The 65,239-nt window shown below is 46.6% G+C and overlaps 4 protein-coding genes across 4 annotated transcripts; 2 read left to right on the top strand and 2 right to left on the bottom strand.

Moving 5' to 3' along the window:
- Positions 1-5,740: 5,740 nt before the first annotated feature.
- Positions 5,741-16,627, bottom strand: zmp:0000001167 (protein phosphatase 1 regulatory subunit 12A). The gene is made up of 25 exons (XM_068739014.1): positions 16,352-16,627; positions 14,842-14,972; positions 14,559-14,677; positions 13,812-13,968; positions 13,529-13,673; positions 13,359-13,433; positions 13,182-13,261; positions 11,947-12,140; positions 11,741-11,850; positions 11,454-11,648; positions 11,288-11,364; positions 11,110-11,199; positions 10,839-10,940; positions 10,654-10,752; positions 10,454-10,544; positions 10,237-10,365; positions 10,036-10,138; positions 9,840-9,943; positions 9,668-9,727; positions 9,545-9,567; positions 9,393-9,456; positions 9,185-9,289; positions 8,205-8,255; positions 8,061-8,111; positions 5,741-7,425 (listed from the first exon to the last, which is right to left on the bottom strand). Exons 1-25 carry the CDS (start codon positions 16,625-16,627, stop codon positions 7,339-7,341), a joined length of 2,718 nt encoding a protein of 905 aa, XP_068595115.1. The 3' UTR covers positions 5,741-7,338.
- A 582-nt stretch (positions 16,628-17,209) lies between these two features.
- pnpla2 (patatin-like phospholipase domain containing 2) lies at positions 17,210-22,730 on the bottom strand. The gene is made up of 9 exons (XM_068739280.1): positions 22,544-22,730; positions 21,481-21,713; positions 21,215-21,280; positions 20,028-20,237; positions 19,816-19,876; positions 19,316-19,492; positions 19,087-19,219; positions 18,702-18,824; positions 17,210-18,320 (listed from the first exon to the last, which is right to left on the bottom strand). Exons 1-9 carry the CDS (start codon positions 22,728-22,730, stop codon positions 18,080-18,082), a joined length of 1,431 nt encoding a protein of 476 aa, XP_068595381.1. The 3' UTR covers positions 17,210-18,079.
- A 2,708-nt stretch (positions 22,731-25,438) lies between these two features.
- On the top strand, positions 25,439-32,110 carry pidd1 (p53-induced death domain protein 1). Its single transcript, XM_068739936.1, has 15 exons — positions 25,439-26,258; positions 26,367-26,780; positions 26,859-27,011; positions 27,106-27,157; positions 27,250-27,451; positions 27,603-27,752; positions 27,831-28,004; positions 28,092-28,239; positions 28,743-28,878; positions 28,959-29,109; positions 29,222-29,345; positions 29,508-29,623; positions 30,574-30,681; positions 30,785-30,981; positions 31,870-32,110. The coding sequence occupies exons 1-15, from the start codon at positions 25,439-25,441 to the stop codon at positions 32,108-32,110; spliced, it is 3,186 nt and encodes a 1,061-aa protein (XP_068596037.1).
- Positions 32,111-40,237: 8,127 nt separating this feature from the next.
- Positions 40,238-44,110, top strand: slc25a22a (solute carrier family 25 member 22a). Its single transcript, XM_068739089.1, has 10 exons — positions 40,238-40,257; positions 40,342-40,467; positions 40,553-40,608; positions 40,768-40,858; positions 41,360-41,414; positions 42,816-42,876; positions 43,107-43,251; positions 43,336-43,490; positions 43,573-43,648; positions 43,957-44,110. The coding sequence occupies exons 1-10, from the start codon at positions 40,238-40,240 to the stop codon at positions 44,108-44,110; spliced, it is 939 nt and encodes a 312-aa protein (XP_068595190.1).
- Positions 44,111-65,239: the final 21,129 nt, after the last annotated feature.

The following is a 65,239-nucleotide window of genomic DNA, read 5'->3' as shown; positions in this document are numbered from 1 at the left end:
CAAATCCAAATATTTATCACCGTCCCCCGGAATGAAAAACTCTATCGGGCCGGTAGAAGTTATAGCCGAAAGGGGACGTATTTCTGTAGTTATCTTATCTTCGACGGACCATTGCGTCATTGGCGTGGAGAAAAGATCCAATTCAGCCAGCGTACACTCTGCCGATTTCAGGTGCGGGGCCGTCATGTCGGTGAAGTATTAAAATATGTCAGAGTGTGAGAGAGATCTACTCTTTCCAGAGGCGTTTTTCTTTTTTGAACGTTTCTTCCTGCGGGTTTTGTTTTTATGCTGTGATGGTGGGAGACGATCGCCAGGGGGGCGTTTCCTCATTCGTCTAGCCAAAACCATCATTCCGCCAGCGCCTCGCTGGTCCGATTTTCGTTTGAGATTAGTCATAACCTGACCTATAACGTCAGTCGCTATATTTGCTCCGGCAGTTTTCAGATGGGGTTTAACGACGGCAAACCCTTTTTTTATTAAAGGGCTGACGAAGCGAAATAATCTTGAAAATATCGAGCCGATTCCACGTCCGTACATAACAGGCGCTCCGGAGAATCCCGGTAGAGCGCCCCCTACCTGGCTCTCGTAGTAATTTACAAGACGATGCGGATCATCTATTCTGTGGTTAAACTCTTTCATTTTTTCACAGAGGTTTGACGGGGTCTAAAGTGGAGCTTGAGAATAGATTTTCCGTATTTGAAATTAAAAAATAGATTAGTATCCGATTTAATTTCTACGCGGATGGTCTTGATGTGATTCTTTGACACCGGTACGTAATGCACCGTGGAAAATTTCTCATGTACAGAATCGCCAAATTCACCTCGGACGTCTACAACGGCCAGCAGCGGTGAATAGCTGTCTCCGACTGCTTGAGGTTCTATAAAGTCCGTGTATATAAATAAATTTGAAAGTCCCGCTTGAAGATCGCTCAGGTGAGGAGCCGAGCGATTGTGAATATTCCACCACGCGTTGGGAATCAAACCTAGTATGTAAGCTAACGTAGGCCGTACGCGAATATTCGTTCTCCCGGGGCCTTTGAATTCGAAACATTTTTTGATATCGTTGTAAGACATTGCGTTGCCATCGTCAAACTTCTTAATTACAGGGTTAATCTGATCCAACAATTCTGCACGGGATGAATAGTAACCTCTGGTCAATTTCTTATTCTCTGGAAGGTAGGCATCATCTTGGATTTGCACAATAGCTGCTACGCCCTCGACATTATACCACGTTCGAGGATACGTTATTTCAACGAGACCCACTACCCAATGTCCATTCAACTCCAGGCTTCTAGCCAAATCCGTCGTAAAACACGAGCTGGTATTTTCCGGAAATATGCCTTTACTGGCGTTTGACGGCAGCGTGATGTAGAATCCATCATCCAACGACGGTTCCATAGTTCCTGAATGCAGGACCCTACGCACGCATGTTCCTTTTAAACGTTCTTCAAATCAGAAGCCTTCACCCAGCTGTCAAATTTTTCCGGCCAGTTTTTCCAATGCACCAAAGCGTATGTTTTCCCCCTCAACTTGCGACGTTTTAGAATTTTCTCTACCGGGTAAAATTTATCACCATCAAATTTCACTTTCTGTAGTTCTGACTCGTAAAACGATCCCTGAATTTCTTCTCCATCAAAATCCTTAAGTTTGTAGACGGGAGGCACGCGATGCAGGCGGTCAGACACTGTAAAAACCTCGTCGGTAAAACTCTGCTGATATTTCTTGTCAAAAACTCCTCTCATTTTCGATATTCTTACCTGATCTCCCGTTTCAAATTTCATTTTTGAATTACTCGCTTGGATGGGGAAAGTACCATAGAGATTTTGAAATACCGCGTCTCTATTCTGAGAGTTGACTTGCGTCGGACACATTTTAATACTTTTATGATAGCTGTGGTTGTAAGAGTGCATCAGATCCGGTAATACATCCACATAACGACGCGTGTTGTTGGCTGTGAAATAGCGCCACATTCTAGTTTTCAGGGTGCGGTTGAATCTCTCCACGGTAGATGCCTTCAAATCACTAGCTACAGTAAAATGCACGACCTTGTTTTTTTTCATGAGAGCTTTAAAGCTATGATTCAAAAATTCTTTGCCCGCATCAGTTTGTAACTTTTTAGGAGCCTGACTCTCTCTGAAAACCGATTCAAACGCCCCGACCACCTCACCGGCAGATTTTGATTTCATTACTCGTGCATAGGCCTTTTTTGAAAAGACATCTATGACCGTCAACAGATATTTGAATCCGTCGTTATATTCAGCCAACGCTTGCATATCGCAAAGATCAGCTTGAAATTGGTTCAACGGTCTAAAAACTAATACTTTATTTCTAGGAAAATGGACCCTCGCTGGTTTATGTAAAGTGTATGTGTCCTGCTCGGTTAAAAACTCTTCTACATCCGCTTTCTTGACACGTTGACTCGCCTCATCTCGCACACCGCGGAGCAATCTCTCCACCCCGCCAAAACTCCCGGGATGAGATGGTGAATAGTATATATTTTTGAGGAGCCGTTTCTCCATCGAAGGTAATTTTTATTAATCCACACCCCACGTCTTTACACCAGTCTCCTCCGGGTCGAATGATAAAAAAACAAGTTTGATCCTCATTTTTTATTTACTCTGAGTAGCAAGAAGAAAACAACCATACACATGAGTAAGATATCATGTTTTATTAAAAAAAACATCACACAAGAAAAGAACTATACTTGATTACAAAGACTCTAAATGCTGAGTATAGAACATTAGGGTGTTTAATAAAAAACATCATGCATATATTTATAAGAAAAAACAAGAAAGATCTAGAACTATACGTTGATTACATTTCATTTACAATGACTCTAAATGTTGAATATAGAACATTTGAGTCAACGTTTTCGTACAGAGCATAATGCAGTCTCTCCACTTCTTGTAAAATATCCATCGCCATTTTTTGAATTTTTACACGATGAACGATGACATTGACAAACATAGCATAAACCGTTAGCACGTGAGCCGGTGTGATTTCAGCGTCACCCCATTTCTGTATAACTTCTCGAAAGATATCAGACACTCGATGCTCGTTTAATCCCAGCAATTGCTCTTGCATCTCTTTCCAGGAAGGCTTCGTCTCCACAGAGTAGACGATTTGAAAATATTTCTCCAACGCTCGAATCTTGACATTTTCACTCTTGTGGCCGCCAGTCAGTCTGGTTCTTACAAGTTCATCCAAAAGTTCTATCAGGCGATTCATGACAAAAACGTTATGGATAAATCCTGTCAGACGTGTCACACAGTTCCCCATGATGATGATGATCAGATGTGTTTCCAAAATTTAGAAACTTTCTGAATATGGGCAGTCTTCACCTTGGTATAGGAAGTCACGTCCTTGTAAATAGAGTCGATGGTTTCCGAGAGGTTGTCGGCTTCAGATATTTCGACCAGTAGAATCTTTACCACGGTTTCGACGCATTTGTCGTCTATCTTTATTCCACACAGACGGAGGAGCAGTTGGATGGCTTGAAGAGAACGGAGTGAGTAAACAGTCTTGAGCAAGGTCAGCGACTCGGCTTGGATGTAACCATCCGGTGGATCAAGACAAGGATGTTGGTTCTGGCTCGGATGGTTGATTTTGCACCCGTTGCAGTTCTCTTCTTGATAACCATTGATAATTAGATTCAACACGTGAAGGATACCAGTTTTTATAGCGTCGAACACAACGGGGGTCAGCCATACGTCGACTTGCTCCATCTTCATCGCATACGTCTGGTAGATGGCCTTGCGTCTTGCTCTGCCCGTAAGCGGCAATTCTGCCACCACATACGGACGGTTTTCTACAGATACAAGATCCTCCAACGCCGGTGTTCCTGTCCCGCTGAAATAGATTGGAGTGTCTTCGTAAACCAGACTGTCTGGACCATCGGTAAATAACTCGTCCGAAGGCTTATGGATATATCCCACAATCCTGGCACGCTTAGTCGTTGGTGCCGTCGGGGCAGAGTTCTTCTCAGCCTGCATGATGAAATATATATTCCGAGTGTGTTTGGGCAGATGCTCTCTTGCGTCTTCCGATAGCCGTGTATGGAAGTCGGGTTAAATCAGAAAAATATAGAAAGTCAGAAGGTGGGCGGGGAGAAGGGGGACGTACTCGCAGAGCTGGTAGGCGTGGTTTAGAAAGTCAGAAGGGGGATGTACTCGCAGAGCTGGTAGGCGTGGTTTAGAAAGTAAGGCTCCGTTTAACTTCCAAAGTTTCTTTCCATTCACGACAACGTAGAAAGAGGTTGGAGATTTCTTGGCTTTTTTCCCTCGTTGCCTGCAACCACGAAGATAGGGGTATGGATAGCAGCTTCAGGAAGACCCCGCAATCCGAGAAGAAGGATTCGAGCGTGAAGGTCTCTTGATCTTCTTTTTTCTGAAAACTCACACGCATGAACCATTGACCGCTAGCCGTGTGCTTAGATATCCAAATAGCATTGTACAGGGTAGCTACTGTGTTGGAGGACAGCTTTGCACGCTTGGAGCTGGAAGCCATACGCGATGATCCACCTACGTCGACTCCTTCTCCGTCTTCTTCCCCTTCTCCTTCTCCATCTCCTCCTTCTTCACCCGCTCGCTGATCCAGATACTCTTGGGTCAAAGCCCTCAGCATTCCCCAGTCCGTGGAAGTCAGCGAGCTCAAACCGCTGAGACCGATGTTATCCGTTGAATCATCCGTCTGGTAGAGCATCAGTTCTCCGGTCTCGTACCGAAAGATGTACCCCCATCCTCCAGCGACGCCGTGAGGGCCCAGAGACCATTCTCCTTTTAAATCATGAAGCGGCTCTCTCTGGGTTCGACGCAGGAATCTCATAGTCTTCCGCGGGGCTTCCAACGCGTTGCTCGGCTGCTGACATACGGTCACTGGGGTCTCGCGAATAGGCACAACCGGAAACGACATCCTCAAAATCTTGTTGCCTTCTGAGTCAGGATCCGCTCGGCTTTATACTTTTTTACCCACGCTTACTCCTCCCCTTAAAAATCGCTTACTCCTCCCATCCATTAAATTTTTTTATAGTACTATTATTTTATACGATGTTAATTAATTATTAATTAATTATTATTTATTAATTAATATTTTATTAATATTTTATACGAGGCCAAAGGTCATCATTAATTTATTAATTTTTTTATATAAAATGTTTTATTAATTATTAATTTTCATATTGGGTCAAAGGTCAAATATTGGGTCAAAGGTCAAATATTAGGTCAAAGGTCAAAGTCGTAAATCTTTTTTGACTAAAGGATGTACTCATCTTCTCTCTCACTCATGATGCAGGGTCCACCAGGGAGTTGCTGTGGATTGATGGGACATACTGTGAATGCATCTTATGCTTGCTGAGTGTGAGCTTCTTAAAGCTACAGCTCCTCCTCTTCCTCTGGTGATGAAGGACATCTGGCAAACAAGGCATAGGAGTCTGGTGTGGCTGAAGTAGCAAACAACCAGGGCCTCATTGAGGTCATCGATGTTGCAGATGCACAAAGGGCTTGAAATGTGCATACACAGACTGCCACCTCCTTTGATCTTGAAGTATTGATCATCACACCATTATCTAGACACCAATATTCACATGGCGATTAGGCATGGACCATTTATGGTTGAATCTGTGTGTGTGTGTGTGTGTGTGTGGAGGGGGCGGGATCTGAGGCCGATCCATTTAAAGATGATTCCAAGTTTACTTTAGATTTGTTAAAAGAATCAAAGCGTTTTGAAAGGTTTTATAAATGCTATGTTTTATTCTCTGGTTTGTAACCATGCAAACTTTTACCGTAGATAGTCCACAGTTTTATAAAATGCAATTCATTATCCATGATAAAAGTGATTACGTTTCTGTCCTGGTTCTTCAAAGAATTTTTTTAGACTGGAAAAATCTGATCAAATTACCACAAAATCAGCATTCTGGAATCTAGACTTGCAACCCTTGGACAAGCCGCCCATTTGTTCCTATTGAACCATGACTGAAACCCTTAGAAGTGATTACAAGTGATCTGATGACAACTCCAAGTAAACGTGAAAAATGTCCGGAAGCATCCAGGTCAAAGAGAGACAGAAGATTTCACTTGACTTAACACTTTTAGGAACAAAGTGCCGTTGTAGCTCCACAAGCTCAGTTTCCATAACAACCAGTCAGTGGCTACAAACAGTTGTTTTTTTATTAGGGTGCAGACATCCATTCAATATATTAGAAAACCAACATGTGAAGAAAGGCTACGTGGAATTTTATTTCAGAAGGGTATTATTCAAGGCTAATATTTATACACAGATAATGTACATAACCATGCTCCCTTGGAAGAGAAGAATCGACAATGAAAAAATATGAAAATATATATCCATGGCAATACTTAAAACCATGCATGGGCATGATGGGCTTTTGACGGAACGGGCATTTCTGTAAAGGCGTGATGACCTCTGATCTTTAATGATGTCACCAAGCGTTCCTGTCTGGAGATCCTCACTGCTTTGCAGCAGAGTAAAGTGCTGTGGCCGACTGACCTGGTTTTAAGAGCATGGAGCGTGTCGGTGGTCACAAAAATAACATTTCTTGTTTTTAAATTGGGGGGGGGGAAGTGCATAGGTGAAGAGGTAGGTGTGTTCAAACACTCGCAAGTGGAAACAAAACAACCCGACAGAGCTTCGTGGACCCCCCACCCCCCCACCCCTCGCTCCCTCCGTCTTTGGGACGTGGCAGAATGTGAAGAAAGAGCCTGATTTCAGGGGTTCCCAGAAGAACTACACCATAACCTCAACCGCTTCACACGACACGACATCTGAAACGTGAGTCGGAGTAAATTTGTGAATGGGTGACGTGAGAGTGTTCACAAAAAAAAACTAAAAAATAAATAAATAGAGTGGGAGCTTCAAGGCCCAAGCTGCCTCGTGTGCTCGCGGAAAGTGCATCGGGGAAGTTACGTGACGCACGCACAGGAGTGTGTGTGCGCGCACGTTGCTGCTCCCCTGATACACCGGCGAAGTCGATTACATGTTTGCGTGTTGCACCGCCTGTGGGCAGTCTCATGCAGCTTCTGCTGGAGCCTCTGAGCATGGCCACAGGCCGTCGTGCCGTCAGTCTCCCCGCGGCAAACAGCCGTTAAAAAAGGCACACGATGGACGTTCCAGCTGTTCACACACACACAGAGAGAGAGGCGGCCTGTGTTCACGTGCGCAGGACATTCTGCTGCTCCTCTGCCTTCCCCTCTCTCGCTCTTTGGCACCAGGAGGAATGTGTGGAAGGATGGATGGATGGATGGATGGATGGATGGATGGAGGGAATGAGAGAGAGGGGGCGGGGCTGGGGGGAGGTCCCTGATCTTCGTGTCTCTTTCACCATCTATTTGGAGAGTTTGCTGATGACACGGATCAGTGCTCCATTTTCATCTTTGAGGCGCTGGTTGTCTGCTCGCAGGTCAACTAGAACCTGGAGGGGGCGGTGGAGCCACCATGAGAAACAGACCAAAAATATGAAATCAATTTGGACCGAACTGCATGATTATGGCTGTTTTCCATTAAGGAAGTGTCAGATAAGGAGAAGCAAAGGAATGTTGATGCTTTTAAATGCTAGCCAGCTAGCATGCACAACACAGGTCAACGTTTCATCCACGCAAGGGCAAGTGTTTAAAGCAGCGGCGTCTCTTTAGGGGAGGGTTAGGGTTGCAACGCTCTTCTCCGTTTACTCTCAGCAAGCGAGCAACCTATTTCTATAAACTGGAGAATTATTCCTTTATACAAATTCATTCCAATTCTTCACCTTTTACAATTTGTGTCACTGGAAATTTCAGATAATATAGAATTTGAGCCATTCCACATCCACTAATGCACGGGAAGAGATCAAAGAGATCAGGTGGGTCGTATTAACCGCTCGAGAATAAGGCAAGCTCGAACAACCAAATCAGCGCATCACATGGTGCAGAATAAATGATCTCACCTCCTGCAGACGGGCTGAGTCAGTCCACTGCGTACATCCATAACGCTACTGCCTACGCTACGCTAAAGCTGAGCTAATCAGGCAGAAACATGCATGGAGTCTGTGGTCAAGATAAGAATAATCCTCACCTTCAGCTCCTCCTCCAGCTCTGCCATCCGACGGGCCAACATCCTTCGGTCCTGTGCGGGAGTGCAAAAAAAAAAAAAAGTGAGAATACGTGAGGAAGTGGAGGAGAGGGCGGCTAAAGCTACAAACGGGTAACGATGCGTTACCTTCCTCTCCAGCTCCAACATGGCCGAACAGTCACTGAAGCGCTCCTGTCTCTGTTGTACACAACAAATAAACGTCAACGTCAGCGCACAAACGCAAGAAGTTAGCAAGTACCGTTACACAACGCCACCTGCTAAATTTAGCCACCATTAGCATCTGGTCATTAAAGAACGAGAAAGGCTTTAAATGCAGGACTTCCTGAGCGGGGTCGATCGAGCCTGGCGTGTTCATTGGGTATTAATATACATTTTCATTTGAAAGGAAGATAATGTGTAATTTATTGCTTGAAAAAGTCACAAAGTCTTTGGACTTTCCACAAGGTTCTCTAAAAGCAACTTCGCTAGTTAATTTGACGTTTGGCCCGTCAGATGGAGAACGCACGTCGGTACAGTGACGCATTGCATTTACAAGAATGCACGACTGATTTTAAATGATCTGGAGCTATTTTACAAACTCTTAGCTTTTTCTTTTATGCCTGGCTTCCTCTCTCGTCTCAGAGGATGTCCAGCTGAGTAGATCCTTCGATATGACCCAGGACCTGTTAGTGTTCACAATGCAGAGCGAACGTAGCCCACGCGCCGTCCAGATGGCTTCGGAACGGTCTGAGTAATTGGACAGTAAATGCATCATCTCTGCTTTTTGCGCACGATTAAAGCTGTGCAGAGCAGTCCAGCTCTGATCGGATGTGAAGACCACATCTGGGCAGGATGTGAAACTGTTTGGCCATGGATTTAACTGCATTTGCAAAAGGATGACTAATTGGACACCTCCGTAGGGTGGCTGGGCTCTGAGGAGCTCGGTCATCCGGGAGGAGCTCGGAGTAGAGCCGCTGCTCCTCCGCGTTGAGAGGAGCCAGATGAGGTGGCTCGGGCATCTATTCAGGGGGTCTCCCGGACGCCTCCCTGGGGAGGAGTTCAGGGCACGTCTCTCGGCTAAGCCGGGAACGCCACACTGAACGTTCAGATTCAGTGTGTGCGCTCACCTGCGTGGCCTTCTCCAAGTCCAGCCTGGTCTGACCGATGACCCTCTGGGTGTCTTGCAGCTGAGACTGGAGCTGACCGTTTTCTCTGGAGACCTCCTCGAACAGCTGACACACACACAGACACACACACACACACACACACACAGTAAATACCCAGGAGAAATACTCAACACAAACACTGAGACCTCCTTTTTAGCCCTGTGCTCACCTTCTTGAAATCTTTAGAGTCGGAGCCCCCTCCCTGCGTGCTGTCGTTACAGGAGGCGTCAGACCTGAGTAGAGGAGCAGAGGTCAGCGATCCGGCCATCAGAGGCGGCGCTGACTGGCTGAAGAAAGAACCAAACAGACCAAAGCTCCTACCTGGAACCCAAGTATCCAACTTTCTGTGAATGCAAAAGAAAATCATTCATAAGTGGGGTCTTATCTACGGCACAATGGGACCACACACACACACACACACACACACACACAATATTCACACACCTGTGGATCCAGCCCACTGCCTGAAAACTCTTCCTCTCCACTCGGCTCGTTGTCGTCACTCTGCAACAGACAGCATGTGTTCTCTCAAGCCCCAGCGTGACACCATCGTTCCGCCTTTACTGCTCCTGAATCAGTCCGCTCTCGTTAGCAGGGCGCGCTATCCGTCGTTTACCTCCCCGGGCCTCTGTGCCTTCCTCCGGGCCCGAGCTTGCCTCCTCTCCCTGCGCTCCCTGGCCCATCGCTCTGTCTCGCTCTCCCCCGTGCCGGCCTCAACATCTGGAAGACAGCCAGTTGTTTTAAAAGCAAAATGTTTCAACGCATCGCCACCCTGCAGGGTGTTTTTCTTTTTGCAGCAACAGTCGGCGCACCTTTCTTGTCAGACGTTTGGAGCCGCGGCGTGCCAGTGGGCTGCGTGAGGCCGAGGAGGTCAGACTTCTGCAGGCTGGCAATACGAGACCTCCAGCTTACTTCCTGTAAACACAGAACCCGCCCCCCCCCGCTATGTGAGGTCACACGATGTTACACAAGCGCAGCCAAGCAGGCCTGTCGCTGTGGAATAGATCCCTCACCCCTTCCTCTGCTTTCTTCGCTTTTGCTTCTTTCTCCTTCTCCTCCTCCTCCTCTTCCCTCTTTTCTCTCCCTTTGTTGTCCGTCTTCATCGTCTTCTCTGCCTCCTGTAGATCCGTTAGCGTCACTCCCTGGATACAAAAATGAAATCACACGGCATCACACGTACCAGCGTGACCCGTCGCACTACCGAGGACCGTAACCCGGCGACGCTTGTACCTGGGTGGAGCGGCGGGACTGACGTGCGTGACGGGAACGAGCCTTCCTCTGCGCCTCTGCCTCCTCATCCCGCACTGGCGTGAGATACGACCTGCACAAGTAGCAAACTTTAACATCCAAACGCAGCTCCAATCATCGGCGTACAAACATCGGCCGTTTGCCGCGTGCGCAAACAGACGTAGGTGAACGCCTCAGCGTACTTGCGTCTCTGTTTCGTCTCCTGTTCGCCCGGATTTGGACCTTGAGATTTTCCGGAGGTGATGGCAGACTGATCCTTCTTTTCCGACCGTTCCTGAAGTCTGTTGAAGAGAGGACGACCGTGCGACAGCCAAACACCTCGGATAAATGAGGAAACAGGTTGAAAGTGGGCGTAAACATGACGTACCTCTGGGTCAAGACGCTGTTTGGGCGGCTCAGTCCAGCGGAGCTTGTTCCTGTGCTTGCTGAGGTCACGGCAGGGTCATCCAGTCTCTTTCCATAAGATGAGCTGGAAAGACAGAACGTGTTGGAAAGAACGAAAGTATCTTTTCAAGCCACACGTACAGATATTAGTATTTGCTGCTGGGGGGGGGGATTTAATAGGCGGTGAGAGAGCACCGAGGATCACACACACAAACGCTCAAGCAATGAAACAGCGGTGGAGCAGCATGACTGACCTGTAAAGCAAAGAGGGGGTGGAACTAGTGAGGTCATTCCCCGACTGACTATGAAGGCGCCGGGTGTAAGAGGAGCTACGACTCAGCCAGCTGAGAGAGAGACAGGGCGACATGTGCAGTGACTCGGGAAAACAAGATTCGACTTTTACAAGTGCAGAAGCGACGGATCTCGGCCCACCTGTTGTCGGGGCTGTTGTCTGGAATACTGAAGAGTCTCCGCGTCGGGATGGGAGGAACCCGGGCGAGCCGCGGCTCCTGAGAAGTGACAGAAGGCTTTATTCGGAGTCTTGTTCCGTTTCCCAAAACGTGAACTGTAGAATCAGAGGGGAGACCGCGGCGTGTACTTTGGTGTCGGCGTCCGAGCTGAGGCGCGGGCTGGAGGCAGAGCGGGTCATGCCGAGCCCGGTCTCCGGAGGTCTGCCGGCGTCCTGGCTGGAGTCGGACAGTCCGGCCGAGCCGAGCGTCACCGAGCTGCCTGCCTTCCTCAGAGACGTCCTCCAGGAGCCCGGGGCCTCGGCGGCTGAGGGCTTGCCCTGGTCCTGCTTCACGGGCAGCGAGAGCGGTCATTAATGTTCACTGGCGGGGGCGCGTCTCTACGTAACATCTCTGCATGGGGGGGGGGGGGGGGCACCTTTTTCAGTTGGCTCGCAGCAGCACTCGCTGACATGGAGGTAGGAAGCAGGCCGGTGGCGTTGCGTTTGTTGTTCAAGTTGTTTATGAGCTCTCGGTTCTTCGCTTTCTCTGCAAATGTGTAAAGGTTACAAACGATTATTAGAACCAGAAAGACCCCCCCCCCCCCCAAAATAAAAAACAATCCTGTCCTTTAGTTCCTCATACCAGACTCTGCATCGCTCTCTGATTCGCTCTCCTCCTCCGAGCTGGAGCTGCTGGACGCTTTCCCCTGGCTCCGAGTCTGGCCCCCATCCTCCTCCTCATCCTCAGCCGGGCTGCTCGGCAGCGCCGGGGGCGGGTGCTTCTCGCGCTCGTGGAGGCAAATCTTCTCCTTGCTGCTCATACGAGAGATAGAAGTCCTGCAGGGGCGGGGCCACGGTGGGGTGGAACAAAAAGGTGGCATGCAGGGGCTGATCAGTGAGGGCGATCATTCCACGAGCAGCCAATTAGAGCGCGCGTGCGCCGGGTCGCTGCGGCGGAACGGTGAGACGCTTTCTGTGAAGCCGCGTGTAGCACTGGACAAAGGCGCCATCGCAACGTGCACAACGTGCACAACGGTCGCACCGCAGGACGACACCTCCTCATGCTGTTCCTACAGTAAACAGAGATGCTCACGTCACCTGTGGGGGGGGGGGGGGGGGGTTCAGACACTAATAAGCAGTCAGCAGTCACGCCGCCCCCACACTGGATCACCGTTCAGTTTGAAACGTCAACCTTCGGCTTTCGATGAATCGCTCCTCTCACGTGCAAACGTTACACGCCAGAGCCTCCAAACAAAAGACTCAACAACGTGTCCCGAGCACGTTCTGTATGCCGTACATGCTTAAACTAATTACATACCGGTAATAATAATAAGCTGACGGGATCCTTCCTTTGCCCGGTTATTAGCTAGCATGAGTTTTGCAATGATTTTTTTGTGGCCTTTTCCCCCCTGCATGATTATGAATCTAGTGATTTAAACTAAACATAAGAATGAATGGTGGTCCTGGAATGTAAAACCCACCATGAACGAGGGACGACTATTCTAAATGCAGAAAAATAAATCCCCAAAAACACCTCGACAGCACTTGGGAAGACTTTTCAAATGCATGTTGGACGATTCTCCCTCACAGAACGAATCTAATTTCCACTCGTACAGTATTATAAAGCTGAAAACAACATTGTTGAGTATTTATTGTGACTCTGGGACAGACGGCGCCCTCCTGCATCACTCCTCCATCACAGGCTCAGAAGAATGCTGGAGCTGCTCATCTCACACCTGCATGCAAAGTACTGCCACTGGGACGACTGGGATTCAGCTGAGATCAGCGTAGCGTGTGCTCAAACACACACGCACACACGCACGCACGCACGCACACACACACACACACACACACACATGCCCACACGTCAGCACTGACCTGCGTGTGCGAAGCGGCACCATGGAGATCTGTGGGCTGGTTTCAATAACAGGAGTCTCTTTCTCTTTCTCGCTGCGTAACTGGAGAGGAATAAAACACAAACACACACTGAGGACATTCCCGCTCCTTCATCAACGCGGAGCCCGGGGGGGGGGGGGGGGGCGAAGGCCGACTCACGGCGTTCTGTTTCTTCTGAAGCTCCTCCAGCGCGTCGGCGAGGTTCTCATCGGCGACGTCCAGAGGCGTTTGGCCCTACAAGGACATCAGCGCAGCATGATCGGCCACAGCGCTAGCAGAAGCTTCGCTCGCACAACAGGCAAAAAGGTCGCCGGCGGCGACGCGCTCACCACCGTGTTGACGGCGCCCATGTCGCACATGCCGTCGGCGAGGAGGCTGCACACCTCCTCCTGCCCCCAGTGAGCTGCGGCATGCAGCGGCGTCCACCCGTCGGTGTCCCTGCTGTCCACGTCCACCCCACACTGCAGCAGCACCCTGAATAGGTGACGGGGGGGGGGGACACACAGAGAGGACTCTTCTGAAGGAGAAAGCTACGAGTAAAGCTTGACTTGTTGCGAATCCGAAACAGGACAAACGCCGCCGTTGCTCTGGCGTGCGCAGACGGGCGCTCACTTCAGGACTTCTATGTAGCCTTTGGCAGCGGCGACGTGTAGAGCGGTCGCCTTGGTGTTCGGGTGAGGCGTGGGAGTGCCACTTCCTGCCAGCACGGCCGCGGCGTCCTGGAGCATGATCCTCTCCTCCTCCTTCCTGGCCTTGTCCACGTCTATTCCTGCGGCGCACGGATGAACCCACAAGTCACCACCGGGCCCGGCCGCGCTGCGAGCGGCGGACCAACAGCCAAACGCTCCTCTGCACATTTATTTACCGCTAAAGATGCGAGCCTGAATCCCCGAGGGTCACCGAACCTTTGCTACACTGCCTCGGTCCTCGTTTCTAAACCTTTTTTTGCTTCTTCTAAGAGCGATACACAAGAGTTTAAAAAAAAATGCAACAGCTTTCCAAAGCAGGGCGAACGTGGAACGTTCTGGAGCAAAGAGACACACAACGCTAAAAACTCCCGTCCTGGTAGACGTGGGACTCGTTACAAACGCTAAAACATATTTAGATTTATTGGGCTGAAAATCTCGACACTTGAGAAATTGCACCCGCGAATGTCTGAAAAGGATTTTTACTTGTCGTGGCATGGATATTAACATTTTAAAAGCTCTGGCTGATGCGGGAAAGAACTGATTTCATTGCGTCTCAGGTGATCCTTAACCCTGACAACGCGTCACACACACACACACACACACACTGCGGTTTTCAGAGGACTGTGATTACAGACGGAGCCCCGTCGGGGCGTCCCCGCCCATTCCTCACCTTGCTTTTTGATTTCGGCTTTGAGAAGCCTCTCCATGGCGTCTTCTGTGGCCACATCCAGCGGAAGCTCTCCCTCGCTATTCACCCCGCCGACGTTAGCGCCGTGCTCGATCAAGTATCTTTAAATACAAGAACACAGGAGGGACGGTGACGCCGACACCGACGAGCAGCACACCGCCGAGATCAGGCGTTTAACACCTTCCCCCCCAACGAGTGGCCGTTCAAAGTGGGCCAACACTCCACGATACCTGCGACCGAACAAAAACGAATTCTCAGCACTCACTTGGCGATCTGAATGAAGCCACAGGAGGCAGCGGCGTGCAGCGGAGTCCAGCCCTCGTTGTCCCCTCTGCTGACGTCGCTCCCGCTCTCCACCAGGAACTGCACCATTTCGGCGTTTTCGTCGATGCAGGCCTGCCAGAAGACACAGACGCACCGATGCGAGGGTTTTTCTCGTTTCTCGCCGCGGTCGTCTTAAGCCACCTGCTGGAAGAGGCTTAGCTTTCGGGCTAAATCACGAAGCTGCTGGGCGGCGCCACCCTCGGGCAAAACACGATTAGTCCGGCGGCAGGGCGGGAAAAAAAAGAAATAAGAAGTCGCCACTTTAAGACGGTGACGAAGCTGGTGGTTTGAAGCACTCCAGTCAAAAGCAGCATTGAGTCACCGATGGGGGGGGGGGTCCCTCTGAGGGAGCTGAGTGAATGAACACAGGGAGCTTATTTCACCCTGCGTGTTACGAGGGCGCACGCCATCAAGAGATTCATTGTGGAAATCGCCTTTGACAACAGCCGCTTGAGGAATGCTTTCCATGTCTTCATCCGAAATCCATCCAGTCCCCATCACAGGGGACTGGGGGACAAAGGAGAGACACGGCATAGGGAGGAAGACAGAAAGGCTTTGGATCAGGACGATGGAAAGTTTACACAGTGCGGGCCTATATTTAATTCTGGTGTATCCAGGCAACCGATGATCAACAGGAGAAAAAGAGCTGGAGGGCAGGAGAGGAACCATAATGGGAGACCGGCTGAGGAAGGACGCATTCGTCCCGCATCCAGGAGGCGTCCTTCCTCATCTGAACGGAATCATGGGAACTTCATCAAATCATACAACACGATGACGTCATTGTTGGGGGGGGGGGGGGGGTTAAAAAAAGTGCCACACGCAGAAGTCTGGCAACTTCTTTTAGAAGTTCCAAATTACATTGTGACGCGTGGTGTCGTAGGAGCAGAGGAGACGCTGCATGGCAGTGTGACAGTGATGCTGTCCAGGAGGAGAGGAGGAGGAGGAGGAGGAGAGGAGGAGGCGCAGCCAATCCGGGACACGCAAAGGCAACCAAAGTGGTCGAATCGATCTGTTCATCGACAGAATGAAACCTGTTGACGAGACGATGGGAAAAAGTCTCTGAATTCAACAAGCTAGAGACTCCGCCAGGGACTGTCCGATAACGGAATCCCCACTCGGGACTGTCCGATAACGGACTCCCCACTCGGCTATGCCTCTCACTTCACGTCAACATTGTACACTAGAAAAATAAGCTCACATCCCGCTTTAGCCTTTAGCCTTTCAGCAGGCTAGCAAGAACACACACACAAGACAACAGAAAGGGTTTAGGCTAACGTGGGCGAAGCGGCAGAAATAAAGTCTTTTTTTTTTACTCCTCGTTGTTAAAGTTAAGTCTTCGCTGCGACGAACACAAAAAGATTTAAAAAAGACACCGCGTCGCTGCTCGCTAACTCATCTCGAGCTTCTCTTCCACGAACACGGTGTCCGGAGCGTAACGGCGACCTTCCTACCTGATGAAGCGCTGTCAGCCCGTCTATGTTGGCGTGGTTTATGTCAGCTCCCTGGCCGAGCAGCGCCGCCACCTCCTCCCGGTCTCCGGCGGAGCAGGCGGCCATAAACACCGCTCCTTGGGCGAACCGGACTTTCGCCCGCCGCGTGCCGGAAGCGCTCAAAGTGTCCCTGGATTCCAAACCCGTCCGGTCCGTGTCCGAGCCCGACCATCGCTGCAGCTGATCCTGCCTTCGCTGTTTGGCAGCTTCGGACCGGGAATGGTCAGTGGCCGCCATCTTCCCTGATCTGATTCAGCTCATGGTTACGAGGAGAAGCGGACTCGGGAAGGGGGGGATCGAGCCTCCCCCTCCGGGGGGGTGCGCCCCCTGGTGGACACACGGCCCATGGCGGACTAAAAGGTGCTGCCTTTAAACGCGCCTCGGAAATAGGAATGTTGATTTCACGCAGAAAAGGATCAGGGTTGTCAGAATTCTTTTTAGAATCTTGTCTTTACCTTCAAAATTAACTCAATTAAGATTAGATGAAAGATGATGTGTTCTTGTTTGGTTTTGTTCTTTATAGTATTATGATACATATATATATATGTATGCACATGATACATATGTTTTGTATTTTATTAAATGAGACAAACACTTATATAACCAAATTCTCAATATAGTTCACGAAGAAATTGTTTATATATTTTCTTCTTTTTAAAACATATGGTATTTATAATTTGTATCTAGGCTTTTTTGAAGTGCTGGAAACAGTTATCCTTTGTGATTGCCCTTTGGAAACCTCATGTGGTCTATCATCCCGTTTGATGATCTGATCTCCACACTAATGATGAAGCACTGTCAATGTTAAACAATGTCAGTTTATTTACTTTTTTTATCACAAATACTATTCCCTGAAGCATTAAAAACATATTACATTTACTTGTTAAATATTTCACTAAGCATAAAGGCAAAAGCTGTGGCTTAATCAGTCTCTTGTAGAACACAGTGCAAGAGAAGTATTATAATAATAATAAAAAGTCATGTGACATCATATAGTGACATCAGATGAGAAAGTGCAATTAAGATGAAACCAATTCACAGATGAAAAAACACACATTTTTGATTCGCTGAGCATTAAACTGTGAAATGTTTGACGTAACATCAGAATCACTGTTCAACCAGACACTCAATACAATTCATGTTAAAACAAAATCTAAATCAGTTGTAATCCACGTGTTAAGTAAATCAAGAGAAGAAAGGATTCTATGATTGAGAAAACAGAGAAAACAAATCTCAGAATTTTCACTTAAATAATTATAAAGGCAAAACAAGAATTCAAAGAAAACTTAGAAACATGGAGACAGTGTGTTTTTCCTTCACAATACTGCATTGACACTTGCATCAGAGATATGGAGTAACCATTGGCAACAGATAAATTGGTGCATCCACTGTTTGCCCTTGTACAGTCGGTCTCTTCATCCTCCTAACCAGCTCCTAACCTGATGCAGCAGGAACACTGCTTAACTACCAGTCTGACTTCATTCCAATACAAGCATAAACATTACTCTGTACAAACCAGGCTACTGTAAGAGTGCATTTTTGTTGTTGTAACATCCTGTAATTCAAATCTGTGGGATTGTTTGGTGATGCTGTTGTGTAAGACTTTAAATATTTAAATTCAAGGTATGAAATCTGATTTAATTTGGCAGCAGGTGGAATACGAAGAAGATCTATTTGCACCGAGGGGCTTTAGTGAAGATGGATGGAGGGCTCCTGTCTGGTGACATCCGGTTTAGATTCAAAGGAGCCTTGCAGGTCCATGTTGATACACAGCACTCCAGACAGCAGCTGCCTCTTGTACTGGTCCAGACGCATGAAGACATCCAGGACCAGAGAGTTGCTCCCGTCCACCCAGGCAGGAAGCAGGCTGTTGGGTCTGCTCTGAGATGGGAGGGACTGATAGTGGTGCAGCTCCAGCTGACAGGAGAACCTGAAGTAACCGTCGACAGCATGCCCTGGTGTGAAAGATGCTGCTAGCGAGAACAGTTTAACCTGCTACAGTCGTCCCTCGCTACATCGCGGTTCACTTTCCGCCGGCTTTCCACTAAATGGCAGGATCTGCGGTATGTATAAATGTTTATGTTTCCATCATTTCCATTATTTTATTGATAAAATAAGCATTTTCCTATCAAATTATTATAAAATAAGCACCCAAGTGCCCAAATACTTGGGTGTAGATTTATCCAAGTGGAAAACCAGTCGTATTCCTATACTAGACAGCATTTGGAGGAAAGTCTAGATGTCAAACGTTACCTTTAAAAGACGTGCATAGGTACTGTCTTTGTGAATACAAGGTAGAGATGTTACCTACCTGGCAGAGACATGCTGGCTAATGCTTCTGGAGGCCTGGCGCAGAACGTAGCTCACGACTTTTAACATCTGCTCTCGAATCCACCCCACATCCTCTTGCACATCTGGTAGCCACTCCAGAAGTCTACATGTGGAATAAACAGCTGTAAGGCCAAGCCAGTATTTATATATGAAATCTAAACGTTTTTTTGTTTATGGCCAACAGTGGCAAATCCTTCAGGATCCTCATCTCCACTTCCAACGTTCCAAAAATCATTTTCAATAAGCCCAATTGCTTTTGCTGCACACATCTGTACGTAACATAAGGGCTGAGACGACATGCAGAAGTAGTGCAGTGGTACTATTTCGAGAACTACTTGGGCCTGATGTAATTAAATCTACATTACCTGAGAGTCAAGACCATAGCCGACTCCAGAGGTAGAGTGTACGGGAGCATCATGACCGAGGCCATCCTGATAGGAAACATGTTGCCCAGCGACTGCACCAGACTCCTCCTCTCCACGCAGGCCTCAACGAGAGCTGCGGAGGGACACAAGGACAATTACCCAGGACTAGTCAACAGGAGAGACAAATTACAAATCTACATTTGTTACACATTTGTTCTTAAGATGTTACCTTTGTGCAGGTCCGGCGGAAGGTGTTCCATGAAATGATCTTCTAATGAGGAACTACAACGATGAGTCTCGGCTTCCTCTTCATCACCTTTGTCCTCATTGTTGTTCTGATGTTCGTTGCCGTTGCTGTTAGCGAGCAGCGGTCTGTCCCGCTGAGGGCCGTTGAAATTAAACAATCCTAATAACAGTGAAAGCATGAATCTAAGTTTATTATCTAGTGCGTCAAATCAATGATCTAACTACTTTATAATTGGAAACACAATTTCTAAATGACGATTCTGTAAGAGAGTATTGATTACATGTTTAAAAAAAAAAAAAGCAAATACAATGGCATAAAAATGCACGTAACCATTAAAAAATAAAAAAAACAGATTCTGCTTGTTTATTGGTAAAATATCAGTTGGGATTTCTATCCAAAAATAGATTACCGGTATTCTAAAAAAAAGAGCTAAACATAATTTGGAGCAAAATCACAAAGGAAAGCAAAAACATGTGTTTTACCATTCTTCTTTAGGAAATGCAGAGCATCTTTATATCCCTGTTTACACATGGCCTTCATGACCTACAACCAGAACAAACACAATCAGTCATCTCTTTGGAGTCCACGGAGGCTATTCCAGTACAGCCGGACAAATCAATTGAGCCATCTCGTGCTTGTGAATGAGTGTGTGTGTGTGTGTGTGTTTTTTTTATGAATCAGGTTTGTGGCCCACCATTGGGTCTGGGGGGAACAGCGCCCTGGAGACTCTGTAGAGGTTGGTGAGCGTGAACTGGATGCTGGTGTTGGTGAAACGGAGCTCGTGCATGTTGGTCGACGTGTCTCGGGGGCAGATGTCGCTCTCTCCGGAGAACGGGGACACGGTGATGGTGTTTTTCAGCTCGTACTGAGGCAGATTGTCTGAGATCCCCCCATCGACATACCGCTGAGTAAATAGAGATAAACATTATCACCGGAATAAGCAGAACTTCTTGAAAATATTGAGCGCAGAGCGTCTGAGGGCAGCGAAGCGTGTTTTTGCAATCCTCACAAGCGATTTGTTAACGATGACATCATATCCCCTGTGCTATTGATTTGTCTTTGTTTTTATTGAAGTGGGTGAACTTTTAAACTTTGTGTGAGAACAGAAAGGAACATGGTGACACCAGGGTTTTTTCGCCCTCTACTTTCGACTCGGAGCCACTGTGAAGAGGAGAGGACAGAATAACCTTAAATCCTCTGCCACTGTGGTCACATCTGGCTCTGCTACGCTCTGTGTTTGGCTACAAGCTCTGCAAGCACACGTAAGCTCTTAAAGCCATCACCCACAGGAAGGCTGACTATATTTCCCAGAAAATATTTGTGCTAAAAATAAGGCAAGACAAAAAAAACTAAACTAAACTAAGCTCGCTCTATTTTCCTCTCAAACACTAACTCATGGGGAATTATTTACTTCCGCCATCATGCCACGCAGAACGAACACATTCTTGAGGAAGGGAGGGTTCTGTTGGCACCAGTAACAAAGAAAAGTACCAAAAGTAATAGCAAAACACAATGACACGAAATACCCTATATGGTCCCTTTCAAAAAGCAAAGCCTGGTGTGTAGCTCCCAAGTTAATCAATACCAACATTGCTACTACTACTACTGCAAACAATAATAATAATGATAAAGTTTAATTTGGGAAACCCTTTCATTCTAGGCACAAAGCTGGAGGCTTCATTTAATTGTTTTTGAAGTTGTCTCTGCTGTTAACTGTTAAATCAGGAAACACAGTTCACACACCAATTATGTTTTAATTTAAGATCTGAAAATGAAACATGACGAATGGATTGATGGGACTAACAGAACCTTTGTTTGTGGTAAGGAGGTGGACTACATTAGGACAGCACATGCATGCTGAATAATACTGAATGTTCTCACCACGCCTTGCAGAGTGGGAGGAATCAGGCCGCAATAAACCGGGATGTAGGCGCTGCAGACACATGCCTGGAGAAAGAAAGAGTTCACCTATAAAGCCTTACTGACACTTTGCTGGAGGGCAAATTAATACGTAACTATATGAAATTAAACATTTCATTATTAAATATATGTATATATATATATATAATTTAAGAGTCACGGTTGGAATCCTTAAATATATTTTTGCTTTCTGTACTGAGCAGAACGGACCCAGGTTCAACGCACACCTGAACCAGCTCCTCCTTGTTGTTGAAGTGTGAAACCAGGACATTTTCTCCATCCGTCACTCGGGTAAGGGAGATTCCCAACCGCCCGTTGGCCTGTTGGCAGCAATCCGACGGCAGGTTACGCCGCAGCATGCGACGCATGATCTTCACCAGGTTAAAGGAGGGATGCATGGGTCCGAGGAACCTCTTCCTCGCCTCTTTGGCGACGTCGATAATGCCCGCACCAGTCTGTCCTATAAAGACAGGAAGACACTGTTTAACTGCATGGGCATAAGAGAAGATGCAACTCCAAGGAAAGGACACTCTGTAAAGAATAAAATGAGGAATTGTAGTTTCACTTAGAAGATACCTTGACCAGAACTTTAACTCAACTATATATGTAATAGTAAAATTAAAATCCTCTCTCGGATGCTTTAATGCTGAAAAAGATATTTAACACATTTAAGGTGGACAGGGATTACGAAGAAGTGAAGGAGATGAAGATGCTGAGGTTCTCCTTGGGAGTCACCAGGTTGGATAGGATTAGAAATGAGACACTAAGAGGGACAGTGAAGGTTAGACGTTTTGGAGATGAAGTCAGAGAGACCAGACTTTGATGGTTTGGACATGTCCAGAGGAGAGACAGGGACTATATTGGTAGAAGGATGCTGAGGATGGAACTGCCAGGGAACAGGGCTAGAGGTCGACCCAGGAGAAGATACATGGACGTAGTGAGGGAGGACATGAGAGTGGCTGGTGTTGGGGGGGACGATGCAAAGGACAGGGTGAAGTGGAGAAGGTTGATTTACTGTGGCGTCCCGGGATGGGACAAACCGAAAGAGAAAGAAGAAGGCGATGGACAGGGGTTAGTTGGTATAATGATTTAGAAACATGATAAGGATGTCATACTGGTATTTATAATATTACATTATACTCGTCGTAGTTGATGCATTATACTCAGCTTTAAATACTTGTAACGTATTTACTGAGTACTGTAATCTACGTATATTTGTAATGCTGGTAACACGTGGAATTTATTTATTTATTTTTTACCTTCCTCACTCACATTTCAAACATTCCTTACCGAGACAGACTCCGGTGACCAAGGCGGTGGCGGTGAGCGCTCCAGCTGACGCGCCGTAGATGTGCGTGGCGTTCAGGACCAGGAACGGAGCCTGTTCCAGCAAACAGCTGGCCACGCCGACGTGGTAGATCCCGAGGAAGCCACAGCCTGCGAACGAGATGTTCCACGGCGAGTCCAGAGGAAACATCGCGCTGGCGATAAGGCAGAGTCAACAGCGAAATAAAGCGACGCGCTCAATGATGCCTTCACATGCTGGTCTCCGTTTCACCAAGACGAGTCCGCTTTGAGGTTAGTAACGATTTAACTGAACAGAACAAATATATCCCCGAGAGAAAGAGAGAGAGAGAGAAACCCTCCGCTGGTGTTATTAGTCCTATCAATAATCAGTACCGAGCAGAGACACACCGGGACTTGTTTTTGTTCCACCGTCTTTGTTTAGGAGGAGGGAGGAGGCACAAACTACATTATCCAATCGGCGTCGCCATCAAACAGGAAATTGACCAATCACTAACGAAATAGTTTACTAAGTGACCAATCACAGCATACGCGCCGGGGCAGCCGCGGATTTACGTAACAGTCGCTCCTCCCATTCCTCACGCAGATCAGTGAGCGTTGACGAGTCCACTTTAATCATTTACCTGTTCACACTGTCATCATTACAAAAAACAAAACAAACAAACAAACAAACAAAAAACGTCGTTATAGTCGGACTCTTTTTCGGTATATATATTATATGTTAGCACAAGGATGAATATGTGTTGCCATATTGATTATAGATTCAGTTTACTTGATATTGAGAAGCACCAACAGTGCTGAATATCAGAACTTGAATATCACTTTTGGGAAGCTGTTAAATATAGAAATGGTCCCAATGAGGAAGTCCGCATTTGACTTGTTCGAAACGGCCGCTTTACAAAATAGTAAGCAGAAATTACTTAATCGCAAAAAGCTCTTGCATTTTGAAGCACATTTAACTGAAAGATTTTTCCATGAATAAACCTTTCGTAGAACTCGGCTTGCAATGGGAAATGCCAATGTCCGGGCTCTGTTTGGAACGCGTCTCTTTGAAAACATGACCTACCTTAGGGGGTCATCGTGTAGCCAGGCAGTCAACTAATGCTCGTAAAAATCATAGATTACATGAGCTTGCATAAAGGTTGCATTGTAGTAACAGGATACTAACTCTAAACATACAAAAGGTTCCACAGACAAACTGACACAACCTGGTAGCAGTATTTCATCTGTGAAGTTAACAGTCACCTGGAATTGGGGAAGTGATAACAACAAATACCTCGAAGTCGAGACGAATGCTTCAGTTCATTAATTTAAACATTTGTTTTGGATGTTAGCCAAAAGTTAACACATTTTAAAGTTCACTGCAAAATGATCTTTTACAATTTATCTTTGATGTTCATGTTTATGTGCAAGAAATCAATTGGATTAACCAGAACAGGCATAATAATGGCCAAGCGCCAAGATAAGTGGTTCAAAAGGTAGTCTGACAGGATGTTTACAGCTGCGTATGGAGGTTTTCCAAGAATTGTTTTTTTCAAGTACTCATATGCTGCAGAGCACGGAAGCACTCTGCCCCCAAAATGCCACATGTTCTTGAGATGTTCTTTAATTTTGATTATCATGAATGGATCATGAATGTATAAGGAATGGACTATAATATAAAAACAAGACGTGTTACTCTTTAGAAAACTTCAGACAAAAAAATATATAAAAAGTACATTTTATTTCATTTAAATACAATTAAAAACAACCCAGCTAACTCTCTGAAACAGATACTTGTACTTCCTATTACTTGAACCCAAAATAAAATCATTCATTTTAAGCCTAGAACTAAAATAAATAGTCTGATAGTCAGTTTCAATTTGTAGTTGATTCATAAAAATGAATCACAAATGTAAATTCTTAAAAGGCTTTTTTGAAAATAAATACTGTATACATGTTGAAATTCACAAATGTATTTGAAACTTATGGACTTTTTAAAATAAATCTGTTAAACGTAAAAAATAATCCTCATTTATCAGTGGAACCAGCGCTTTAGTGAAAGAAGCAAAACAACCATCATTAAGATTAGACTTCTGGTCGTGAAATGTAAGAAAATAAATATCTTATTTTAGATGGAGACATGAGAAAATATTTATTTACTGTTGTCTTTTAATGAATGTTTATCGATAAGGACCACAAATGCCAAACAAGGTGGTCGCGCTGACTAAACAGCGACACCTTTTGGCCGAACAGGTATGACAGCAAGTGCACCACGTCATTCAGTCCCGCCCCTAGTTGGCACTTTGGCGGCGCCAGCATAATATGCGCTCGTTTTACATTCCAGGGTAAACAGGAGAGGCGGGGTCTCCGCTTACTTTCATATCGTTGCAAATGATTAGACTCCCTCTTGTCGTCCATCGGCGGAGGAATGACTCAAAACAAGCGATACGACACTTTCATTTCAAAACTTGTTGGATATGAGGAAGTGAGACAACGAGAACAAGGCAGGACAGTTTGGGGAAACATTTGCGGATCCAGAGGCTGCGGGGACATAATATTTAGTAAATATATAACACTATATTACCATTAAAACGCAACATAAATGCCACTGTCGTAAGGCAGGCTACTAGCTGTCTACATTTCGGTACGCGTGTATACAAATACTGCGATGCTACAAGCATGGCTGCGGCTTGCTACCACAAGTATTACGTTACAGTCACGTTCACGTAATAATGATCACATGGAAGTCGGAGACCTTTACGCGGCCTTGATGACTTGGAACGCATCCGGTAGTGTAACGAGTAACGCGAACGTTACAGACACGCGCAGAAAGGAGAGTGACGTCAGCTAGTGGGGGGAAACTTAGCTAGCTGTGTCTACACAGTCGAGAGTGACTCGATGGAGAGGAGCGACGAGGAAGAAACGGCGCCCGATGAAGATGATGCACACCGGGCAGCCGGTGGGATTATCAATGGGCGCAGGTCTGCATCCAACCCCCCCAGAGGTGGAGACCCCCCCAGAGCTTCACCCGGAGGTGGAGACCCCCCCAGAGCTTCACCCGGAGGTGGAGACCCCTCCAGAGCATCATCCGGAGGTGGAGACCCCTCCAGAGCTTCATCCGGAGGTGGAGACCCCCCCAGAGCTTCATCCGGAGGTGGAGACCCCCCCAGAGCTTCACCCGGAGGTGGAGACCCCTCCAGAGCTTCATCCGGAGGTGGAGACCCCTCCAGAGCATCATCCGGAGGTGGAGACCCCCCCAGAGCTTCACCCGGAGGTGGAGACCCCTCCAGAGCTTCATCCGGAGGTGGAGACCCCTCCAGAGCTTCATCCGGAGGTGGAGACCCGGACCTTCCTAACGATGTTCCGGATGGGAGGGACATCTCTGGTCCTTGGATATCAAGCCTGTCCTCTTCCTCCTCGAGCCGTCCATGTCCCAGTTTGTCACCGTCCTCATCGCCATCTTCTTCATGCTCTGTCTTTTCTCTGACTCCACCGCTGCCTCCTTCCGTGGAGCTCCCGGCGGTTCTGTCCGAGACGAGGCTGACGCTGGACGTGCACCAGGGGGCAGCGGCTGCTCTGCCCGCGCTTTGGGGATCGGTCCCGGACCGACTCGCAGGCATCCGGTACCTGAGACTGGGCTCTGAAGATAAACCAGGCCTTGCTGGTGCGCTGGAAGTCCTCCCCCACCTGACTGCGCTTCACTCGCTGGCCATAAGGGGTATTTTTATTTTTATTATTATTATTATTATTATGCGTTATCGGCTGTGCTTGAAGTGTTTCTCCTTTATTTTCCCTTCTTCTGACGCATTTCCTCCTCCTTTTCCAGGGCATTGTTTCTACGACCCACAAGGTGACCCCCTGCCTGGCCTCCTCACCGCTCTGCCCGCCTCACTGTCTTGTCTTTCTCACCTGGAGCACCTGGATCTCTCCTTTAACCAGCTCTCCTGCCTGCCACCCTGCCTCCTCACCTTGCCCGTGCTGTCGTCTCTGCTCCTCTGCTACAACCGCCTCTCGGCTTTGCCGGCCGACGTAGGCCGCCTGTCCTCCCTCACCCACCTTTCCTTAATGGGGAATGAGCTGGTGTCGCTTCCTCCAAGTCTGTGCCACCTGAAGGCCCTGCGGACATTGGACGCTTCGAATAACCGTCTCCAGGAACTCCCTGATGAAATCGGCAATCTGGAGCAGATTGTTCGATTGGAATTGTCCCACAACAAACTGAAGCGGTTGCCAGAGAGCATGGGTGAGTGGAGGTGATGGGAATTCACGCGACTTCATGCACGTCGCGTTGAAAATGCTCCCTGTCTTCTTCGCTGTCCAGCGTCTCTCCTCTCCCTCAGGGAACTTGTCGTCTACAGCAATGAACTCCACCTGATGCCACTTTTTCTGGACAACCTACCTGAGCTGAAAATAGACGTGCGTGACAATCCTCTGGGCCGACCCCCATTCCCTCCGCCTCTCCCTCCTACACCCGGTGAGCAGAGAGAAAATGGGCCTTCGAACCGATCGTCGGTGAAGCGTTTTAGCTGTCCTGCCACGTGTTGATTCTGTCACTCTTTTCTGTCCAGATCTAACGGAAACAAAAATTCCAGAGTTGCACCTCGGATTTAATCAGCACAGGTGCAAAGTCCCTCTCGGATAAACATTCTGATATTATTGTCCATAAGGCATTTCTAGATAAAGAATCTTGTGCTCCTTTTTGCTCCTTTTAGCTTCTGTGTTTCGTCTGCTGGGTGTCATGTATTTCTCCCGGGGGGGGCTGAGCTGCGTTTCCCCCCAGGGTGCCTTTTGACAACCACCAGACTGGAGTGGGCTGAGAGAAGGCCAGAAAGGAAGTGGCTGTATTTGGAAGAGCATGACGTCCTACTGAGTCGTTCACTGGAGCTTCGTCCGCATGGAATTGCATTTCTAAAGGTATATAAAAAAAAAAGAAAATTATTTTATTATTAATTACCGCTGCTCTTTAAGGGACCCTTATCTGGAAGATGTGGAGCATTTCATCTTCCATCGACGGGCGCTAGCCTCTTCGTGCACTAAAGCGTGTTCTAAACGTCCTCCCTCTCAGCCTGTGGATGTGTGTGTGCCACATCGCCGGACAAAAAGAAGGGAGGTGGTGGTGCGAAGGTTCGACGGCCAGGCGTGGAGCACCCTGCCCGCCGCTCTGAGGAGAGGGAGCGAGGGCCACAGCAGCCGCCCCGGTGGACACCCAGCCAGGGTAAAGTACCAACCCTCCCGCTGCTGAAGAGTTTTGTTACGTCTTTATTGTAGTAACCGTGTCTTTGCGTACCTGTAGCTGGCCTGCTGCGCCGTGAGCCAGTTCTCTTGGTTTATGGCCGTGTCCCGTCCGGTGAAGGACAGCTGCTGTCTCACACCAGCTGGAGCCCTCCTGGTGTCCAGCGCTGATCCTGGGATGAAGCTTCACTTCCCTCCTCACTCCACAGTGCAGACCTGCAATGTAACTTTACAGGTGGCCCTACGACATGTGGACGTTTCCACCGGTGTTTACCGAAGCATCCGCCGTTTGCTGGACCTGAGGTTGTCTGTCTCACTGCAGGTGCTGCATGTGTCCGTGCCGGCGGTACGGGCGCTCTGCGGCGACCCTCAGGCCAGCGTGAGCCCTCTGATGCGCCTCTCCCAGACTCCGAGCACGCATTTCCTGCAGCGAATCAAAGTTCAGATCCCTCTGCCATCTGGAGTCACAGGTAAAATACACCTTAAGTTGTACTTATACTGTCATTCTCACACAGCGTAGTACTGTTGATGAGAATCTCCAGGTACCTTACGATTTGATGTAATTCTGAGTCGTAGGGCTACAATATAATGATCCTTGGTGCATCAGCATGTTTTATTTCTTCCTGTGGTTGTTTTCGTTTTGTGACTACCTTCCTATTTAAACATTTTTTTATTTTTTATTGACCCATATTTTCATGCCCGTCTTGCATCCTGCTTAATTCTTGTCCTGAATCGCCATGTAGTCCAACATGCTTTTGTTCATTAGCCTTTAAATCAGAGGATGCTGTCTGCAGCCACTCTGTTACACTATTAAGATGCTGAGTGGGCGCAGGGTCCTTGAGGTGAAACGGTCTGAGAGTCGCGTTAGCTTCTTCTTCTCTAGTTGTTCGTACTGCAGCGTGTAAATTCTGGTCGTTTCCCTCCGCCGCTCGTGTGCTTTAGCCTCCGTTGACGGCGCCTGCTGCTTTCACAGGCCATACAGTTGACATGTCCTGCTTGCATCTGCTCCATGGAGATCCCGCCGCCCAAACTTGGACTGACATTACATCACAAGTGTCTCTGCATGTCACCCACTTGTACGCTATTTTCTACGTCACGCATTTCTCCTGGTAAGTGTTAATAATATACCCAAAGATGTTCCTTTGATAATTGGACTGCATTTAATGCCGCTCTGTGCCCGTGAGCGCAGGTACTGGCTGTGGTACACCACTAAGAGCTGCGTCAGCGGGGCGGCCAGGAAGGTCTATCACAAACTAAAACAGTTCAAAGTCCAGTTCCTGGTTCTTCAGCGAAGAAACGATCCGTCGCAAGTGATGCTCCAGTGTTTACCTTCTAACAAGGTTTGTAGCTCTGTGTAATTCTAGTTCAGTGGGACTGTTGGCATCCTCTCCTGGCAGCCGTTGTGTCTGTTGCGTGAAAGCTTAAACGTTGATTTTGCTGACTCCCGCCCAGGTGGACGGCAGACTGCAGTCCTTGTCGGAGCAGTATGACGGACCTCAGCCTTCAGATCTGTGCGACCTGCTGGAAGGAGAGCAGTTCTTTGCTGGCTTTGAGAGGGGCTTGGATATCAGCACAGGTCTGAAAGGCCTCGAGAGGAGACTCTATCTTACGCAAATATTTGCTTATCATACTTCCTCTCCTTCCGAGGGCTCATGATGTGCTGTTGGGCAATAAAAAAACAAACCTGAAACGGATATTTATCAGCAATCTTTAAACGATATTTTCCTGTTGTCTCCAGAGAGACCAGACTGTGTTGGGGGAAGGCTTTGCTTCGTGTTTTACTCCAGCCTGAAGAATCTAAAGGAAGTGTACATCTGCCCAGCTCAGGGTCACGAGGGTCCAGTGAGGGGGCAGGTAAGCTGGTCATCATTTAGCAGATAAGAAAGTGCACCGAGTAGAGCAACGAGTCCTGCTGTGTTTTCTGTACACACTAACAAAGGGACGTTTTGAATCTAGCCGTTCCCCTTTACGCGCGGCACGAGGGCCGCGTGAACTCTTGACATTATATATCAAATCAACACACTGCATATATCAGTTAGCTACATGTAGTGCAGTCAGTTCTGCAAACATTCATATGGATTTGTAGTTGGGGGGGGGGGGGGCACTCCAAGTCATTGTTTGCATTGAAAGTTCTTTTACTCTTTAGTGTCAGAATTTGTGAAACTCTTTCACGTCCAGCTCTGAAACACATAATATCAAAAATCATGCTTCACAAGGGTCTCATTATCTCTGATATAATAACTTAAAGGCTGCCACTCGGATCTGCAAAAAAGATTCTTCAGAACTCGCTGCAGAAAAATCCAACTTTTAGGATTTCTTCAGCGGAGAAATAATCCAGTTCTTCTGCAAAGAGGAACCGACACTTGCTCGGGCCAGATGAACTGCTGCTGTGTAAAGATGGCAGAACTTCATTAGTTAAATGACAGGAGAATCAGAGACTTGACAGAAAAATATAATCACTAGCCAGAGCAGCGAATGTTAAGCCCACCCCTCTGACCCTTGGGAAATAAATCCAGTCAAAATGCGGCTATAAGTGACCCAAGTAGAAACACGTGTCGAGTGTAATAATCCAGAACTGTGGTGTAATCAGTGCTGCGTTACCCCGGTGAACATTTAAAGCGGTTATAAACATGTTTCCTCCATCATTATATTCTCTGTCGGGGATTTAGAAATGCCTGATGATGGTGAAGGTTCACCATGGCAACCTGGCTCGATATCGGTTTGGAATACCTCCCTTTATTTTCATTGCTGTAATCGTTACTTGGACAGCATATTTGAGCATGTTCTTCTACCTCCTATCGTAGGTGTCGTTTTATAGAGGAGAGGTTCCCGATGACCTGCCAGAGGAAGTGGCGAGGAAGAGGAAAGGACTCGACAACCAGTGGCTAGCAACTTTTCCGCTAAAACTTCCTGTCAGTCGTAGTAACTGCTTCCTTCCCTCCATTAGTGTTTGTTTGTGTGTGGGGTGAACCTATAAAGGAAGTCTTAACACCATTGCACATTGCTTTGTTCCAGGCTCTGGACTCGGAGAATGCGTTTGTCATGGCGGACTTCCAGCTTCCTCCTCTGAACCTGGGCGACCCTGAGAGCGGCTACCTGACAGAGTCCAACCTGTTGTCCATCTCGCTTCAGATAGGACAGGACTGGCGCGTTATCGGCATCAATCTTGGCCTGAGCTACCAGGAGCTCGAGCGCATCCAGTACAAGCACAGGTAGGAACGAACCTGTTTACGGTTGATCCAATATTCTGAACTGAATTCAACGATACTGGTAGCGCGGCTTCCTCGTATTTTTTTACTGATTTGCATTTAAAGGCTAAACTAAAGAGTTGAGAAGTGTGATTGTTTAATCTGCACTGGGGCAGCGCAGTGGCGTAGTGGTTAGCGCTGTCGCCTCACAGCAAGGAGGTACGAGGTTCAAATCCTATCGATGCAGACTTTATTTATTCGCCCCGTGTCCACGTTTGCTCTCGCCGGTTTCCTCCCACCTCCAAAAACATGCAAGTCAGGTGAATTGATTTCTCCAAATTGTGTGAGTGGAGTGTGTGTGTGTGTGTGTGTGTGTGTGTGTGTGTGTGTGTGTGTGTGAGTGGATTGCCTCTGCGCGGACCTGCGATGTGCTGGCGACTCGTCCGAGGTGTGCCCTGCCTCTCGCCCGTAGCAAGCTGGGATAGGCTCCAGCAGCACGCGTCAGGAGATGGATGGATGGGTAATCTGCACCGTCAGCCATCACTAAGCCATCTGTGACACTGCAGGAGATTACACACAGACTGATGCTCGTCTGCCCCCCCCCCCTCCCCCTCCCCCTGCTCCTCATCCTCACAGGCGCTGTCGTGACGCATCCTAGTGGAGGAAACATGAAACGTGTGAAAACCAAACGTGCATGTTGTGTCGATGGTTGTTGAGGGTTTTCCAAATGAATTCAGTTTTGATTAAAGGCACAGACATTTGCAATTTCTACATGGCTTGTCTTCATGTTGCAAGGAAACGTAATACGGTATATAAAATATCTAGAACATGCGTTTATCCGAGTACAAATCCTTTGGTCGGTGACTGCAGCCAGTGTGAATTGTCCCATCTAAGCGCTTCCGTCCTCATCAGGGACAACCTGGGAGCCTTGGTGTTGGAGATGCTCTTCCACTGGGCCAGGGGACAGCAGAATGCTGGGACGGACACGGTGTCCCGGCTGGTGACCGCTATGATGGACAGCGGCCGGAGGGACCTGGCAGACGAGATAGAGGACACCGTCAGCATAGGAAGGAGGAAGTACTCGGAGTCACTGAGGAGGGTGGGTCTGGAAGAGGAGAGCCCCCCCCCCCCCCCCAGTGGGACGCCGCAGTAGATGAACCCAAACTGGATGCAGTTGGCTGAATTACACTTGAATACATTTTTATTTTTTACTTTATTGTTTACCAACATCCCATCTGTAAACGAATTCACAAGATGGAGTCTGCAGAGAAGAGTCTCGCTGGATGCTTGTGCTCCTTTATAAGACGAAAAAGACGTGTTTACTCAATGACATCACTAACGTGACTCATTATTTTGACTTCTGGGCAAGAACCATGTGCAAATAATAGTGGCAGTTTTATCCACATTTTAATGAGCCAACAGCAGTTCTGGTTATCAGCGGCCCAGAAGGTCTGACAGAACGGCCGTTTTTACGCTGCAGCCTGACGTGTTCATTCTGTGTTGGTATTTATCTTGTGATATAGCACAACAGCTGAGACTGAAGTGATAAGAATAGACCATCTAGAAAGGTCTTAATCAAATACTATGGATTGATGACCTGATTTAAAAGAAGTAGGTCACAGAAACGGGTATAACGGCGACACAGCTGGATTGTGATTGGCTCTCTGAAAGTGATCCGCATCGATATTCGCCGCTGCCGTTATTGTTACAGTTGTGATGCGGACTTAAAAGTATTTGGAAATATTCTTGACTATTCCTGTTACTGTGACATAATTTCGCGATATCTCATCATTTTTAATTTAATAGCAGAAATAGTAATTCCGTTAAATTCCTCTGATTATGACAGATGGAGGAGGCAGAGCACACAGAGGTGTTGGATTTAATGCAAGGAGCCCATCTTTATGGCTGATTACATTTCTGTGGTCACCTGGAAACTGACTCAACTCCCGACACATTAGGACATTGAACATGTAAATAAATAGTTAAACATTATGATATTCTGGACCTTTTGCTTCAAGAAATGTTCTCTAACTGGACCTACGAGGACTGTACTTGTAACTTCATGCTTAAAGCCGGGAGTGTTTGGACAGAAATGACATTGATATCCGTTTAACCCTTGTATTATGTTGAAAAATAATTACGTTGTTTATGTTAGGGTCATTTTGACCCGCACTGTGTAAATCCACTCAAAACAGTAAAAAAAATGCGTTAAACCAATAACATCTTCATTTTAGATTATATGAACATTTAGAAAAGAGACATACAATACATTTTTTAATTCCAACACTATATTTAAGAACTATTTGAAGTTTTTTCCTCTTCTAGAACACTTTTTTTTTTTATTCGACTTGCTCCATTTCCTCAGATTTTCAATGTTCAACAGCTCTGGTGTCGCGGTTGTCAAATCGGATCACACGAGATATCATGTGAAATGTCTCCAGAGATATTGTTGCTCGAAGGATTGGCCTTCCATTCTCTTGATTCCACAGACTTGCAGTTGCTTCTCCCTTTGACCTGTAGACTCCAGCTAATACCAGAATTCCGATGTAAGCATGCAAGTCAGTCTGATCCAGTGGCTTCCATTTCTCTTGAAATACACGCCTTCCCTCCAAATTGGTCATGTCCAGTATAATCTTCTCTATTGGTGGGGATATGAAGAGCTGAAATGCTGATTGAATATCATCGACTCGTGTGACAGCAAATCTTGTAGGACCGGGAGTCCTTTTGATGACATTGGAAGATGACAGTCCACCCCGGCTTTGGTGTGGTGCTGTTGACCATTTTATATTACCAACTTTAGATGCCCATGTCCCCTCTGTGCATAATTATTGCTGCATTCCTTGGTTTTCATCTGATGGAGAGACAATGGCAGACTCGTCCTCTGAATCCTCCTCATTGGAGGAAAATTGACAATCTGGATCATCAATAACATTGTCCCCGGTCTCTGAAATCTCTTCCTCTGCATCACTAAAGCCAAAGTAGCATCAACTGTAAACCTTCTGGAGATCATTTTTGGTGTGTTTGTCAAAGAGATGACATGAGAACAGTGACAAGGACAAGGGAGAAAAGGTTCCTCCTCTACTCACACCTGGGTCTCTGTGTCAAAATAGCTATTCAGAGGGAGTCAAAATACAAATAATTGGGCAATCTAAATAAAGGACATAAAAGACATCAATGTTTATTTTGGATCTGAACAGTTTCTTACCCTCATTAAAGTGTCCGGGTCAAAATGACCCCAACATCATATTCGTATACAAAGTCTGCACAGACATTATACTACACATCAAGGTGTCCAGATTTTACACACAAGTTCATGACCCAAGATGAGGAAAAGTCACAAAATTGTATGACGAAAAATAAAGGATAACCAGTACTTTGGTCAACACGAAAACTGAAACGGGTCAAATTGACCCTTAACATAACATAAGGGTTAAGATCAGTGTCTGATCTGGAGTTTAAAATGTTTTGTCTCTAATCATACTGATGCAAAAGAGATATGTCAGCTATTTATTACATTTGTGCTTTTTATTTCAGCACTTAAAACAGAATAAAAACTATTTTTCATTATCAGTCCTGAATATGTGGTGAAAATGTGCAGGAGGTTCCACTATATGATCTAGAATGTACCGTATCATGGATCAATACTGTGCTCTCTCTCTCTATCTCTCTCTCTCTCTCCCTTTCTGATCAAACGTCAACGTGAAATAGTATTCGTGTTCATAGCGCCCCTCCTCGACTGCAGCTGTTTATTTGCTTGGGTGTTCAAGGGCACTGGCTGTCGTCGTCACGGTGACGCAGGAGGATCACGTCTTCCGTAACTAAGGGCGACCGTGTGCCTTAAAAAAATGTACAAAATAAATCACAACTTATGTTGACCAAATGGTTTAAAATTGACCCTCATTGCCTAACAGAATAAGCAGATGCAGTTCTATGTGGTTTTTAATACCCCTGCAAGAACTGAAAGGGCAATGGATGAATATCACGTGGAATTATATAATAGTAATACTGTTATATAATTTCATGTGATATTTTAAGAAATGCATTTAAACTTCAGGATTTATTTCGGCTTTGATCCCCCCCCTCGTTGCTGAAACACCTGCAGACATTATTGCTGTACTTCCCCTACTGACCACTAGAGGGCCGATACAAATCTTCCCTCTTTATTCGCGTCTCCCTCCCCTCCTGCTTTCACTCCCACCTCCTCCCACCTCCTCCCACCTCCTCCCACCTCCTCTGGGCTCAATCGTTAGTAACACCGGTGTTTTTCTCCGCGCTTGATCTGTCAGCTCTGATTTCACACCGGGAGAAGTAACGGACCGCGGCTCTGAGGTACGTAACGCTGGATAACGGGCTGCGTGCCCGGCGGGTGACGCGCACCGGGCATGTCTCTTTAACGCGTTACCTGGCCCCGCAACCTGAAGGCGACGCGACGTTTTCGGTAAAAACAAAAACGCGTGATGAAGCTCGCCGACTCTGCGCGGTGCTGTCGCTTCGTCGTGCGTGGGGAACCTTTCATGTTCCAACATATGGCTGCTTTGATTATGGCTCGTGAACGACAGGCCTTTATTACAGTGCGTTATATGCTGAGCTTATAACGCTGTAATGACTCACCAGTACCTGTCATTGTAATAACGGGCCCCGTTACTCCTGCATCCGAGGAGTAACGGGGCACGCTGGAGGGTAACGACTGCGCTTTGCGTGGAGGTGGATGCGGACCGGTCGTGACACCCCCACGCCCCCCCCCCCCCCCCCCACGCAGCGGCTTTGTAGTGACGGCTGGATGCTGGTAAATCCCGGTGAAGCCGCCTGGCTCTGATTGGCTGCTTCCAGCGTCCCTCCCGTTCTTTACGCTGTTGTCATATCAACGGAGATGCATCCTCTGTATAATAAAATCATAGTCTTTGCTCCCAGGAAATTCATATTTTATTGTCTCCACCTAAATTCCACATTGAATTTTAAAAACAGGTGAATTCAGTCTTCTGCCTGGACCCATAGAGCTCTCGTCTAAAGCATCTGTACAGTGAAAGACTTGCATGGAGGCACATCTGGCTCATTAGCTCGACTCTCGCAGCCCCGCTTTGATCCCTGTCATGTTTTTGTACATTTTAAAAATGATAAATTATTTGTGTATCTGGATCTTGTTGCATGTCGGCCCAGGACCACAGCAAGTGGGTTGGCGGTTCAAATCCAACAGAGAAACGAGCAAGCCATGAAATGTTTTTTTTAATCATCCTACTTCCTGTTCTATTTGCAAACTCCTCAAAAAAAAAAAGTACAAATAAGGAAACACTTTACTGATGAGCGAAGCAAAGCACGATGAAGACAAGCAAACACGATTAAAAAAAAAAGTAAGGCTATTTTGAATCTTGGGATTTTAATAAAGCATCCGCTTAACCTTGAAATAATTAATGAGGCGAGTCAGTCGGGTATAGGATAACGACAACAGCTGAACCATTTTGGCTTTCATCCAGTCGAAAACAGGTACAAGTTATTAAATATGAATGCAATCTGCTTGCAAGGCTGTGTCCTCCGGAAGTATGTAAGTATCCAAAAGTCCAAGGACGCTGCGTATGCTGAATGGAGACGATGTATATTCTTGCTGGTGTAGGAAGATGCTTTCCAGGTTAGAGGTCATGAACGCGAAGGGCCGTAACGTTCGCAGCCGACTGCGGTGAATCCGTTCAACGGCTTTCTGTCTACGCCATTCAACTAAATACATAGAGGCATTATTCTTTCCCCAGCACAGCTGCAGGAAAGCTGAGAGGGCGGTCCCAGGTGAAACTGGGCCACCAGGGATACCTGTGGTGTCAGAGGAGGGACTGAACAACAAGGCCCCGCTCTCTCTCTCGCTCTCTCTCTCCGCTGCCTGAAAGGTGAACTGTCCTTCCTTCCCGTCTGCAGCAGGTGAACACAACAGTGCGTTATTGTGACAGGCTTAATGAATTCAACGTGAACTCGGTGTGGAGGGTCTGTAGAGTTATAAATGGTGACTGAGCTATGATGAATAGCTATTAGGTTTATAATCCCGATGCAGTAGGGAAGAAGGAATCTGATTTATCTGCGACACCACAAATGTCACCCCCACACACACAGCTGTAGATCCAAAGGTAGGCTGCGTTTCATAAGACAATGTCTGGAAAAAAGCAGCAGCTGTCTGGTTTATTGTGAGATAAACCGGACAGACCTATTTAAAAGCCACCCAGTGAGAAATACTTGATCATCAAATATCAAGCAGCGTTCACAAGCTGATCTAATAGCAGCTCTGCAGTAGACCTAAATTACAGCCATGAATGACCCACATTTGTTCATAATAATAATGATGCTGCTTAATAGTGGCTCCAGACGCAGTGTAGAAAGGGACAGAATGGCTCGTGTGCCGTCTGTCTCTGTCTCACTCGATGAACAAGGTAATTATTTCGGTGTCGGATTCAAATGAAGTGAAAATGATTTTCACCGGGTGCTGCGTCGAAAGCGAATCGATCAGTCTTCTGCGATCGCGATATGTCTTCGAACAGATTGGTCAGAGCAACTTCTTATGGAATTTGTTTACCAATACAAAAGCTGTCATCTTCTCCAATTGTTCTGACCTTGAAACGAAGGTCAATCGACCTGACCTCCTGGTGTGTCGAAGGAACATGCAGCTACAGATCAATTTAAAGAGGGAGGAATAAATCCAGCTTGAGATCTGTCCTGAGCAGAGTCTAGATGCTGGCGGTGGTGGCTGATGACCCTGCTGAACCTTATAAAGTTGGTGAATCATTGAAGACTGAGTGCGTGTGTGTGTTCCCGTTACTAGTGTAACATAGAGATTCATATTGAAAGTGACAGCAGCCACGTGATTGGTTCCCATGACGATGTGTTGCTATTTGATGTAACAGCTGATGACAACTAACGGCCGTGATGCAGAGAAATAAAACTGGCTCGAGGTGCGAATAACAGAATATCAGGAGAAATAGAGGACAGCCTAGTGCCTCTCTGAATAAAGCGGCTTCTGGAGCTTCTGTTTGACTCATTTCGCTTTTAATTATACGTGAACATCTAAACTTCGAGTGAACAATGATTAGCTGACAAGCAATCAGAGTTTATTGCCATATTGCTCAAGCTGACATAATCAAGGGTTAAAATAGAGCGGCGCTATCTGTCAGCGCCCAAACGCTTTCGGTTCACGTTGCGCAATGCAAAATGTCTACTGTTTGTTCCCCTCCAAGGTCACAACCTTCAAATGTGACCTCTGTGCGAATGTGCGTGCGCCGAGGGGAGAGATGTTTTCAGTGACTAAGAAGTTATCCATCACATCAAATCATTTGATCGCTTCGTTCAGCGAGTCGGATCACAAATCACCCTCCCCCTTTTTGAAGATGGACCGACGTGGGAAAGGAGGGCGCCGGCGGTTTGACGGGTTGACTGGTGTGAGGCTGTAGGTTTCCCACAACCCCCCAGCCTCCTGTACAGGATGCATGAAGAGAAGTATGGCTAAACCCCCGCAGTCAGCACGCTGACGTTCAACAGGAAGTCACTGACGGGAAACAGGGAAGCAAAGCAGGGAGCCAATGTGCGACAAGGTGGGCTGCTGGGTGAGGTTAACGAACTCGGGGGTGAGAGAGGAGATACAGAGGAGGACTGAAGCTCCAGGGAGTAGAAAGGAGAACACTCTGACCTGCTCTGACCCCCCCCCCCCCCCCCCCGGATCCTCCAGCAGGGGCTTCACCTCCCGTCCAAACCAAACATAGCAGAATACAGCTGCATCAATGCTGAGATACAGTTCTCAGAAACTGCGCCGCCTCGCCGAGGCAGGATCTGAGGAGCCGGCATCGCCGGCGCCGTACGAGAAGTTGAACTTCTCGGGGGGGGGGGGGGGGGGAGAAAAAAAGATTGCTGTTCACAGTCGTGACTCTTGACTGAAGAAGACGATGGAGGGGGAGGGCTGCCGAGGAGGAGGCGGTTTGGGTGTGCAGAGGCAGGGTACGATTGGCTAATGAAGGAGGAGAGGGAAGGAGGTGGAGAGAATGAGACGAGAAATTGGGAGCATCTTTTCACACTGGAGTCTTTCTCTGGCAAACATCGGAAGCGTTTTGGCTCCATCTGTTTGCTCAAACATCAGAAGTTCAGCACCTCCAGAATCAAGCTTCTCTTTTACCGGTGAAGGCGCTTTGCGCGGTGCGTTCAAGGACAATCGTGCCTTACAGGCGTTCTATCTGCTGGACAAAACAGTGATTTTAAAGCAGCAGTCAGCAGTATTGCCAAATTTTGCTGTACGTTGTAAAATATGGAATTAAATTACCCGAGGCTCTAATTTAAGAATAAGACATGCAGTGTCTGTTTTTTAGTAAAGACTCAGTCACATGATGAAAAGCAAATATTTAAACAATAGATTGTTAAAAAAACGATTGTTATTTATTCCTTTCCAGCTTCCCAGTTTAACTGGAACGGCTGAGAACTGTAACCAGTTCGGTTTGAAGAGAGTTTTCCTTACCGCCCTTCACACACGCGTGTCTGCGATTCACACACTGGAGGCTTTCACACTCCAAACTGTCACGCCAAAGCGCCAAGCCCAGTGGAGGGAGGGCTGAGGAAGACAAGCATGCATGGAAGAGGACAGGCGCAAATTTAACGTCGCTGTGCAGCTGAATACTTAGTAAAGCTGCTCTTCCTGCTTTTGATGACCTTTAATTGTAATTCCCTTGCCGTGTTTAATAGTAATAATAGAGCAAGACACACACGCTAATCCACAGTCTAACAGAAAGATGAGACTTTGTGTGGGGGCTTGGAAAATTGGGCAAAATGAGCGAAACCCGGGGCACTCTGCAGATAGCTGAGTTGAAAATGGCTGGCACTCAATGAGTTAATAATAAATTAGGAAATGGCCTCGATGACTCAAAGTGCTTTACATGCAGAATTCACCCAATCGCACGCATGAATAAATAATTCATCACAAACTGGTACCTGTTTAACACGGATTGAGGTATGACTTTTTGACTCGCTGAACTTCCCTCCATCATTTCTGAGCAGATATTTTGGGCGTACAGCGAGCGCATGCTGCGGAGGCCAACGTGCGATTGTGACGTTTTAGATGTGCCGAGTTGTTTCTGCTTTATGACGTGCGTGTGCTGACAGGCTGTTTTCCTAAAGCCTAACTTTGAACTGACAACCACAAGGAGCCGAGTCGACAGAAAGCAATCCACCGAATCCAACTCGGGCAGCGACGCACCGCCGTACCAAACAGCTAAAGGACCGGGACGGCCTACGGAGGGTCGAGCTAGCACGCAGGTGCCTGACATAAATGGCTGACAAGCAGATCAGGTAAGACGGAGGACGAGTCTCAGCGCCGCGTTCTCCTGTCCATCTGCTGTCCCGTCACATTAAATATGTTTGCCTCGCTCTCAGTTTGCCTGCCAAATTGATCAATGGGGGCATCGCTGGCTTGATCGGAGTGACCTGTGTGTTTCCCATTGACTTGGCCAAGACTCGTTTGCAGAACCAGCAAAATGGATCTCGCCTTTACACCAGCATGTATGACCCGCCTTTGACTTTTGCATGCCTGCTAATCTGACTCTTTATAGCCAATTTATTTTACGTTTCGTGTTTTGCCTTTCAGGTCGGATTGCCTTATTAAGACCATTCGGTCAGAGGGCTACTTTGGGATGTACAGAGGTAAATGTTTAACATTATATTGCTGTGATTCATGATTGAAGCCTCAGGCATCAGATGCATGGATGTGCCTCACAATAATCAGGAGAACGATCCACTCACAGACCCGATTCCGTTTCGTTTGTTGACCCCCTAACCCCTTTTGCCCTTCCCTCCTTGCAGGGGCTGCGGTGAACTTAACGCTAGTCACACCAGAAAAAGCCATCAAATTGGCTGCCAACGACTTCTTCAGGCATCACCTCTCCAAAGATGGGTGAGACAGGAACGCGCTGACGGGCTGACCGACACCCACCCGCACTCTGATTAACCAGCGTGTTTACCCACATGTAATCTGACACATCTAGGCGTCTGCACCCGAGCCTCTACTTAATCCTTAATTCTGCCACCGAGCATTTCGCCGTGCCTCGCTAGCCCTTTGGATTAAATGGGAAATAATGCTCGTATGTGTGTCAGTGGACGTCCTGTCTGAAATCACATTGCCAAGTAAAATTCCGCTGGTGCTGAAATCAAACGCTCAATGTTCCCCATGAGAACCTGAAGGGTTCTGGGACATATATCACGTCGAAACGTGCCGACTGATGAATGATTGACTCGTCTGGCCTAGCTGCTTACCTCTTGAATTATTAATCCTCCCTTCGGTCTCACATGTTGATATGGGATGCATGAGCAGCGTAGGACAGCTCACTCTCTGGAAACGCACCGCTCTTGTGCACGCTCTAATTTCATTGGGTTCTTTTTCCTGCTTCTCTCACAGAAAACTCTCTCTGTTAAAAGAGATGCTGGCTGGGTGCGGGGCAGGTACATGCCAGGTGAGTGAGCGATGTGCTCATTTCATTTCATCCTCCTGTTCTCCATCTGGAACTGCTGCATTCGGTGTTGCCAATCCCAGCTCGTGTGCAAACAACTGGCCCTTAGCCATCGCCTCGTTTGTCACCGCCTGCAGCCAGAATTAGCCACGACCATGTCAGTGGCGCCTCCAGGATATTTTCCATAGGGGTGGCCAGATGGGTCCAAGGAATAGCTTATAGCATCAACTGTCAAACACCAAACTACATCTGATTGTCTTGAATTCTCTATAATACAGATTAGAAAATTAAACTATGTCAATATAAATTATCAGCAATATTTATACTAAAATACTATGTTTACCAAGGAGGTTATGCTCTTGATGGGGTTAGTCTGTTTGTTTAGCAAAATTACAGAAAGACTGCTGGATGGGTCTTGGTCTAAATTAGATCCCATTACCTGTCTGGATACAAAAAAATAGTCTAGATTTTCCCATTTACCTATAATGGATGGTTTTTCAAAAAATCATATATTGTGAAATATTTTATTTCAGTCACTCACCAAAAATCACAGTCATAAAGGGGTCTGATATGAACCATCATGCAAAATATCTTCTGGATCTGATCCAGAAAGAGGTCAGGAAAAAATATTACATTTTAACATTAAAACTCCATTTATGAATTCAAAAATCTGTTAAAAATACACATAAAATCTGATTGTATAAAGATACCAAGAACACTCTAGAACCTTTTCATGATGATCCAGATTACCAAGTGGACGGTGTAAATCCAATTAGGAAGAGAATGAGCAGCTTGGTGGAGGTTTGTGCTCTGCGAACACTTTACAGTTTTTTTTATTTGACAGTTGATGCCACAAAATATTTGATATAATAATAATACTTATTAATTATAAACATAATAATTCCATTACAATTTCTGAACAAAAGTGAGAATAAAAATAGGGTGACAGCTTTCCTCTGCAGATATTCCCCTGTTAGCTCTGAGTGATCTCTTATGATAAATTTTCATGAATGATTTTTAATCACTGAAATGTTGTCCCGCTAGCAGGGACAGCCGGAGTCGAGTGATCGGATAAGACTTCTGAGAGCTCTAGGCCATGTGTTTGTGAGTCAGAGGGAAATGTCTGTTGTCAATGAGGGCAAAGGCTTCAAGGCGGAGGAACGTGATTAGATTAAGTGCAGCAGACCTTGGATGAAGATTGTATCTGAGAACGTGTCCATCTCACCCTTAATCCAGTTAACGAGTTACTACTGCATGGTTTACACAAGAAAACAAGGCAATCCAGTAGATTCACACCGGACACAGGTTCCTATACGGACCCTCCGCACTGATCCTAAAGGAGGAAGAGCATCCGGGCTCAACCACGATTCTGAGAATTTACATTTTCATTTTATTTTGTCGTAGGTTATTGTCACAACTCCCATGGAGATGCTGAAAATCCAGCTCCAAGATGCGGGACGGATTGGTAAGAGGAATTGAAATTCAGTTAGTGTTTTAGAAAAGAATGAAGAAGGAGAGATAAACAGGAAATAGTGGCCTCGTGTGGCGAAGTCAGAGATTACAACAGCCTTATTCTGCTTTTTTCCTTCCAGTCCGGTCTTCAAAATGTCTGCTCATAAACCAGTGACCGGATGAGTGTGATTTTGAAAGCTTTGTATGAAACGTGACGTTGTGTTTTTTTTTTATCCTCCGTAGCGGCTCAGAGGAAGCTGATGCCAGAGACGGTGGCAGCAGGTTCAGTGGCAACCAAGTCTCCAACAGCCATGCAGATCAGCAGGGATTTGCTGAGGGAAAAGGGCATTGCCGGACTCTATAAAGGCCTCGGCGCCACATTGCTCAGGTAAAACGCAGCTTGCATCGAGGCGGTAGATTTACCATCCAGCTGCATCGAGTCCTGCATGAGCTCTTTTCCCCTTTTTTGCAGGGATGTCCCATTTTCCATGATCTACTTTCCCCTCTTTGCCAACCTGAACAACCTGGGCAAAAGAAACACAGACGGACCCGCTCCGTTCTACGTGTCGTTTGTGTCAGGCTGCATTGCGGGGAGCACGGCGGCCGTGGCTGTCAACCCCGTCGACGGTGAGCGGCGCGACATCGCCACGGCGACGTCTGGGCTGTAGGCTCGTGTTCCGTCCTCATCTGAGGTTCGTGTGTGTTGCAGTGATAAAGACTCGGCTGCAGTCGCTGAACCGTGGGGCCACAGAAGACGCTTACAGCGGCGTGGCTGACTGTATCAGGTGACCTCATTATGTCTTCACTGCTGCAGCATGTGTGAAGCTGCAAGAGCAGTCAAGATCTGTCTGGAGAGCCGCGGCTAAAAAAACAACACAGTAAAACCTTGACATGCGAGCGTTCCGAGATACGAGCAAGCCAGCGAGCAATATTTTTCAAGAACACAAAGCCTTCCAACGGCAGAACTAGAACGAATTATACGCGTATGTCCAGGTATTACTGTGTTATTACACAAATGAGTTAATAGTTTAAAGATAAAGCTCCACCAATACCATGCGCGTGACTGTACGTTTCATTTTCCATAATTCTCTAGGAAGATCCTGCGTAATGAGGGTCCGTCAGCCTTCCTGAAGGGAGCCTACTGCCGGGCCTTGGTCATCGCGCCTCTGTTTGGCATCGCTCAGGTGGTCTACTTCCTGGGTGTAGGTGAATTTATCCTCAGCCTCTTGCCTAAGAAAGACAACTGAGAAGCACCTACTTCCTGCCTTTCCCTCCCATAATCCATTTCTCCGACTGTGCAAGGATTCATCTCAAGACAAAGATTTTTGACGGCTCCAGGCCTGACCAATCAGTTTGTTTTTGCTTTAAAATGATTCTGTTAAATGTTGTTAAGAGTGTTTGTCTGCCAAGCTGCCTGCGGCGGCGCACAGAAGTCCAGCAGACGAGCTGAGCTGGAAGCGAAGCCGCAAAATATCAGGCAAGGTTTTAAAGGAACGCTGCTTTATTTCCACAGTAAATATGATCCGCTATTAATGCTGAAATCCATCACATCAACTAGTTCAACTAAATGCACATACCTTAGTTAGAGCAACATTTAATAATATTTAATCAAAATGCACTTCCCCCAACCTCATATCTTAAAGGACAATGAATATACGTATTTATACTGTAGAAGTAGAGCACAATATTTGCCTCTGATTCGGACTGAACCAGGGAACGTGCTGATTTGATGCCGGCACACCCTGCGCTCTCTCCGGAGAAGCCACATCCCTTCCTGTAAGTGGTTCTAATGAACTCAGCCATTCCTCTCCCGGCGGACTTTTGATTTCCTTGACTTTTTAAGTAGCTCAGGGTCCATCATGATGCTTAGAACCACCACAACGATTCAGCGGCTTCGCTTCTGTTAAAGGAACCTTGTGTTTTCGTAGCCACTGGGTGCATCGATGTGACATTGTGTACTTACCAAACTGCGTGTACACGTGGTTTTTACCTCTGCGGACTCACGGGGAAAACTGCGTCAGCATTTCTCTCTGTGGGTAGAAATCATAGAGGACGATGCACTGCCACACCGCGATATCCGTGACGTCACAACAGGAGTTTTGCCTTTCTCGGATGACGTAAATCAGCTTCCGTGGCATCATCGATTGTGGCCAAATGTGCAGGCAGCTTTAGGTTCGCAGGGAGAAATGCAACACTGATGATGATCAGCTGTGAGCTGAATACTTTAATGTGAAAATACCACGCTATTATCTTATAATATTCAGTCCTATCGCTGAACGATCCGCCGCGGAGCCGACAGACCCTTTAGATCTGGACACGATCATTCCGGTTTAAGTCTTTTTCCCGAACGTGAATTCAGTTTCAGGACCTAAAGAACAAATGGAAAAACAGTTATTTTGCTCAGACGCTTGAACCACTGCGCTGTCGGGGGGGTTTACCAAACGTCTGCCCCCCCCCCCCCGCTCCGGTTCGCTTTAGAGGTTTTAGTTCGCTTTAAGCTGCTCTGGGTAGCCGCGCTGCCGCATCACGAGACTGAAGCCCCGCCATTGGGTTAGCTCGCCGGAGATCAAGGTGACTTTGATATCTATTATCCGATCACATTCCGCTCTGGCTCCTGCCGTTTAAGCAGCTCAACACAACTGCATTGTTGCTCCGTTCACGCACAACGCAACGCTCCGGTGTATTATCTCTTGTGGGAGTGAGGCCTATTTATTCATGCTCCTTTCTGTAGGCGGTAACGCAGTCTATATTTGTATGTGTTGTTTTTCAGTGTCAAAGTGTCCACCTGAACTATATTGTGCACCTGCAAATTATATGAACGTAATGTTTTAGAATTTATTGTGTGTTTTGTATGCGATGGCTTATTTGCACACATACCCCCCATAGTGTGCTGATTTTATGTAATGGTGATGTGACATATCAAATGAAGGGAATGAAGTTTAGATGCAACAAGCAACATTTGAACTTAAACATATTGATTAGATGTTGGAAATCTGTGATGTGTGTTTCGGAGGTGCCATTTCTCCGGAGCTTACATTTGATTGTCTTTTGTCAAGTCGGGATCCTGTTTTATTATCCTACACTTATAGGACCAAATGAAGTATCGCGTAATGACGACTGGGATGTGGTTAGCTTTACGTTTATGACCTGGAACGGTCCTGGAAGTGAAATCGACTGAAACCGACCGCTGCACAAAGCCAACAGGGACGCGCCGACATGTAAATCTAACGTCCCTAACTGGTGCTGCCTTCATGAGGAAATAGGACTGCGGTGGCTCCAGCGACCAAGGCCGAACGCCTTGGATCACACGCAAGTGAATCTCAGCGTTATCAATGCCTGAACTGAAGGCCGTGCATCAGGGAAGGGTGTGAGGAGCGCTAGCAGCTAGCGTTGGCACCTCCAACCGCGTTGATGGATGAAAGCTGAGCCGCAGGAAAATGGAAAAAAATACAAAAAACACAAAAACAAACAAACAGATCTGCCTCCTTGTTTGACCTCGTCTTTTTCATTTCAATTTGTGCATTAATTTTTGTGAACATTCCGACTGCCAGTTCATCTCGTATTATAATGTTTATTTTTACACGGCTGTGAATTTTCCGCTGACCTTGTGCATTCAGCTTTGTGTGTGTGTGTGTGTGTGAGTGTGTAGTGCTGTAGTTGTGTAGCTGTTGTGCTGTGTGACGCTGCAGCATTTCTCTTTGGTCAGACATGTTGCTCTCTCCCCTCTTTTCTTCTGTTTGCCACACACTGGCAACCACGGGCGAGGGTGTGTGTGTGTGTGTGTGGGGGGGGGGGGGGGGGGGGGGGGGGGCAGGTTAATGCAGAGGAGCCCTAAAACACCAAATGTATGACTTAGAAAGTGAACACTCAAAGGAAAGCACAAAGGATTATCAGGCACAAGGAACACAAGGTGCTGCGTTTGTGGACGTGGACTAAAGTCGGATTTATTTCACTGGAGATGTTGATTGAGATTTTAGTCTTGTGAGAGAATATATCACCTACTTATACGAAACAAATCAGATTTAAGAATGTAACTAAGATATTATGAGATGTGTTATAATTATAGTGAAGGTTTAATGCATTTTAGTCTTGAGAGTTTTGCTTTACACGTTCACTTAAAGATGAATGAACCAGCTCACTGATATGCAAATAAGTAGAAGCCACCTATACAGATACACAACAAAATAAGAGATAAAAATCATAACACTGTCTGTATGATGCAACAGAGGATGCTGGAGGCTTCGTGGAGTCTGTCCATCTTCGCCGCCTCCGTCGACTTCCTCTGAGAGGAACTGTGCATTGTGGCACTTTAAGACAAGGACTCTGCCCCGCTGTCCAACTGCAAATCATCTCTATGGCAACGAGGGTCTTTATCAATGAAACAGTTCTTACACATTGTTGGCAATGGAAAAGTAAAATATTGTGTTATTTGTTGTTCAATAAACAGATTGTCCTCAAATCCTCAGATGCGTGTGTGTGTGTGTTTTTTTTTTTGTGTATGTGTGTGTGCGTGTTTTGTTGTTGTTGTAGTTGTTTTGGGAGGGGCTTTTGAAGACATGTCAACGTGCCAGCGCGTCCTTGGGGACATCGAACACAGCCGAGCCTTTCGTGTGGAGATGATTTACCCTTTGGAGCCATCAGGTGTCAGTGTGGGGTCGCAATAGAGGCGCAGTCCCGCGGTGTCAGCGCGTCACGCCCTCGGCTCTCACCCTCGGTCGAAAGCGTTGACAGGTCACGTGACATGATTATGCGGGGGTTTTTTTTGGGGGGGGGGGGGGTTATAAATATCTCTTGATGCACTTTCAGAGCTGATTATTGGTTCTTCATTATTAATGCGATGCTGTTTGTCTGTATTCAGCACCGCTGTTGATAGCATTAGCTTCCAGGGTCCTATTTTGCAGAGCAATTACATCATAATACTTTCAGATAAATACACACACACACACACACACACACACACACACACACACACACACGCACGCACGCACGCACACACACTGCTGTCTTTCTGTATTGCTGTGTCTTTGTATCCAGGTCAAGTTTCATACAGACTTCTGTGCCTCGTTTTCAGATTCCTTTCATCAGACTATCCGCTTCAGTGTTTACTCACTCAGGAGATGAACTAAAGGCTCCGTTTCCCACAATACGAGGACTTTGGAATTCAGAAAGGAGCGCCAGCCGTTGTTCTTATGCTCCTTTAAATCCCTTTCATGTGTCATGACTTAGGCTTCCCGTATTTAGTCCCGTGCTTTCTGGCAGGAGGAGGTGCAGGGAAAGGTAGCCAAAGTTGAACTTGAAGGCAGAGGGGGTTAAGGGAAAATCAGGAAGTGGTGAAGACAGTAAAAGATAATCGATAGAAGGAGCAGAAAGCCGGCCGGAGGAAGGCAGGGGATGGTGCTGGTGTGTATATAGGTCACTAAATCAATGGGAATCAGGTTTTTGAAGGGGAGAGAAGGGTTTATTTATAGATACCATTGGAGACAGATGCAACAGTGACAGGCACACCCATGCTAGAACTGCGGGAGGGGGGAATCTGGGAGTGGACCGGTCCAATTATTCAGCAGAGAATTCAAACAAACATGAAAATATAATCAACCACTGCACTGGAGTCCGCTCTGCTAACAGGAGCAGACGTGTTGGGAACGGTACCCTAAATGCATCCGCTTTACAGCTGTACTCTGTTATATCAGAGAGATGAATGAAATATAAGATCTGTTTGCAGGCCGGTTTGGGTCAAGCTGTTTGTGGATTCGCTGCACTGAGAGGCCCTGAGAGGCTGTGAAACACAATAACCACCACATTACGGACTGCATTCGCAGTAAAGACCTCACGTCAGAGGTTATTATTTATATTTTAATACATAGATAGATTCATCGCAAAAGCATTTCTCCCCATTTATAAAGCGGCGATGCTATAGCTTTGTGCCGTAGTTTGAAGCTGTCGTGAATTATCCTATAACTGTGGGGCCCGCTTTATGTAGGATGTTCCATCACAAATGGGAACTTTGCAGTGTGAAAAGGAAGCAAACATAATTGAAAGTGCTTTGTGTTGCTTCTTGACTGGGGTTTTCTTTTCCAGGACCGATTCAAGGTCACGGACAAATTGTTGCTTCCCTTGCGCGCAACATCAGACAGCCTGAATACTGAGTGGTAAAAATAATCTACATCTCATTTACGCTTCTAATTGGAGACAATATTTGCATAGCGGCCACATCGCATTGCATCAAAAACTGGTGCAGAGTTACTCTGCGATCATGCGGTCGATAAACTCGCATCTCGAGACCATCGGAGCACCATTTGTGTGAGAGACGAGGACGGTGGCGCAGCGAGCATCTTCTTTTCCTTTCCTTACAACTGGAAGCAACATTATTAAACCCCCCTTTTGTGCATTTGGATTAAAGGCAAACGACTGTATTCATTAGCGGATTGTAATAGCGGCGTCAAACCCAAACAGTTCCAGAAGCTCAATGCAACAGATCTGATTCCACATTCAAAACTAAGTGCTACCTCTCATGACGACCGCGTGACATTAGAACACTGACAGAACCTTCATGGACTTGGAGAGGATAGAATCCCACAGCGAAGCTGTTCACCCACCGCTGACTCCAAAGTACAGAAAGCATCGGCTCCATTCGCTCCAAACCATCCAGAAGCATTGGGGGGGGGGGGGGGTCTGTTTTGCGGAGCGAGGGAGCTAAACTGAGACTTGACAGGCCTGCGGATCAGCGGTACGTCTGGAGGAGGAAGAATGGAACATCTGCTGAAAAGAACACCCTGTCTAGAGCGGCGCACAGCGGCGCGTCATCGGGCTCTGCTTCCCTGTCACTGGAAACCTGCAGCGTGTAAAAATCTCACAGTCTGTGAGGAAGACGAAGCCGTGGCGAGTGGATGTCAGGAACCTGACATGAAACCACAGCAAATCTCTGGAGGGATTTGAGGACGGTGACTGCATCAGGTAAAACCAGGACTATCACCGAACTGTCCGTAAGGAATCGGTTAAGATTCCTTCGGGATGCTGGCAGAAGCTGGTGTCTGGATATAAACCAGGTTTGCAGCAGGTTGAATCTGCTCAAAGGCCGCTACAAAGTGCTGGAGTTGCATGTTAGGGGTTTGAACCATTTATAAATCATAGGGAAAGCAGCATGGTGGGAAAAATCCGTTGCATTGCATTATCTCTGCCAAGGAGGTTACGTTTTTGCCCGTGTCTGTCTGTCTGTCTGTCAACATAACTCAAAATATTACAGATGGATCTTGATGAAATGTCCAGCAAATGTTGGGGATTTCCTTTATCGTAGCAGGAAATGGAGCTTCAAAATGTGTTCCTGATGAAACGGATCACCGTGTGGATAGTCTAAATCCAATTATGAGGGGAATGAGCTGCTTGGCGGAGGTTTGCGCTCTCTGGGTGCTTTTATAGTTCAAAGTGTCCTGCTAATATATAAGACATACCTGTTTTGCCAATAATCCCAACACAACACAACATCATTTTGAACACTGACACTGATTTTTAAAACGCGTAACCCTGAACCACAGTCTGTTGCTTCAATGACAAATACATGAACACACGCAGGGGTCAGTCCTTGTTGCACGCAGAGCGGGCCTTTGAGATAACAGAAGAACGCAAGGACGGAGGAAGACGTCTAAAGTAACTTCTTCCCCGCGTCCTCTGAGGCGCGGCGAGCCGGTGGCTCTATTAGACGGAGGAGGAGGAGGAGGAGGAGGAGATGGAGGCAGGGAGAGGAGGAGGAGAGGGGAGGGAGAGCGAGAGAGAGTCTCAAACTGGCTCGCCCACCTATCCACTAGGAGGAGAGGAGAGGCTGTGGAGGAGCGACACAACAACAAACAGCCGCTACTACAAACCGCATCGGCGGAGTTCACGACGCGCGCCGGAGGAGGACCGCCGCGTTACCGAAGCAGCCGCCGCCGTCACTTCCAGCCATGCATCTGAACCGGGAAGAGGACGGCAGCAAAGGTAACAACAGTTCACACTCTCTTCACTGCTGCTGCGGACCCGCTGCCCCCCCCCCCCCCTCTGAGGGGACAGGTTGGTCCCACACCCACAGTTAACGCGCTCTTACGCAGCCTTGGACCGGGGATGCTGGTGAAAAGTGCGGGCTGTCATTATGTAATATCGGTGCGTCCGAGAAGGGAGCTTTTATTTCATTGCGCTGTGGGCGATCTATTGTGAGGATAAAGCCACTTTGTTGCGTGCGTAATTCCCCGTTGCGCGTCGCGTTGTGCTGCTTCTTCTTAGGGATCTCTTTTCTATCATACCTACTTAAGGGGAAGCATCATGCAAGGTCAAAGCCTCTGTGGAGCGAAAATGCGCGACATGCTGCAAAAACACTGAAGGAACATCCTGTTTCTTATGGGGAGGGATACCTGTGCAGCGGGATAAGGGGGGGGGGGGGGGGGGGTAAGCTCTCCCACGTGTTTCTGAGGCGTGATTGCTCCTCTCGTCGGGCGCCCGGAGCCACTGCTCCACTCCGCGTCTCCTGATGTCGCCATGAAGCATAAATAACTGCAGGTGACGCTAATTACCGCCCAAGTCTCCAGGTTGCACGATAATAACACCTGCTGCTACCGCGGAGGGGCGGGGACGACGCAGGAGGGGGAGGGGGGGGGGGGGGGGGGGGGGGTGGACGCGCCACGCACGGACAGCATCACGATACTGTCCGAGGACGCGGGAGCATCAATAGTAGTGGTCGGGTTTATTTTTGTTTTTTGTTCTGTAGAAAGTGTCATAGTTCTAGTCCTGTTTCTTCCGACTCTAGTTTTATTTTAGTAAACGAACCATAATTGTAGCCCAGATTTTAATCAATGACAAATGTTGTTGTTATAGTCTTTAAGCATCAAGTTATTATTAACATTCTAGTGAAAGCAAAAAAACCCGTTTTTGTCATTTCACTCTTTGTCTTACATAAGATGAATCTCATTATCATTTGGTGAAACTCAGATCAAGGTCCCTTGACGACGGTTTTGCTGGAAACACAAAGGTTTGACCTAATAAATAAAATAAAGACACAAATCATGATTGTAAATGAACGTCTGCAGGGCCAGAAGTTCAACTTTTCAAAACCAACAACACCAAAATACAAATACTTTTTGTCCTGGGCTTCGTGTAAAGTAGATCAATACATGGATTTACACATTTGCTTATGCCATGCATTTGGTCAGGAGAAGCCAAAGACAATGACCTTGTTTTTCTCTCCTCATCGTGCTGGAAATCATGAACTCTATGTCCGTCTGTCTGTCTGTAATTCCCCGATCATGAAATCCATTTTGTCTGAGCAACTTCAAATTCAGCATGTGTGTTGCTGAAACCCAGGGAACTAATTTCTCAACTTTGGTACAATTTGGTTATGCAACATGCTCGTTATAATAGCTTTACAAAAAACAGGCTAACCCCCTCTGTGCATCCGTAGGGGGGGGGTGCAGCTCCCATCTAAAATGGTAGGGGGCAGTGTTGCTACAATTCTAGCAACAAGCAGGAACAACCTCTTCCACAGTCACCAAATGTGTAGTTGATTAAAATTCCCAGCATTTGATTCAGTGGTATCTGTTTTCTTCCATAAATGCATCGTAAATGAGCTGTTACTTCTGCTGCTGGATGTGAGGCCTAACGTGTGGGCATGATCCGGCGTCTACGACTGGGGCTGATGATGCCAATAAGAAATACTGTACATTCACGTCTGAAATATGTTCTGATTAGCATATTTTAAGTGGAACTATTCTCAGCTCCAAGTCTTCATCATTGAAAAAAAACATTTTTCTTTTTTTTGTAGAAACATCAACGCTAATCTGTAGGTGGCGCAGGATGTTGGCTTGTGATGAGAGGAGCCTCGGCATGTGCCTTCAGAGATAAAGACTTAGCAAACATGAAAGATAAGAGAAACACTGCTCATACGACCAAGTATTTTAAGCGTATTTTTATCCTCTTTAGTAAGAAGGCTTAGCCACTTTAATTTAAAAACCCGATGAAGTGATTGATAGGGTTCCTATTAACCAGAGGTGTAACATCCTACAGATCAGGAGCCATTACATTAGTGGGACAAATTTGGATTTCTTCTTTTCAGACTGTAAAAAATATGTGACTTTTTGAAAAAAAAGAAAGATGGATAGTTTTGGATTCAAACTTTGATGAATGGGGATTATTGTTTTCATAACTTCTTTCTCTCTTGGGGGGTTTCCTCTGATATCCAGCAGATATTCTGCCTCAACTCTCCTTTTGAGTTATGGAGTTACCTGATGGACAGGAAATGTAACAGCAGTTTGTAGCCTCGGCTGACTCTCCCTGCTCCTCCGCTCATCTCCAGCGCTACACAATCGGAGTGTTGTTGCCCATTAGGCTAATTTCATTACATTGGAGCGTGCGGCGGATGTTATCATTGACACTAACATTGGTGCTTGTTTGGTCCAGGCTAATGGAAAAGGCATTTGTCAAACAATTGAGTAATGTTTGCATTGGGGTTAATGTTTTCAAGAACCTCGTCACATGAGCTCCAATATTAAATTATGACAATAAAACTTCATTTATGATTCAAAAATTAGTTAGAAATACCAACCTGTCACAAAACTAAAATACAAAGAATAAAATCCTGTTTGGGTGTGGCATCATTCCCGTACTCTGGCTTTAAATAACAGAAAGAATAAACGCGTCATGCCAGAGACAGTGTAAATAGAAACAGCGACTAATCAAACACAAATGGTAACACTAATCGCTCTTTCTTTATTGATTTATCTACAAACTAATTTCTCAATCAATTCAATGTTCAATTGCTAAAATGTTAATTGTTTGTTATTAAAAAGCCATTTAAATTCTTTGGGCCCCGAGGTGATATCCTCAGCAAACCCAAAGATATTCTCTCGGATACCACATTCCAAAATCTCTTTGCTAAAGAGCTGTTTTCTTCATCAATCCTGCATCGAAAGTACCGCTGAGCCTCTAATTGGTTTAGCAATGATATTTCTGCCAAAGCCCCTCATTAAAAAGGCATACGTGACAAACGGCATCACCGTACCAGCCCAGCCAGAATCCTGACTTCCTGGGAGACGTTTGAAGGCTGTCGTGCAGCAGAGTTCCATGTGAAGGACCAACCGTTCCATAAAATGTCAATTCAGTGTAAACTAGAAACGCACCCAGAGAAAAACATAACGTCCTTGGTGCAGATAAGAGAGCAGGAATCAGGAGTTGTTATACAAGAGCGAAGGTTTGAAATGTTCACGGCACACACACACAGACAAAAATCATAAACATTACAAATGCACCTCCACCGCCGCTGGCCTTAGAACCAACATGCTTGAATTGAAGAGAATAGAAGTAGCACAAGTGCTTATAATGTTTTGAAGTCACATCACAAGCTCTTTTCATCTGTGGCTTCCTCTCCTCTTTCGCTCCCCTGCTTCCTTTCTTCATCCCTCCCCCCCCCAGACTAAACCAATCAGCTGTCACCAAGCCTTCATTCTTTACTACGTAGGCCTCCCATCACTGTTTCCTCCTCCTAAACACACACTCACATAGACATGCACATGCAGGGGCCTCCTCTTCTCTCCTCTGCGTGACCTTGACTCCAGCACTCCGGGCCTGGCTCTTTGCGTTCCCCTTTCCCTCTGTCTGTCTTGCGTCCTCCATCTTTTGATGCTTGGCTCCACTCCATTGTCTGCATCGCTACCTCTTGCTTTCTGTCGTTCCTCCCCGGGCTGCTTGATTGTTAACTGGGACTGTCCTTTTTTGCTTGCTCTTCACAAGACACAGGGAAGAAAAGGATGAGAAATGAGAAGTTAAAAACTCCCCCCCCCCCCCTTCCGGGATCCAGCCTGCCGAGAGAGCCCAAGCCAATGCCAGCTGTACCGAACTATGGCAACAAGTCTGATACATGGAACCTGCATGTTTTCAAATTGTCCATTATGTTAAAACACAGAACCTCCATCGATTTGACATCCAGTCAGAAAAGTGTTGTAAAATCAATACTAATTGTGACGATTCACAAATCCTCCAGCATTACCTCGGATCACATGAGACTAACTTTACTTTATGTCAGTGGGATATTTGAATCAGGCTGCTGGTTAATCAATAAAAAGTCATTTTCCATTCTTTTCTAATGCATGTCGCTTGAGGATTCAAAGCGTGATTAGACTTGGCTCCAATCCGCTGAGGATGACGTGTGCTCTCAGTGGAACAGTGAAATATCAGGTCCAAATCCACATTTCATTGCAGGTGTTCCTAAAAAAAAAGCATCTAATTGCCTGCAGCTTTTCAGCGCAGCATTGCAGCTTGTTCCTGTGACTCTCGTCATCCTTCAGATTTTCCCAATGGCTTAGCACGAAGCATTCATCTGTAAAATACATTAAGCACTTCACTATCTATTCAAAGCCAAATAAACTCAAGCTCAAGTGATGAAGTGAGCCATTCAGTGTCAAAGAGGCTGGTTAAATATGCTCTGCAATTACACTATTCTTGTGCCATCGCCTTCCTTTACATATCTAAAGGTCTCTGGCATTCTTCTGTGCACCGATCTGATGTTCGCAGACTGAATCTTTGGTGACTAATTCGTGCTTTTGCTGTAAAATGTGACATCCACTCTAAATCTGATATCAATCCAGGTGGTTTGCCGAGAACAACTTTATTTAGTTATCCTTATCAGATGCAAGGGAGTCGCTAGTAAATGTGATCGCTGCTTTCTCTTCAAATGTTTTGCATCTCACACGCGAGGGAGCTCGCACATATGAGCAGTTGCCACATGGTGCTGATGTGTAAGATGTGAGGTCACTCGGGTGCTCTGCAACCTTATCTCGCCGAAGCTATGGTGTGTGGAGTTGTGATAATGTATCATTACTTTTTTTGTGTGTGCAGGAGCTCAAGAGTTCACCCTGTGTGTGAGCCCCCTCTTTAGAAAATGTCCATTTTCTACTCGGTCATGCAACGAATGTGGTCACTGCTGATCCTCACATTAAACCTCAGTCGCATTCGGTCTAAGACTCCCGGTGAATTACTGGCAAATGATCATGTTGACACACATCATTGCTATCCAAAGGAGTAATTAATCTTTCCACATCATGATTGTCCTCAGAGGAAGAATAATGGCTTCTGTAATAATGGGTCAAGAGCATTCTGCATTTTTTCTGATCTTAAACAGACCCCGTGGAGCTGACCTGCAATATAATGTACGCGACGGCACTAATGACCCTTAATGCTTGCACTTGTAAATTGGACAACTTGATTGACAGGAAACTGTGGAAAGGGACAGAATCTGCTGTAATGCAAACAGCTGTATAGCATATATAAGGTTGGAACTGCATAACTTTGCATCCAACTTTACATCTGTCACTTTGATTTAAACAACCAAACACAAAAACATGAATATTGCTAGAATATTGCACCCCCTTTCCTTTGACGACCTGCTTTGACTGGTAATGTGTATATATATATATATATATAAACCTTCCACACAATGTTAGAACTCTCCTTCCAAGGGTTAGATGAGAAGACGAAAGCAGCAATCCTGATTGGCCTGAATCTATATTATTTTATATATATTCATAAAAGCAAGTAAAGGTATAGAAGTTATTTGCAGTTGTTTGTGCAGCTGTGTTTAGGATGGTGTGTGGGAGAAAGGGTAACAAGGCCAAATGACAGCTTAACAACCCTTCAAAAACCAAACCGTGCAGGTAATTTCTTACCAGGTGATGCTGTTATTGAGGTGTTTGCTTGAGTACGGCCTGTTCCACTAGTTGATGAGCGTGCTTGAGCATCAATGTGTGTGTTTGTGCACAGGGCCGTGCTGTCTCTTGGTATTTAGCAAAACAAAAAAACAAAGCGTGTGATTCTGCGAGAGCCGCTCTGCGTTTGGCGAGGGAGTCCGACTGACAGCTCGGGCTGTATGAGCTTGGCCGCCTGGTGTTCCTCCTTCGCTCGCTCCTCCCTTCCTCTATGCATTCTTTGATTCAGTTTGATACTATTTGTCTGAGGCTTACATCCACCGTAGCTGCAGCTGCAATCCCTGACGGATCAGCTGTTCTGGTCTAGCGCTCCACCCGAGGAGGTGGTTTGCAAGACTGCATGCGAGGTCAAAACGTCAGCGATGGCAGCAAGTGCTCCGTTTGAGCTTTCCTCACTGTGAGGCGGTCGTGTCTGTGTATTAGGAGATGAACAGATACTGTGGACGAAGAAGAGGAGGGAGCTGCGGTTCTGCAGAGCTGAACAGAAGGGGAATGGGTCATAAATAGGAGCAGGGAGTGTGTGACTGGGTGTTCACGCAAACTAGAAGTACAGAAACAAGAACAGAAGGACGGAGTTTCAGCGGCAGCTATCAGTACGTTCCCATTCGGCTGTATTCATTATCTTAATCAGTTATTTATTTTGGTAAATTGGAAATTATAACATTTCAGCAGACATGTTTACATGTCTGATCACCTCCACAAAGGAGGTACTACGAGCTTTTCTACGTAATGATTATGCTGATTGATTACATGGTGTGGAAAACCCGACACTAACAAAACACTAAAGTATGCACAGCTTCAGATCTTGTAATCCAAATATGGATTATTGGTCGGTGTGACCTCATGCTGGCCTCATTCCTGTGAGCACCATTTATGAATCCAATAAGACTGAATTACTGACATCATCAGCTTTCAGAGCTTCAGTGTTGTTTACTCTCCTCCCAATCGGCCTGCCAGAATGATGTGAATGATGATGCTTCTCTCGAATTCCCACCAGACGTATAACTTTCACCGGTCGCACGCCTATCATCCCATGCTTGCCTTGGCAGTGGCGTGAATTGGAGCAGCAGGGAGAGCACAGCGTATTGGATGGGAGCGATTGTGCATGCATGGGAGGGAGCTGAGAGCGCTCAGCAGACTCGGCAGAGCCGAGACGCAGCAGATCGGGCCGGCTCGGTTAAGCGCTAGATTTCTGATTGGTCTGGGCTACAAAGCTGCGATCTGCCTTTTGTGCCTCTGGTGCACAAATCTGACACGCAGCGAAAAAAATCTCTCCCTTTTCCTCACCCCTCACTCTCACACTAATGAACAGCCGGGATTTTCGACAGCCACAGATCATTTTTCATGGACGAAACAGTCATTGATTAATACCAACCGCCCTGAGACCCCTTCTTTGTGATTACGGCTTCCGGGCTTGGGCGTTAACTGATACCCTTAATGAGTCATAAAAAGGTCCAGAATTCTACACTCCAATGTTCAAGCACTCACTCTCTGAGGCTCTTTGCTCAGAGGGTTGGCAGTCGCTAAAATGCAAAAGTCAACAATGGAATCTTGAACTTCCAGTCCCACGGTGTATACTCCGTGCTCGGGATATTTGGGCACAGGCGGGATCCTGCTGCACAGCCCTCAGGAACAAACACTCAGGTCATACAGAGAATCCCCAGAATGCACTGTGGTTCAGCTCCCTCACAACCAAAAGAGGAATCTTGATTACGTCATCAAAACAAGAAGACTGAATGGTAAAAAACATTATGCGGTAATTGCCGCGCCATCATCCAGTGGTCTGACTCTATCTGATATTCCTTGCTGGGTCTGATTGTGCTAAACGACTTCATCTGATATTGTATTGTTTGTGCACCAGCCATGGTCAACACACTCAATTAGTTGGTGGAGGGCTTCACTTCTTTAATTGAGTTATCAGAGATGGATAATGCATGCATGGGATGTCATAGCAGCTGCTTCTCACGCTTCTCTCCCCGGGGCATATTTGCCCCCTCCCCCCCCGCCTTCCCTCATCTGCGAGTCCGTTGCCCTCCAAAACACACTTCATAATTACAGAGCAACAGAGGGTGAGAGGAAAGTGGGAGAAATGAGCAAAAGCCAGAAATGTAGAAGAACAGGCTTTAGCTGGGGGAGGTAAAACAGGAGCAGCTGTGAAAATCGATGGCATGCAGGGAGGGTGTTGATGATTAGGATTGTTTCCGAAGTAGCGTTTCTTAAAGATTACTGTTAATATTTTAAGAGGGCTGCGCACTGAGATCCTCGGTCGAACAGGCTTTGACTCTGAGGCAAATGCACAATGACTGCACATCAGACACGGCCGAAGATTGACAGGCATGTGGCTCACAGCTTCCTCCGACAGTCTTCCTCCGTCTTAAAGCGCCTGGCAAACCTCATTAAGGGATTTTCATGGGGCCTCGATTGACGTGAGACATACCGACGAAGGGTCATGTATAAAACATGGAGTCCTCGGGCCGTCCAGCAGAGCCCATGCATGGATATAGTACCCTGCTCTGTACGAGCTTTCACCCCAACAGGAAACGCAGAGTTGAATGCGATGCAGAATGATATCTACTGTCATCCGCTCACGTTCTGTCACATGTTGGTCGTGACTGAAAAGACGCCACTCTTTTTAGAAGACTTGGGAACATTATCATTCTGTGCGGCGGACAGATTTTGCACACACTTCTGTTTCCGATCAAATGCCAGGTCCCACGTTTCACCTGCTCTGCTTTACTCCTGTGAAATATTAATATAATGTAATAGGCTATTTGCATTATATATTTAATTCCGTGTCATATTTGCATCTCCTAAACTGCTGGTCAGTATTACATTGGATTACCTTTGAAATTGTAAAGCAGCGTGACAGAATTAGAATGACAGAGGAGCAGCGGCTGGCTGGGAGAGGAGGAGGAGGAGGAGGAGGGGGAGGAGGGGGAGGAGGGGTGCAGACTGAGCCGTGAATTGCTGCAGGAAGTTCAGTAAAAATGCTTCTTCTGTCCTTTTGGCTGCTCTATTTTTCTCTCCTGCTACTTTTAAGCACAGCACACTTTGCTCAGTCGCTCTCCTTTTATTACCCCCCTGTTTGCAGCAGCACTCTGTCTAATGTGCTCCAGCCAGATTTGATCGGCTGGACGTGGACCATAAAATATCTCCTGTTAGAGTAAATCTACTCAGAGATCACGAGCCCAGGTACATGGAGTCTAAGAGGGTGAGATAGAAATGAAGGAGGGAGGCAGGATGGAAGTTCACAGTCACTGGAATTAAGGCTGAAGATTTCTTTCCTTCTGGAATTCTATTTCTGTTCTCATGAGGAATAACAAATCTGCACGAAACTGTGTTTATTCTGCTTTGCTGATGCTACTGTATTGTTTCACAAAAATTAGATTAAAAGGATCCTGATGGGTAAAAATACTCTCATTTTATGACTCGTTTACAAGTTGTAGTGCGTTATGTGGTCATGCGACTATCTTTAGTACAGACCTGAGGCTGTTATGAGGTGCAGTGATGGGTGAGGAAGCCGAATGTGCCCGGCCATTGCAGTGCTGTTAGAGTGGAGTGAGACGGCGCTGCTGGATCTTGAGTTACCCTACCGGTTGGATTTGTATTTGTGTTTCAGCCCCTTGTTGGACGTCGGCGCAGTTTTAATTCACACGTGTTGCGCTCTGCCTCGTTCATTCAACCATCCATCCATTTACGTCTCGAGCCGCTTTTCCGCTTTGTGGGTGCGTCCTGGGTGTTCCTGGAGGCTATCCCAGCTTGCCATGAGCGAGAGGCAGGGTACGCCTCGGACGCGTCGCCACACAGAGACAGACAACCATTCACGCACACACACTCACACCTACGGACAATTTTGAGTAATCAATTCACATGAATTTCATGTTTTTGGAGGCGGGAGGGAGGAAATTGGCAAACCCGCAGAAAACCCACACGGACACGGGGAGAGCGTACAAACTCCACACAGATAGGATTCGAACCCAGTACCCGCTTGCCGTGAGGCGACAGCGCTGACCACTGCGCCACCGTGCCGCCCATACCCTGCAATATTTTGTTACGTAGCTGGACTGTAAGCTTTCATTTTAACATGAAGCATCATCTCCTGATATTCAGCTCTAACAGCAGCTCGAACAGAGGAGGTCAGTGACGCATGTGACTGCACATTCAATGCAGTGTGAAACAAGCGCCTTTTGACTACAAGCCGCGAGGTCAACTGCATCTTAGTACCGCATGGGTGTAGCATGACAAGTTGCAAACAGCATGAACGACGTTCTGAAGGCAATCCATTGGGGGGGGGGGGGGGGGGGTCCCGGATAGCATTTCGCACCTCCAGCTCTGTGACTGAGCACGAATAGTGTTCTTCTGTTCAGCAGCGAGCAAAACTCAAACGCGAGCCAAGGAGCAGTGTACTCTTTTACTTTTAGACACATTCTGAAGGCAGTTGGTCTGAAGTCGAAGGGCACAAAATAAACGCAGATGGGTTTTCTCCGAATAAGGCCGATTTATCCGAACCCTGGCCAGCTGGAGGAGGTGTTATCAGAATATCTTATTTTGTTCTGTGCTGTGCCACGATTTGTTCTGAACAGACTATAACCAACTTGGCAATCATCATTCTCGGAAACAACATGTGCGCAAAAGTACAAAAAGATTTATGGGAAATGAGACCCTGCCTTCCTGGTTTTTATTTTTCTGTGAAAAAGAAAAAGACAGAAGACTAATGAGAGGTGCAGTCCATGAGCATGCCTCGGTGCCCAGGCAAACGTTTGCTTCTTCCAGCCAGCCATACGCATGGTCTCCTCCCCCCCCCCCCCCCGGCCTTCAGCTTGTCAGGTCCCAACTAGCACAGCCTGGAGGTGGGACATGCTGTCAGTCCTCAGCATGTGATTCCTCCATGTACTCTGGACTACTTCTATTTTGGGTCCAGATTTTTGAGTCCATGTTTCTCTTAAGCCCAGGAACTCTCTAACGGCCTGGTGAATCACCCGGCATCCACAGGCGAGCAGCACGTTCTAACCACCACGCAAAAAAGAATAGCCATATACCGACACGCACTCCCAAACTGCGCCGCTGTGTTTTGAAATGTGTAGCGCCTCCCACTTTACACATGGCCGTTAGATAGCTGCCAGGGATTTGTGTGGCGCTATTCCATTAACTCACGAATAGCCACTGAGTCCGTGAAGCACTCAAGAGCCTCATCCAGCATTTACTTCTGTGACGAAGTGGCGTGTTTTGACTTTTTTACAAACGTAATTTGAACTGAGTTTAGTTGTTTTCTCCAATGAGAGATCATTCGGAGCCAGATGTCTTCAGCTCTGCCAAATCGTAATAGGATAGCGATCTAACAGGAACCTCTGTTTGGAGAGCGCACGCCTTTGTGTTTCAAGAGCCCCTCGATTGGCTTAAAGGTCAGGTTGAATACAAATCACACAACTGCCCTGGTTGTCGTTTGGGTAATTTAGCAGGCTGCATGGAGAGATGAGGCTGAGAGGCTTACTTAACCGCGTTGGTTATTCTTCGCCGACTCCATCTGGCCCACTACACATGATGAGATGTTATAGCGCTCTGGAAGAGCGTTAATAAATCAAGCACGGACCAGGCTAATTTCACCTGTTTGCTTTTCATCCCAGTCACAATAAATTATGCTCGCAATGCAGTTTGTGACAATTTAGGCTGCATGTATTCAGCTCGTCCATCGACCAGTGAATACGCTTCACTCAGCTCTGCAGGTCCTAGGAAGACTGTATTGCTCGTTATGGCCTGCCAAAGAAACACTGACATTTGTTTTTCCTCCAGTTTCTTGCTCGTAATCCCTCTCTAGGATGAGCTCACACTCGCTATTGCCAGCCGTAGTTAAATGACATCCTTGCCATGGCCATGGCGTTAAGATAGTGTTAAATAGGTGGAGGTGCTGTGTATGTGTGTCACCTCTTAATGGCAGGAGCCAAGCTTGCCATTTATTCTCTGCTGCCCGGCCAGCCAGATGGAATACTTCACTGTATCGGCTGATGTGACAAACAGTGACATCCTGCATGGCGCTCCAGGTATTCAGGCCAGTCCTGTACTCTGAGGGCGATATTTAATGCTGCAACAGCACAGCTGTGTTACTGCCACAGCAGCAACTAATAATATACGCCTGAGTGTGAATTACGATAAGTTATTACTGTATGGAGGGAGGCGAACGAGTCCTCAGGTGCTGTGGAATTGAGTTATTGTAGAAGGAAAACTGCTGGCATCTCCCAGCAGAAGTGAAGGCCACAAGGATCGGTCGCTGGTGGTGAACTATATTTCCCACGAGCCCCTGAATGTACCCTTCTCTGAGAATGGAGCTGCATCATCAATACATCTCGGGCTGCTGGGCACTACCCACCTGAAGAATGGTGATCGGTATATAAGGCAAAGGCGTCCATGGCCAGTCAGACGAGTAAAGGAAGTTTATACATGCAGAGCTTACATTACAACAAAAAGTACAACCTAATCCTGTGGAGTGCGCTGCATATTAAATTCAACCATCAATTATTAAATGTGTTTTCTGGATGAAACCCGCTTCTCAGTCAGAGGAAGCACAGATACATGAAAACCTACAGTAGATGCTATAGGCTCTATTGCATTACTTTAATTTATCCTGGCATTGACATCGGCTGATGCTAATTAGAGTTATTCCCTGTGCCGTCTGTCCAGCTGGAGTCTAAAAGCAGAGGGGTATTTAAAGCTCCTCCTGACACCGATGTAGTGACATCCCCAGGGCCTCTGCTCGGACCACATCATGGAAGAGGACCGGCTCTTTTCAACCGTGGTTGAGCGTTGCTGTTAATGCACAGCTGCTGATGAGAAAGGTGGTCGCTCAAGAGACGGGGTTCTTTGGTCCAGCTAATGGGAGCAGCAGTCAGGAACAAATATAATACACCTTAATCGCAGAGGTCTCCCTTTGCAATCATGGAATGGATGACAGCCTGCTGTACACAAGGACAACATCAGAACCGATATTTCTTCCAAAGTAACCTTTCCATGGCCCTCATTTAGCGCTTAGCTCTTCAGGAGGTCGCGGTCACAGGACGGCCAAGGTGAGCGATCAATCATCAAATCGGCTGATGGTGTAAGGTAGTCAGGTTTTAGTTTAGGAGCCCACTCGCAGCAAGACATAGATTAATACAGGCAGGCAGGCAGACAGACAGGACATGCAGGGATGGCATCAGGTCACGAGGGGTTAATCTTCAAGCTGCTTTTTAATGCTCTGAAAGGAGACGACTTCGGCTGGGTGAATCCAAACCTCCAGCTGGAAGCGAGGTTTCCTGTGTTTTTACTGTCTGCGCCGTGCAGACGGCTAATAAAGTGCTTTTTACTGGCATTCTTTAATTGGATGAAGAGGACAAAGGTGGATGGATGGAGTTCGTCTTCTTCAGTTGAACCTACATCAATCGATGGCGTGCGTTTCTGTGACTAATCGTGTGAAGGTCTTATTGTGTAGCTGCACAGTATTTGAAAAGAGGTTCATACGAACCTTAACAGATTTTGCTGAGATGAGGCTGCTTCGCCGCCGTTCAATTAAAACTGCACTTGTCCTGCCGATACTTTAATTACAACCTTAATAATTGTTTTACCATTTTTTTAAGGAGCGGGAATATTTAGGCTAATATTTTTATGTGCAGAAGAGCAGTGGAAATTTGACATAGATACAATTAAGCACACACACACACACACACACACACACACATGTAGATACACAAACATACATAACGATGACTAAATGCAACGTTGCCCCGCATCCTTAGGCAAATACAATTGAATTTAGCTTGGATTAGATTTGGTGCTGTCGCCCGCAGAAAACATCTGGAGCAGCCGAGACCTCTTTGTCCTGGTGGATGTCACCAGCGCTGAGCCGATGATGTGGGCTGACGGGGACCGTATAGGATTGTATGCATATATACATACATATACAAATACAGTCGGGCTTCTCCTCCCTCACTCCTACTCTTCCCAGTTTTCCGGGAACGCGCCAACTGGCGGGATATCCGCGTTAGCATGAGCTTCGCTGTTTTAGATTAAAACTATTTGTACTGCCTATTTGTCCGGCTGCTATTGCCATTCAATTAGAAGTTGCTGTGCAGTGGAGATGATTAGGTGATGAAGGTGACTGGGAGGGAATATTATGGGAATGTTGAAGGCAGCGGAGTCAGCGTGGATGATTATTATCATTTTGGGCCACAATAAAGAAATATATCCAGAGATGATGTATGGAATGTGCATTACTACAATACTGTACCTGTTGACAGGGAATGAAATCAAGTCAATCCCAGCTAGTACTGGATGAGTGTTCTGACTGACTGGGTTTGTATGGCGATGAAGTTTCGGTCTTTAGCAAACTTCCTCTTAATAGTTTAGCCTTAAATGTCAGCCACACCTCACATGTCAACTAGAAAAATCAACAGGCCTTAGAAGCATCTTTGCTTACTTGTGCAAAATCAAGGACCCGCTCTTTGATAAATTCCATATTACCCCCACTCTGGGGTAATAGTAATCATAATAAACAAGGGAAACCAAAGAAGAAGTAGTGTAAAAAGATGCTTTGTTTTATTGCAAGCCATAATGCAGCTTACAATAAATAAATCAGGCCGCATAGCGGTAATGTAAATTCCACTGAGCCTGGAATAATGTGAGTCAGGG

Source organism: Brachionichthys hirsutus, chromosome 5 (assembly GCF_040956055.1).
Source record: "Brachionichthys hirsutus isolate HB-005 chromosome 5, CSIRO-AGI_Bhir_v1, whole genome shotgun sequence".
Classification (NCBI taxonomy): domain Eukaryota; kingdom Metazoa; phylum Chordata; class Actinopteri; order Lophiiformes; family Brachionichthyidae; genus Brachionichthys; species Brachionichthys hirsutus.
This window is presented reverse-complemented; position numbering and strand designations above follow the sequence as displayed.

What these genes read in the sequence shown, in the direction of transcription:
- zmp:0000001167 (XM_068739014.1), bottom strand. Translation starts at nt 16,627, where the DNA reads ATGGCGGCCACTGACCATTCCCGGTCCGAAGCTGCCAAACAGCGAAGG. An exon ending in GGCTGACAGCGCTTCATCAG is followed by an intron (nt 14,973 to 16,351) that starts GTAGGAAGGTCG and finishes GTCTTCTGGCAG; the next exon opens with GCCTGCATCGACGAAAACGC. An exon ending in GCAGTGGGCTGGATCCACAG is followed by an intron (nt 9,568 to 9,667) that starts GTGTGTGAATAT and finishes TTGCATTCACAG; the next exon opens with AAAGTTGGATACTTGGGTTC.
- pnpla2 (XM_068739280.1), bottom strand. Translation starts at nt 22,730, where the DNA reads ATGTTTCCTCTGGACTCGCCGTGGAACATCTCGTTCGCAGGCTGTGGC. An exon ending in TCCGCCGGACCTGCACAAAG is followed by an intron (nt 19,220 to 19,315) that starts GTAACATCTTAA and finishes GTCCCTCCGCAG; the next exon opens with CTCTCGTTGAGGCCTGCGTG. An exon ending in GCTATGGTCTTGACTCTCAG is followed by an intron (nt 18,825 to 19,086) that starts GTAATGTAGATT and finishes TTCCACATGTAG; the next exon opens with ACTTCTGGAGTGGCTACCAG.
- pidd1 (XM_068739936.1), top strand. Translation starts at nt 25,439, where the DNA reads ATGGAGAGGAGCGACGAGGAAGAAACGGCGCCCGATGAAGATGATGCA. An exon ending in GCGGTTGCCAGAGAGCATGG is followed by an intron (nt 26,781 to 26,858) that starts GTGAGTGGAGGT and finishes TTCGCTGTCCAG; the next exon opens with CGTCTCTCCTCTCCCTCAGG. An exon ending in CTTTTCCGCTAAAACTTCCT is followed by an intron (nt 30,682 to 30,784) that starts GTCAGTCGTAGT and finishes GCTTTGTTCCAG; the next exon opens with GCTCTGGACTCGGAGAATGC.
- slc25a22a (XM_068739089.1), top strand. Translation starts at nt 40,238, where the DNA reads ATGGCTGACAAGCAGATCAG. An exon ending in CTACTTTGGGATGTACAGAG is followed by an intron (nt 40,609 to 40,767) that starts GTAAATGTTTAA and finishes CCCTCCTTGCAG; the next exon opens with GGGCTGCGGTGAACTTAACG. An exon ending in CTCGGCGCCACATTGCTCAG is followed by an intron (nt 43,252 to 43,335) that starts GTAAAACGCAGC and finishes CCTTTTTTGCAG; the next exon opens with GGATGTCCCATTTTCCATGA.